Source organism: Chlorocebus sabaeus, chromosome 5, assembly GCF_047675955.1.
Source record: "Chlorocebus sabaeus isolate Y175 chromosome 5, mChlSab1.0.hap1, whole genome shotgun sequence".
NCBI lineage: Eukaryota > Metazoa > Chordata > Mammalia > Primates > Cercopithecidae > Chlorocebus > Chlorocebus sabaeus.
Genome location: NC_132908.1, coordinates 29,200,043 through 29,265,782, shown reverse-complemented (window position 1 = coordinate 29,265,782; position 65,740 = coordinate 29,200,043). Strand labels below are relative to the sequence as shown.

The 65,740-nt window shown below is 36.9% G+C and overlaps 1 protein-coding gene across 9 annotated transcripts; it reads right to left on the bottom strand.

Annotated features, from left to right (window-relative positions):
* Positions 1–15,421: 15,421 nt before the first annotated feature.
* On the bottom strand, positions 15,422–62,624 carry LOC103232069 (zinc finger protein 723-like). Of its 9 annotated transcripts, XM_073015344.1 has the most exons (6): positions 62,503–62,624; positions 61,584–61,679; positions 43,006–44,160; positions 41,755–42,258; positions 40,824–41,418; positions 40,478–40,661 (listed from the first exon to the last, which is right to left on the bottom strand). In XM_073015344.1, exons 1-6 carry the CDS (start codon positions 62,612–62,614, stop codon positions 40,610–40,612), a joined length of 2,514 nt encoding a protein of 837 aa, XP_072871445.1. In that variant the 5' UTR covers positions 62,615–62,624; the 3' UTR covers positions 40,478–40,609. The 9 variants fall into 9 exon arrangements, with proteins under 9 accessions (XP_072871448.1, XP_072871445.1, XP_072871441.1 ...); XM_073015340.1 differs by adding an exon at positions 42,818–42,921 and having other exon boundaries at positions 40,478–42,751; XM_073015341.1 differs by adding an exon at positions 42,456–42,762 and having other exon boundaries at positions 40,478–42,389.
* Positions 62,625–65,740: the final 3,116 nt, after the last annotated feature.

Here is a 65,740-nt window from a genome sequence, read left to right as displayed (position 1 = left end):
TTTTTTGGTGGTAATAAGGTTTCTGCACCTGTCTGGGTGCCTGGTCTTCAATTCTACTTGCAGAATCTCTGCATGTCATTTAAACTCTTTGAGCTCTGGTGTTTCATTTCAGCCTCTTCTTGTTTTGTAGGCAGATCTCAGGTCCAGGAGGCCCACCTTGATGAGCTCTTGGAACAAATGAGGCATCAAAGTCATGAGGAAATACGAAAGTTTCATCTAAGAAAGGCCAAAGATTTTCTGAAGAACGTGAAATCCATGTTGGCTGATGAGACCCCAAAAGACAGAAGAGGCTGGCCTGAAATTTATAATATGGTCACAGGCAGCCCACTCAGGAGCCTAGGAGCTTAGTCAGCAAGCTGAGGACTAACGTTTTGCCTCTAACATAAGGGAGTGTTGTGGTCATTTGCAGCTTTGGTCTGAGCCCATACAGAAGCTTCAAGAGAGAATGTTGAAAAGTTTATGGAGGAAGGTTCTAGGACAATGTACTTTAAAATGTGACGTAAATTGTGTGTTGAAAAGAGTAAAATTGATGAGTCTTTTTATACATAGAAGATAAATTGTTATTATCTTAAGCAAGACTCTTATAATTATGAGGTGTTTTATGTAAGTCTCTTGGTAACTACAAGAAAAAAGTTATAATAGATCCAAAAAAGAAAAAGGATCAAAGCATATAACAACAATAAAAGCAAAAAAAAAAAAAAAAAAAAAAAAAAAATTTAACAAAAACACAAAGGAAGACAGCATAAAAAACAAACTACTAAATGATCAGACAGCAATTAACAAATTGGCAGGAATAAGTACTTACCTATCAATAGTTTTTTAAATATGAAACTCTAATTATCCAATAAAAACACAATGTTATGGTATAAATGTCCCCTCCAAAATTTATGTTAAAATTTAACTCCCATTGTTACAAAATTAGGACGATAGACATTTAAGAATTTACTGGCCGTTCGCGTGGCTCATGCCTATAATCCCAGCACTTTGGGAGGCCGAGGCGGGTAGATCACGAGGTCAGGAGATCGAGACCATCCTGGCTAACAGGGTGAAACCCCGTCTCTACTAAAAATACAAAAAAATTAGCTGGGTGTGGTGGCATGTGCCTGTAGTCCCAGCTACTCTGGAGGCTGAGGCAGAATGGCGTGAACCCGAGAGGCGGAGCTTGCAGTGAGCCGAGATCCTGCCATTGCAGTCTAGCCTAACAGAGAGAGACTCCGTCAAAAAAAAAAAAAAAAAAAAGCCGGGCACGGTGGCTCAAGCCTATAATCCCCAGCACTGTGAGAGGCCGAGGCGGGTGGATCACGAGGTCAGGAGATCGAGGCCAGCTTGACCAACATAGTTAAACCCCGTCTCTACTAAAAATACAAAAATTAGCCGGGCATGGTGGTGACCGCCTTTAATCCCAGCTACTCGGGAAGCTGAAGCAGGAGAATCGCTTGAACCTGGGAGGCAGAGGTTGCAGTGAGCCGAAATTGCGCCACTGCATTCCAGCCTAGGTGACAGAGCGAGACTCCGTCTCAAAAAACAAAAACAAAAACAAAAAACTAAAAACAAACAAAAAACACACACACAATTTACTAGGCCATGAGGGCTCTACTCTCATGAATGAATTAGTGTCATTTCCAGAATGAATTAGTTGTCATGACAGTGGTTCCATTATAAAAGCAAGCTCTCTGGTGTACCCCTTCTGTCCTCCTTAATGCCTTTGATCATTTTGTGACGTGGAAATATGATTCTCATCAGATGGCAATGGCATGTTCTTGGACTTTTGGCATCTAAAGAAATGAGCTAAGTAAACTTCTAATCTTTATAATTTACCCACTCTAGGATATTCTGTTACTGAAGCAGAAAATGAACTAAATAATTCACAAATGTCTAAAGAGATTAACAAATTTACCAGTATGTTTTATGTAAGAAAATTTTTTTACATTTAAGGGCACACATAGGTTACTGGTTAAATAATACAAAAAGAATATACTATGCCAATGATAACTAGAAGAGTATATTAGTGGCTATATTTATATCAGACAAGATAGACTTCTAGAAAAAAATCTGTCAGGAGATACAGAGAAGTTGACTATATAATGATAACAAGCTGATCTGTCAAAAGGCTATAACCATATATGCACCCAACATTGGAGCACATAAATATATAAATATATGTATATATGTATATAATATAATATTATGTCTATATAATATCCATATAATATATTTTATATATGACTGTAGAAAAAAATAGACCATTATTATCATAATAGAAGATGTTATTACTCTACTTAAAACAATGTTTTAATTAGTAAGAAAACAATGTACTTGCAAAGCACTATAGAACAAATGCACCTAACAGTGATAAACACAATATTTCATCAAACAGTATTTGAATACACATTCTTCTCGGGCACACATGGAATTATATCCAGGACATATCGTATTTTGGGCCAACAACAACAACAACAAAATCTCTTAAAACTTAAAAACATTAAAATTACATGAACTTTTTAAATTACGATTTTTTAAAACTAGAGATTAATAACAAAAAATGTTAAAAACTCACAAATATGTGGATATTAACATGTTTTTGAAAAACAAATGGGGAAAAGAAAAAAGAAATCAGAAAGTATCTTGAGAAAAATAGAAATAAAAACACAACATACAACAACTTCTGGGATGTGAAAAAGCAATTCTAAGACAAAAGTTTACAGTGATAAATTTCTATAAGAAGAAGAAAGAAAGATCTCAAATAAACAGGATGACTTTGACTTGCAAAAGCCTTGAAAAAAACTAATTACTCCCAATGTTAACATAATACACAAAATAATAAAAAAGTTAAAACAGAAAGATATTCAATAAAAACTTGAAAGAGAGAAAAAAAGATAAAAGCAGAGAAATAGTTTACATATAAAAGTTATCTAAATTAAATAATTTTAAAAACGAGAAGGGTAAATTTTTTTTATTTTCAAGTGGAAAGATTAAATCTCTTATTTTATTTTGTGTTTATGTTTACAATAAACAGATTCCAAAATTTTATCCTGAACTCATAGACATTCTATTTCCAGCAGGGTTTGTATTCCGGCACCTGAGGTGTGGCCTTGGGTTTGTGAAAGAGGGTTTGTGGAGAAGAAAAAAACAGACTAACAGAAAGTGATACAAAAAACCCATGGGTAGGGGACAGTGCACAGTTGGTGAAAGGACTGGTTAGTGCTATAGACACTGGCCTACACAGGGTAACTCTGATTTCTAAATGTGTGTGTGCAGGCAGATGAGATGGACAGAGGGTGGAGAAGCCTAGGCTGCTGGAGAAAAGAGGTCACTGGTGCAGATGCAAGATCTGGGCATAGAAGTAAGCCATGAGTCCACCGGGCACTCATGCACCATATTAGTGGAAAACTCTAGAAGCAGAGGTTCTGTCAGCACAGTTCCTGAGGGTGAACCCTTGTCATGGGAGAGGGCTAGCTACATCATTGCCTACTGTGCATGTGTGTGAGTGTGCAGGAATCACGTTATAGCAGCAGAGTGGGGAGAGGAGTCTGCCCTCAGAACTCCATCTCTTTTGATCCTCAGTTCCCTCTGACCCCTAGATGGGACTTGTTATCACAAGACGATTCACATTGTGACAGCAGGTGTGTAAAAGAATAGAGTCTTTATTCCCCTAAAGACCCGCAGTATACCTCCAGTCGAGGCTGCTGTGATGTCTTTGTTCTAACACCAAATACACGGAGTTTGTTGAACACCAGCCAATTCATCAAAGCCAACTGGGAGTTTAACATCTTAATTCTGACACCACCCAGAGTCGGCATAGACCCCACAAGTTCAGGACTCAGTCCCACAACATTATCCCCACTGCCTGTCACAACCAACACAGGTACATCTGTGCATCTGGGCAGCTATCTATAAATCATAAGCTTCCATAACCTTCTCCGTCAAGTTTAATAATTAATAAAACTACTCAAAGAACTTGGCAAAACATTTCATGTATATTTGCCAGGTTATTATAATAAGTACAATTCAGAAAAAGCCAAATGCAAAAAATGGATACAGCAAAGAAAAGTAGAAAAGAAAGACAGGGTGGGTAGTGAGTCCTGGTAAAAGAGTGACGTTTAAGAAAACTAATTCTTTGTGTTCTGTGAAAACAGCTTACTGCAAAGAAACACCTTTACCATTGTTAGCTAGATGGTACATCCTCTTTTAGATATCACAGATTCACAGATTCTCCATATCCCCATTTGTTCCTCGTAAAGAATTAAATACTTTTGTCTTCAGAGTTCAGAAGAAAATACTTGTTATGCACAGCTTGCTTGTTTCTTTTTCCCCCCAGGCCCCAGGCCTCTGCTCCACCTTCAGCTTGAGTAAACATACAACCCCTCTTTATGCCCCTGCCAAGAACAGGCTGATTTCAGGGTGAAACCTTCTCTAATCTTGAATGGATTTTGCCACCCCCCACTGTGCCCTTGCTCTCCCACTCTTCTTTCTAGTATACCTTGCTCCTCCATTTCAAAGACAGCTCTTTTCTGCCTAATATTTTAGATGTTTGCAGATACTATGCTTGGTGTTTCCACCATTGCAATACTCCTTTAGGTTAAAGTCTCTGAATTTATTTTATTTGAAAATATCTAGAAACAGCCCCAGGACAATAACAATTACACCCTCACAGAGAACATCTCGGTTCTCCTCCCATGTCAACTCTCACCGCATCTGCCTGTGCATCTCCACAGTTGAGAAGGCGACATACACTTGGACCCAACTCACAGGCACTGTGATAAATCTTATATGTGAGCCAAGCCAAAAGGAGAGATTTTGACTCTCATAGCCAGCCTTCGAGCAATGGGTAAGGTCCTGGGTCTTCTACTTGTATGAAGGTCAGAGGATTATAAAACCCATGCAGGTTGAATATAGCTCTTGAGTGGTACAGAGAATGTTGTAACAGGCCCAGTACACAGATGAGATATAGAGACCTGTATGGTCACACAACCAAAAGTAGAAACTGTCATATGCCCACATGTACATAACCCACAACTGAGCTTCTAAGCCTCACACCCATGGGCAGTCGGAATTTGGAGTTGTGACTCTCACAAGTGGACTCAGTCCACAGGTGAAATGGTGACTCTCCCACCAAGATTCCGCACAGCACTGAGGCTGTGACTCCCTCACCAGGACACAGCTTAGAGAAGGGCTTGCGGCTCTCACGTGAGGATGCAGTCCACTGTTGGGATTGTGACTCATGTACTTGGACCCAACACATAGGAGTTGTTGACTCTCCTACCTGGAGTCGAGAAATGTGTGGGTTTGGGGGTCTCATTACTGGTCTTCCCACAGGTATAATTGTGACATACATCTAGAACCTTAGTGATTTGACAGTGCTTCTGGCCTCAGCACAGAGATATCTTGTGACTTATACCTGGTATAAACACCTAGGTGATGTGATGATTTTGCCTAGACACTTCCCTCAAAGGAATTGTGATATATCTCTCTATCTTTCACCTAGGTGATATAAATCTTTTCCCCTACCTGGACCCTGCTCACAGGTAAGGTTATAACATATTGCTAAGCCTAGTACTTAATGATGTGACTGTCCGATCCTGTTCGTGCCCTGCCCTCAAGAAGCATTGTGACATATCACTGGGCTAAGCAACAAGGTAATGTTGCTTATGTGTCGTCTGTCTGGGCTATGTGCACAGAGGGCATTGGGAAATATCTCTGGACCAATCACCTAAAAGAAGTGACTCTCCTCACTTGCCTGGACTCTGCTCACAATAGAGATTTTCACAAATCACTGGGTACAGCACCTAGGTGATGGGGCTCTTCTTTCCTGGGCTCTTCCATCAGAGAAGATTGTGATGTTTTCTGAGCCCAGCACTCAAGTGAGGTGACTTGTCTCCCTGGGCCCTCCCCACAGACAGCATTGTGAAATATCTTTGGGATCATCACCTAGGTAATGTGAATCGCCTCTGCTTCATGGGCTTTGCACTCAAAAGCGCTTGTGATTTTCATGGGAAGCAGCACCTGAGTGATTTGATTCTATTGGATGGGGGACTGGGATCTGCCAACAGGAATAATTTTTACATATTGCTTGGCTAAACCCCTAGTTAATAGGACTCTTCTCTCCTATCTGGGACCTCCTTACAGTGTGTTTCGTGTCATATCTCTGGGCTGAGCACGGAGGAGTTGAGACTATATCCTTGGGCCAGTCACCTAGGTGATGTGACTCTCCTCTCTTACCCGGAATCTTTTTACAGTTGGGATTGTAACATATTGCTGGGGCCAGCACCAGCTGATGTTATTCTTCTCCCAGGGCCCAGCCCACAGATGAAATCGTGGCATATCTCTGGGCCTATCACCTAGGTGATGTGGTTCTGCTCTTCTGCCTGGACACTTTCCACGAGAGGAATTGGGACATGTTGTTGGGCCCAGTTCCCAGCTGATGTAACTGTCCTGCCTTGGCTTTGTGCACAGGGGGCATTGTGACATTTCTTGGCCAAGCATTTGAGTGATATGACTCACCTGAATGGACCCTGCTTCAAGACAGGATTGTGACCCATCGCTGGGCCAATCATGTGGGTGATGTGTTTCTGCTCTGTTGCCTGGACTCTGGCCAAAGTAAGAATTGTGACATACAGCTGACCCAACACCCAGGTGATGTGACTCTTGTGTCTGGTCCCTGCTCACAGGTGAAATTGTGACATACATATAGTCATAGGTTAAAGGTGAAATGATGACTCTCATACATGGGATCCAGCTAAGAGAAGAGATTTTGACCCTCATAGCAAGGGTTAGGGCAAGAGGCATGGACCTGGGTCTCCTACTTTAACAAACGTCATAGTGTATTATGACACCAAAGCACATTGTATAAAGCCCTCAGGTGGTACAGAGAGTGTCAAAACAGGACCCGCACAAAGGTGAGGTTGTGACTCTCATATGTACATCCAGCTGGCAGTTAAAATTGTAACCCTCACACATGGACAGTACTCAGTGGTGAGGTCCTAAATCTCACGTGCAAACGCAATTCAGATTTGGAATTGTGACTGTCATACATAGATGCAGCCACAGGTGAGACAGTGACTCACTTTTGAACCCATCTCACAGGTACAGCAATCAAACTTATACCTGGGCCCAGTCAACAAGAGAAATTCACAATCCTGGACTTTTTCCAGCTAAAGGTATTAGAGTCAACCCTCTTGTGGGTGGAGTCCAACTATGCAAGTTAGTCACAACAGTGGAGTGAATCAGTGCACGAGAGCCCAAAGCTCACCTGAAGACTGTGTTTTAATAGGGGAATTACAGTCCCCACGTGTTCTAAATCCTGGTCTTGGAGTTATCATCCCATCTGTGGATTGGATTGCCTTATGAGGTTCACAATTCCAAATTTATGGCCTCTTGGCATGTGATTCAGAATCTCAACACTGGGCTCTGTTCATGTCGGAGGGTTACAATCCTTACTTTTGACTGGGTGTGCATACAACTGGGACAATTTCACTTGTGTGATGAACTACATTATGGCATTTTTTGTAGCACTTGATGGCTTTATACAATGTGCATGATGGTCAAAACACACCATGACCACCCTAAAGTAGAAGACCCAGGACCTTCATTGTTGCCCTAAGACGAACTACAAGAGTCACAGTGTTTTCAGGTATGAGTCATCATCCCACCTGTAGGCTGTGCTCATGTATATTTCACAATTCCAATTGTGGGGAGAGACAAGACACATCACCTGGGTGCTGGCCACAGATATGTCACAATTGCCACTTTAGCCAGGATCTAAGCAGCAGAGGAGAGCCCCAAACCTAGGTGATTGACTCAATGAGAGGTCAAAATCCCCTCTGGGGAGCAGGGGCAATTCAGGAGGGTCATATGACCTAGGTGCTGGAAACAGCAATGTGCCAAAATGCCCTCTGTGGGCAGGGCCAAGTCAGGACACCTGGGAGCTGGGCCTGGTGATATGTCACAATGCCTCTTGGGGGCAGGTTCAGGCAGGAAGGCAGAGTGAAATCACCTAGGTGATGGGCCCAGAGATACTTCACAATGCCTTCTCTAATTAGAACCCAGGCACAGAAGTTACATCATTTGCATTAAGGGCCCAGTGATATGTCACAATCTTAACCAAGGGCAGGGCCCAGGTAGGAAAGAAGAGTTACTTCACTTTGAGGATTTCTCCAGAGTTATATCACAATTTCCCCTGAGAGTAGGGCTCATGCTGAAGAGGCACATAAATAAAGTGCATGGTCCAGGTATATGTGACAATCTCAACTGTACATGGGGCCCAGGCAAGAAAGTAAAATTAACCAGCTGCTGGGAAAAGGTGTATGTCACAATCACACCTCAAGAAATGTTTAGGGATAAGATTCAAAATCCCACTGATGTCCTAGCTTCACTTATGAAACTCAATGTATCTTGTGAGTTGCGTTGAAATACTCAAGTCACAACCTCAACAGTGGACTTGATCTGTGCCTGAGAAGCTGAACTCTTCTTGCAGACATTATCCCAGTAGGGGAGTCACAGCCTCACAGGGGTGCTGAATCTTGGTGTGAGAGTCACCATACTACCTGTGGACTGCATCCATGTATGAGTCACAATTCCAACTTTTGACTGCCTCTGAGTGTGAGATTCAGAATGTCATAAGGAGACTGGGTTTTTGTGGGAGGGTGAGAATTCTTACTGTTAGCCAGGTGTGCATATGAGAGTCACAGTCTGACCTGTTTGCTGGTCCCTGTTAATACACTGTCTGTGTGCCACCTGATGGTTTCACATGGCATATGTGCACAATCTGCTTTGAGATTTTTGTGCCTTCCAAGGTATATGTTACAACCTCAAATATATTATGTCCATTGCCTTAAGACCAGGCATGAGCGTCAACATCTCTCCTGCTTGTTGGGTCCAGGTATGAGAACCATTTATATTCCTGTGATCTGGGTACAGAAATGGGTCAACATCCCTCCTGTGGCTCAATCCACATGTGACAGGCACAATTCCAACAGTGGACTATGTCTCTCAGTGAGGCTCAGGAACTCACTATTCTACTCTGTCCATGTGTATGGGTGACAATCGTAACAGTCAGCTGGGTGTTCATACAATAGTCACAATCTCAGCTTGTGCTGGGTCCTATTAAGACACTCACTGTACCATCTGAGGGCTTTACACAATATGCGTGCGTGTGGTAATCACCTGTTGTTATTATTTTTTTAAAGTAGAAAACCTAGGACTTTATTTTTTGGCTTAAGCCTATCTATGAGAGTCAACAGCTCTCTTATTGGCTGGGTACAGGTATAAGAGTCATCACTGGGCCTGTAAGCTGGGTACAGATATAACTCACCATCCGATCTTTGACCAGATTCACATTTGACCGTCAATATTCTAACAGTGTATTGTATCCTCTTATGAAAGTTAGGACCTCACCAGTAAGTTTTGTTAATTTGTGAGGGAAACAATGCTAATTGTCATCTGGGTGTGCCTAAGTCACAATTTTACCTCTGTGCTGGGCCCCGAAATGACACACTCTATATCACCAAAGGGCTTTATAAAATGTGCATGACTGTTGTAATGTTGTGTGACCTTTCTACATGTAGAAGACCTGGATCCTTACCTGATTCCCTAAGCCTAGCTATAAGTCAAAATCTCTTCCATTGGTGGGGTCCACATATAAGAGAGTCTTCATCATACCTGTGGGCTGGACCTAATTATATGTGACAATCCCACCTGTGGACAAAGACCGGGAGGGAGAGTCACATCACCTAGGTGCTGGGCCAGTGATATGTCAATATTTTTCCTGTGGGCAGGGTCCTGGCAATAAAAATGGTACCTTCTGGGTGCTAGGCAAAGCAATATGTCACAATCCACCCTGTAAACATGTTCCAGGCAGAAGACAGTCATGTCACCTTGGTGATGGTCCCAGCAATATGTCATCATTCCTCCTGTAAACAAACTCAAGACAAAAAGAGTCACATAATATAGGTGATGGGCCCAATGATATCTTACAGTGACTCCTGTGGACTGGCCCAGGCAGAAAGGGAGAGTCACATTACCTAGGTGATTGGCCCAGAGATATGTCACTATTTCCCTGGATGGCAGAGTCCAGGCAGGAAAGTCACATTATCTACGTGCTAAACCTAAGTATATTTGACAATCTAAATTGTAGGCTGGGCCTGAGCAAACGTGTATGTCACAGTCACAGCTGTGTAAAGGTCCAAAGATAAAATTTGCAATCTTTCATATTCCCCAGCTTCAGATTCAGAGGCAATAGTTCCTGTGAGTTGCAACCAAAAGGCAGGTAACAACCTCAACAGCAGACTAAGCCCATGCATGAGAGTCCCAACCTCACCTGCAGACAGTGTCCCAGTAAAAAATAAAAACATCACAAGGTGCTGAATCTTGGTCCAGAGTTGCCATCCTACCTGTTCATAGAATCCACATATGACAGAAACAATGCAAACTTTTGACTGCCTCTAGATGTGAGATTCAGAACTTTAACAGTGGGCTGTGCTCATGTGGAAAGTGACAATACTGTTGGCTGGGAGTGCATATAAGAGTAACAATCTCACCGGTAATTTGGGCCCTTTTGTGATGCTCTCTGTACCACCTTAGGGAATTATAAAATAAGCATAAGAGTCGCAATACTCTCTGAAACCTGCATGTGTGGGTGGACACACGATCTTACCCATTGCTTTAAGCCCAGACAGGAGAGTCAACATCTCTCTTATTGGCTGTCTCCAGAAATGAGATTCATCAATGTGCCTGTGAGTAGGGTCCAGAAATAAATCACCATCACACCTGTGGCCGCCACAATGTCAACTGTGAACTGTATGCACGAACGTTTTAGGACCTCAGCAGTGGCACTGCCTCTGTGTGAGGGTGACAACATAAACTTTTGACTGGATGTGTATATGAAAGTAACAAACTCAACTGTGTGCTGGGCCCTGTTTTTGCATATTCTGTGCCACCTGAGGGAACTATGCCATATGCTAGAATTTCATAGTTTCTGTGACCTCTGTACAGGCAGGAAACTCAAGACCTTACCCATTGCCCTAAGGCTAGGTATAAGTCAATATATGTCTTATTGACTTGGTCTAAGTATGAGAATCAACACCATGCTTGTAATCTAGATCCAGATATTAGTCATCATCCAGCCTGAGGGCAGATCTGCATATGACAGTCACAATTTCAACTCTTAACTGCATCCATGTGTGACAGTTAGAATCTCACTAATGGACTCTGTCCATGTATGAAGGTGACAATCCTAATTGTTGGCTACAGTCACAACTTCAACTCTTAACTGCATCCATGTGTGACAGTTAAAATCTCACCATTGGACTCTGTCCGTGTATGAAGGTGACAATCCTAATTGTTGGCTACATGCATCTTTGAGAGTCACAAGTTCATCTGTTTACTGGGCCATGTTATGTGACTCTCTCTATACACCCCAAAGGTTTTATAAAATACATCTGAGTGTCATAATCTTCTATGATCTTTTTACAATTAGTAGCCCACGGACCTTAGTTGTTGCCCTAAGCCTAGCTTAGAGTCAAAATTTCTCCTATTGGCTTGGTCCATGTAAGAAAGCCATCATCATGACAGTTGCCTGGTCCAAGGTATAGATCACAACCCCACCCATGAGCAGAACCAAGAAGGAAAGTCACATCACCTGAATGCTGGGCCATGGAAATGTCAATATCCCTCTATAGGCAGGACCCACACGAGAAAGTCACATCATCTTTCACTGAGTGCTAGACTCAGTGATACATCACAATGCCCACTGTATGCAGAACCCAGTCAAAAGGGTCACATCACCTAGATGCTGGGTCCAGCAATATGTCACAATCCCACTCTGTTCTGAGGGTCCAGTTATGAGAGGACAGTCATATCACCTAGGTAATAGTCCCCTTTTTCTGTTACTGGAGGCAGGGCACAGGCAGGAAAGCAGAGTCTCACCATCTAGGTGATGGACTCAGAGATACATTACAATGCCCCTTGTGGCCAAGGCTCAGGGAAAACAGTCACATTATTTAGCTGTTTGGGTTAGGTATATGTCACAATCCCAACTGTTGACAGGGCTTATGCAGGGAGGTAAACTCTATCAGGTTCTGAGAAAAAATTATATGTCAAAGTCACAAGTGCAGGAAGGTCCTGGGATGAGATTCACAGAGCCACACATTTTCTGGCTCAAGGTATAAGAGAAAACACCTGTGATTTGTGTTAAGGTACGCAAACCACAATATCAGTGATGGACAGTATTCATGCATGAAAGCTCCAACATCACCTGCATTCACTGTCTAATCAGGGCAGTCACTGCCTCACAGGTGTGCTGATATTTGGTATAAAAGTCACCATTCTACCTGTGAACTGGTTCTATATATGAGAGTCACAGTGTCAACTTTCAACTCATCTGGATGTGATATTCAGAATTTCAACAAAGGACTGTGTCTATATGGGAAGATGACATACCTCAGTGTATGTTCTGTGTGCATAGAACAGTCACAATGTTACCTGTGTGCTGGGTATTTATAAGACACCCTCTGTGCCACTTAAGAGCTTCATATGGTCTGCATGAGAATGAAACCTGCTCTGAAACCTTAATGATGGTATAAACCCATGATCCTACATGCTGCCCTAAGTTCAGGTATGAGAGTCATCAATGTGCCTGTGATCTGGGTCCAGAAACAAGAAACCACCTCATTTGTGGATGGATCTAGATATGACAGTCACAATTCCAACTGTGAACTGTTTCTGTGAGTGAGATCCAGGATCTCGTGAGTGGGTTCCGTTCACATTTAATCCTAACTGTGGACTGTGTGTGCATACAAGAGTCCCAATAAGAATTTTGAGCTGGGCTCTATTTTAATACTGTCTGCACCACCTTAGGGCAATATACAATATGCATGAGTGTTGTAATGCTTTGAGATGTCTGTAAAGGGAGGAAGCCCAGGATCTTACCTGTTGAGGTAGATACGAGAGTCAACATGTCTTCTATTTCCTGGGACCAGGTATGAGAGACATTGACATGCTTATGAGCTGGGTCCAGCAATGGGTCAACTTCCAACATCTGTTATATGTGCCAGATACACATATGACAGTTCCAATTCTGACTGTGGACTGTTTGCACATGTGAGATTTACAACCTCGCCAGTGGGCTTTGTCCATGTGTGAGAGTGACAATCCCAATTTTTGGATAGTGTGCCCATGAGAGTCAAAATTTTACTTCTGTAATGCACTCTGATAAGACCCCCAAGTATTTACAGAATATTCATAAATGTCATAATCATCTGTAATCTTCATAAAATTAGGAGACCGAGAACCTACTGATTATTCTAACCTTAGCTATGAGAGTGAAAATCTCTTCTATTGGCTGGGCTGTCATAGGACAGTCATCATTATTCCTGTGACCTCAACCTAGGTATATGTCACAATCCTACCTGTGGGCAGAACCAGGCAGCAGAGTCACATCACCTGAATACTGAGCCAGATATATATTAGCATCCCTCCTGTGAGTTGAGTGCTGGTAAAAACTTCATGGCACTGTGGTGCTGGGAACAGTGCTGTGTCACAATGTCTTCTGTGCACAGAACCCAGGCTGAAGAATTACATTGTGTGAGTGCTGGCCTCAGCAAAATGTTACAATCCCCTTTGGGAATGGGGCCCCGGCAGGAGAGAACAATCACATCACCTGGAAAAGAGACCAGAGGTATATCACAATGCCGTGTGTGAGAAGGGACTAGGCAGGAGGGCCACATTACCAAGGTTATTGACTTAGGTCTATGCCACAATCTAAACTGTGGGCTTTCTTCAGGTGGTATATTCAAATCAGTCAAGTTCTGGCTGGGCAAAAATAAATGTCACAGTCACACCTGTGGGAAAGTCTGCGCATGGAATTGGCATTCCTGCACATGTTCTGGATCCAAGTATTAAAAAGTACGCACCTAATAAACTTTTACACACCCCATGTGTCCAAGCATACAAGTCATAATTTCAACAGTAATTTGGATCCATGCATGAAAGCCTCAACCTCAGACAACACACAATGGGAGAGTTAGAGCCTAACATATTTGTTGAATCTTGGTCAGAGACTCATCATCTCACCTGAAGGCTGAATACACATATAAGGGTAATAATACCAACTTTTGACCTCCTTTGGTTGTGAAATTCAAAACTTCAACAGTGGGCTGTGTCTATGTGGGAGTGTGAAAATCTTTACTGCTGGCAGTGTATGCAGTGAGAGTCAAGATCTCAACACTGTACTGGACAACAAAGGGAGACCCTGTCTCTACAAAATATAAAATAAAAAAAATTAGCTTGCCATGCCTGTGCTTCTAGCTACTCAGGAGGATGAGGTGGGAGGATTTATTAAGTCTGGGAGATCAAGTCTGTGGTTAGCCATGAATGAGCCACTGTGCTTCAGCCTGAGCAACAGAGCAAAACTCTGTCTCAAAGAAAAAGATTATAATATAACAAACTATCATTTTTGATTAAAAGGGAATAAAATTAGAAATGAAGAGCAGAAAAATACTGAAATATCTATAAATGCGTGGAAATTATACAACACACTCTTGAGCATGCTTTTCTTCAAGGGTTGGAAGACAATACTGTGAAGATGTCCACACGACCCAAAGTGATCTACAGATTCAATGCGATCTCCATCAAAGTATTAACTGTTATTTTATTTTGCAGAAATACAAAATGTTTCTAAAACTCATATGGACTCAAAAGGGACTATAAAAAGCCAAACAATATATATATAATTTTTTTTTTGAGATGAAGTCTCAATGTGTTACCAAGGCTGGAGTGCAGTGGCATAATCTTGGCTCACTGTAACCTCCACCTCCTGGGTTCAAGAGATTCTCCCGCCTCAGCCTCCCGAGTAGCTGGGACTACAGGTGCCAACCACCACGCCTGGCTAATTTTTTGTATTTTTAGTAGAGACAGGGTTTCACCATGTTGGCTAGGCTGATCTCGAACTCCTGACCTCGTGATCCCCCCGCCTCGGCCTCCCAAATTGCTGGGATTACAGGTGTGAGCCACTGCACCTGGCTACCACAGCTACTTTTAAGAAAATAAATGCTTCAAAGTCAAATCAAACTTATTTATTTAATTTAAAAACTGCAAATGTAGTGGTGAATGATATGAAAGGTCTCTGCTTTCCCAGAGTTTACACTGTAAGGTTTGAAAAATAAAAACAATTAGAAAATAAATTATTACTCATATAATGCTGGTAGTATAATTTGGCATGAAATTCTGGAAGAGGGCTTGCCAAGGTCAAGGCCTACACAAGCTGAAGATACAAGTATATGTTAATTATATTTGTGGTTATATATCTACATAATTATATAATTGAGGGTGAAGCTGCCCAAACTCCTCAAAGTAGGACAGCAAAGCAACCACCAGAGACGGACAAGACAAATGAAAAGTGAAAGAAAATTAGCAGAAATCAAAGACAGATGCTAAAGCAGTGCAAAATGCTTCACACCATGACAGAAATGGAGTTGATGACGGAGTCTGGAAAACGAATCCTAGTCACAGAAAGGTCAGCAGTGAACGTGGTAAAGTGCTCACAATTCTGGTCCACTGGATCCCACCATCCCTAGGACAGTAAATACCATCACAGTCACCACCCAGCAAATTACTACCACATCATCTCCTGTTTGTTCCAAAATGAATAAAGTTGATTCTGAACACAAGTGCAAATAAAAAAGTCATTAATCATTTTTTTCAACTAAACTGTCATGGTTTAGTTTACAGTTTTTAAAGTTTTATATTTTGAAAATGCAGTTAACAGTTGTATGGCTCATGAAGTTTTTGACACTTGAATTTTTAAAATGCAGTATATTTTAAATTAACAAGAGTAAACTATGTATTTGGTTTATGTATTTAAGGTGCAGACTCACAAATAATGCTCTTGTTTATGATTCAAAAACTTCAAAGTTCAGTTTTCAATCTGTACATACACAGAACAGTGTATGATGCTACAACATTTGTTTTTTAAAGTGGCCACCACAGTTCCTGCCTGTCTGGATATATTTTGAACTGTTGTATGTTAAATATGACATTAAAAAGACACATTATCATGTTTTAGGTAATCTCAGATTGGTGTACACAAACCAACTTTACAAATTACTGTAGGGTTGAGTAAACTATGTATATAATATGACATTAATATCTCTATTTTTTGATGTCTAAATCTTTTTTAGAAAAGACTAGTTTCTATAAAAATACCTCCAAAAATTCAGTCTTATTTTATAAAATGGCAAAATAGTAAAAAAAAAAAAAAAAAAAAAAAAAAGGGTGGTTTTCTATGCTACATGAATACTGGCACTCTATTAAAATACCAAATAATATAATCAAAATCATTTAGACAGTGGATTTAAATAATTGCTTACTTTTAACTACAGTGATACATGTTCACTAATATTTTATGAATCAAACCTATTAGTATTAGGTTTTACTTAGTAGTAATATATACATTTGATCAAAGATCCGTTCAAAATGAGTATTTTTAATCAATAATTTGGTGTTTTCAAGTACTGAGAAGTCTTGTTTTAATCAGATTAAGTCTGGAGCTAATTGACTGATTTTATTTTGTGTATGGTGTGTTTAAAATTTTCTAGTTTTAGCTAATATTGATTGATAATGGGTAAACAAATCTATTTTCTTGAAATCCCACTGGCCTATTAAATTGTTGATGATGTTTGTTTGGTTAATTTTTTTGTTTTTTGTTTTTTTTTTGGTTGTTGTTGTTGTGTGTGTGTGTTTTTGTTTTTGAGACGGAGTTTCGCTCTGTCACCCAGGCTGGAATGCGGTGGCGCAATCTCTACTCACTGCAACCTCTGTCTGCTGGGTTCAAGTGATTCCCTTGCTTTCCAAGTAGCTAGACTATAGGCGTGTGCCACCACGACCGGCTAATTTTTTTTTTTTTTTAATGTATTTTTAGTAGAGACGGGGTTTCACCATGTTAGCCAGGATGGTCTCCATCTCCTGACCTCGTGATCTGCCCCCCTCGGCCTGAGGCTCAGGGATTGCCCGGGGAATCCCAACATAATGATGTCAACTGTGAAGCATACTGGGTAAAAGAAAAAAAAAAAAAAAAAAAAAAAAAAAAAAACATAAAAAGCTGAAAACACCATGGCTTGAATTTGGTGGGAAGCAGTCTCTGGAATCATAAACAGTTGTGCCAACATGACTGAGCAAGAATGACATGTATCTAAGGATTATTAAGAGAAATGTTTACAAACATGTAAGTATTTATTCCCAATCTTATTATAGTAGCAATATCCTTTTCTGTAATGTCCAGTTCCCCAAGCTAGGGGTGTCGTAGACAAACTAAGACAAGTGTCCTAATATGTTGTAAGTAGTCAGTTTCTAAATTTAACAAACTTGGAATAATATTATGAATTTCATTGAACTCTGTTTCATGCATAAATCTCACTGAAAGGCAATGCCCAGTAGCTATTTCCCTCAGTCTTTTCTGGGATTTTTCTGTTGCTTGATTCAAAACCAACCTTATTTGAATCCTAGTCATTTTTAAAGCCCGAGATGTAATAAGAGCAAGAGAGAAGAAATGAAGCCAAGTTAGTCGAAATCTATTATATTTGCTTTCACAAATGAACCAAAAACCACACAAGCTAAACAGTGCCTTTAAAATTCAACCTAAATTCAATGGTAGCAGTCAAAACCATATTCAAAAGTAAGCAAAATCATGATTTAGAAACCCTTAGTCTGTTATTCTGGAAAAAAATAATAAAATTCTTATTTTGGCATATTTTAGAAATTATAAATACATTAAATATGACAAAATATAACGCATTGATTATATTTGAAACATGAGTGGTTTTATTTTTATTCTTAAATAATTACTATATTTAGAAAAGACATTCAGTGAAAAATACTTACAGCCACCATGTATGAATTAAATCAGCCCTGGAGGAAATAGTACTTTGATTAATAATAAATATTGAACCTCTAAGGTTGTAAAATAATTTAGTCTGGGGATACAGCTAATGACACTAATCAAGCTCAAATATGTTTAAGAATTTTGATTTTCCCACTGCTGACAATGTTGATGAAACAGTTTAGTATTAGTCCAGAGTTGATCGTTGGAAATAAATCAAGACAAGTATTATTGAGGCAGGATAGGTGGTCAAGAAAGTCACCACGTCCTCAGGATGCAGCAACCCTGGTGATTGCATGGTGACTGCATATCATCAACACAATAAGCCAAAGTATTTGCATTGTATTCCAGCTGATTTAAGCAAAGCTACCTCCAGTAGGAAATTTTCCCTGTAGAGAGCATGCAAACTTTGATTTTACCTGTCAACATACTGACCATTTACTTATTATAATAGTGTAAAACACACTCGTGGGTGGAGATTTAAGATGCTAATGAGGCATATGACATATGAACAAGCATGTACACCCACTGTGTATGTGCACCAAGAGGACAACCCAGAACATGCTTACTAGTAACACCTCTTCCCATCTCCTAATAATTATATAAGACTCCCATGGAGTCTCCCTAGTTACAATTTTTGCTGTCTCATTCTTTTTTTGTGTGAACATTACCATAATTTATTTTTTTATTATACTTTAAGTTCTAGGGTACATGTACACAACATGCAGGTTACATATGTATACATGTGCCATGTTGGTGTGTTGCACCCGTTAATGCATCATTTACATTAGGTATATCTCCTAACGCTATCCCTCCCCCGTCCCCACACCCCACGACAGGCCCTGATGTGTGATGTTCCCCACCCTATGTCCAAGTGTTCTCATTGTTCAGTTCCACCTGTGAGTGAGAACATGCGGTGTTTGGTTTTCTGTCCTTGCCATAGTTTGCTCAGAATGATGGCTTCCAGCTTCACCCATGTCCCTACAAAGGATAAGAACTCACCCATTTTTATGGCTGCATAGTATTCCATGGTGTATATGTGCCACATTTTCTTAATCCAGTCTGTCATTGATGGACATTTGGGTTGGTTCCAAGTCTTTGCTATTGTGAATAGTGCTGCAATAAACATACATGTGCATATGTCTTTATAGCAGCATGATTTATAATCCTTTGGGTATATACTCAGTAATGGGATGACCAGGTCAAATGGTATTTCTAGTTCTAGATCCTTGAGGAATCACCACACTGTCTTCCACAATGGTTGAACTAGTTTACAGTCCCACCAACAGTGTAAAAGTGTTTCTATTTCTCCACATCCTCTCCAGCACCTATTGTTTCCTGACTTTTTAATGATCCTATTCTAACTGGCGTGAGATGGTATCTGGTTGTGGTTTTGATTTGCATTTCTCTGATGACCAGTGATGATGAGCATTTTTTCATGTGTCTGTTGGCTGCATAAATGTCTTCTTTTGAGAAGTATCTGTTCATATTCTTTGCCCACTTTTTGATGGGGCTGTTTGATTTTTTTTCTTGTAAACTTGTTTAAGTTCTTTGTAGATTCTGGATGTTAGCCCTTTGTCAGATGGGTTGATTGTAAAAATTTTCTCCCATTTTGTAGGTTGCCTGTTCACTCAGATGGTAGTTTCTGTCACTGTGTAGAAGCTCTTTAGTTTAATTAGATCCCATTTGTCAATTTTGGCTTTTGTTGCCATTGCTTTTGGTGTTTTAGTCATGAAGTCTTTGCCCATGCCTATGTCCTGAATGGTATTGCCTAGGTTTTCTTCTAGTGTTTTTATGGTTTTAAGTCTAACATTTAAGTCTTTACTCCATCTTGAATTAATTTTTGTATAAGGTGTAAGGAAGGGCTCAAGTTTCAGCTTTCTACATATGGCTAGCCAGTTTTCCCAGCACCATTGATTAAATAGGGAATCCTTTCCCCATTGCGTGTTTTTATCAGGTTTGTCAAAGATCAGATGGTAGTAGCCCAAAATCTCCTTAAGCTGATAAGTAACTTCAGCAAAGTCTCAGGATACAAAATCAGTGTGCAAAAATCACAAGAATTCCTATACACTATAACAGACAAACAGAGAGCCAAATCATGAGTGAACTCCCATTCACAATTGCCTCAAAGAGAATAAAATACCTAGGAATTCAACTTATAAGGGATGTGAAGGACCTCTTCAAGAAGAACTACAAATCATTGCTTAACAAAAGAGGACACAAAAAAATGGAAAAACATTCTATGTTTTCACGATACGAAGAATCAATGTCATGAAAATGACCATACTGCCCAAAGTAATTTATAGATTCAGTGCCATCCCCATCAAGCTACAAATGGCTTTCTTCACAGAATTGGAAAAAACTACTTTAAAGTTCATATGGAACCAAAAAAGAGCCTGCATTGCCAAGACAATCCTAAGCCAAAAGAACAAAGCTGGAGGCATCATGCTACCTGACTTCAAACTATAAGGCTACAGTAACCAAAACAGCACAGTACTGGTACCAAAACAGAGATATAGACCAATGGAACACAACAGAGCCCTCAGAAATAATACCACACATCTGCTGTCTCATTCTTGTAAACCGTCTGCCATGAATCCTTTTTCTCTCAGAATGTACTGGCTATTCTACACCTAACTTTAGTCTTCCTCCTTTGCAACAAATTACTCTATGCTGTATCTCCTTTGTTGTGTTTCTCTCATTTAAATATTTTTAACTAAAACAACAACAACAACAACAAAAAACTCCAAGGTCTCCAACGACCATCATTCTAATCACGCTTTGTTTTGTATTTTTTATTATTAACATTTTTTCTCTGATATGTTAGTATTCACATTTTAAACACAACCAACTTGTACTGAAGTCTACTATATAACACTGCAAAATTGAAACTTTAATCAGAAAATGATTTGTCATAAAAGCATGTGTATTTCTCAAGTTTAAGCTTTACCACACTTTCTATTCAAAATTTTAAAAACATTTCTAACACAAATTCATTTATCAAATGTAATATTTAATAATTTGGGTTCAATTCCAATATGATTTATATTCAAGTTTATTGTTTTATTACTCCTAACTAAATTTGGCTTTCCAAATGAAGGAAAAACTGAACCATGTTTTGAAAGGTTCAAGGGACTTAAGCTTACAAGCATCAAATGCTCTGTAGCAAAATAAATAAAACTACATCTTTTTAATCAATAATATTTTCAATAGCTTTATGTCTGAGCACTTAAGCATCACGGAAAAGACTCTGGATGATGTGTAGTGCATATTTAAATAGTTAAAGTAGAAAATGATCATCAGAGTCCAATAAGTGAGGGATACAGCAACATAATACTTAAAACCATTCAGGGTATGTTTGACAAACAAGAAGGTTGCATAGGATCTGCATTGCATTGCACTACTAATGTATTCTCTCTCTCTCTCTCTCTCTCTCTCTCTCTCTCTCTCTCACTTTAGTCTTTATTCTCAACTTTACAATCAACACACACACAGAATAAGAACAATTAACTCGTTTTCCTGAAAGGCAGTGTTTTCTCTTTTTTCACATGTTCCACATTGCTGTTGAAGTGCATCCTCTTTCATTAGAAGATTACCTGTGTGAATTTGAATAGATGGACACTAGAGAGGACCAGCTCAGCACACTCACCTAACTTTCCCTTTGCTTTTCATCCAATTGAAATGACTTTGAAGCGTGAAAATAAAGTGTTAATTAAGCAGATAGTTTTACATGGAAAAAGGTTTGTCAACTGTTTGAAAATGACATTCCATGGACTATAACTTTTAAATGTAAAATTCATAACATAAATACTGTACAACAAAATAGAATAGAAATGATGGAGTTGGCCACAGAAAACAGACAAAGCTGTTTCATAGCAATATAGAAAAATAGATATCCACTGTCAGAGGAAGGTAACTTGAAGTATTTGAGAGATGTTTTCTAAGAATCTAAAATTATTTTTAGTTTTAGTTTCTATAAAAAATGTTTTTAAGTAATTTTAATTCCAAAAAATTTAAATGCATGCTTTGTCAGCTTAGTTTTTCTGAAGAATTTAAACAGAATAGAGTAAAACAATACATATTAAAAAATCAGCCAGGCGTGGTGGCTCCTGTAATCCCAGCACTTCGGGAGGCTGAAGTGGGCAGATCACCTGAGGTCAGGAGTTGGAGACCAGCCTGGCTAACATGGTGAAACCCTGTCTCTACTAAAAATACAAAAAAAAAAAAAAATGTACCTGGGCGTGGTGGCTCACACCTGTAATCACAGCTACTAGGGAGGCTGATGCAGGAGAATCACTTGAACCCAGGAGGCCGAGGTTGCAGTGAGCCAAGATTGTGCCATTGCACTCCAGCCTAGGTGACAGAGCGACACTCTATCTCAAATTTAAAAAAAAAAAAAAAAAACCGGAACTTTACTGGTAATAGATTAGTTTAATTTTCAGATCAAAAGAATAAATTTTACAAAATTCTATGCTGACCAATTTGATCAGAAGCCTCTTTCTCACCACTGGGAGAAATGAAACAAAGAGGCAGCTTTCATGTTAGGTGGAAGAGAAAATAACTACCAGGGCTAATTATTATTTCACTAATCAATACTGATTTTCCTTACCGTTTTGTCTCCAATTATGTTACTAATGAAGTAATGGCCTTAATCCAAGTATTTTGTTAAACTTATTTTTCAATCCATCATAATATTAACCAAAAAGAAGGCATCAAAATGAAGGTATTTAACAATTATAATTTATATTTTAAAATTAAACTATTCCTGGAAATAAAAAAGGGTAGGAAAAAAGATAAACACAAATGAAAGAGAAGGAAGTGGATTACTCACAATAGCTAAGATAAAAATCAAGTATCCATCAACAAGTGAATGGATAAAGAAAATGTGATATATTTACACAATGGGATGCTAGGAAGTTGTTATTTGCAACAACAGTGATGAACCTGGGAAATATTGTGCTACATGAAATGAGTCAGCACAGAAAAAAAAATACCATATGATCTCATTTCTATGTAGAGTGTAAAAAAATTCATAAAGGCAGAAAGTAGAATGATGATTGCCTGGGCTTGGGGGTGGAGGAGATATTGGTCAAAAGTAATGGATCTTCTTTACAACTCTTACTTTAACAAATAAGTTATTCTCCTCTCAGTTTTGATTCACCAGGGAATTAAATCATATCCTGAAGAATCAAAACTGAAGAAATAATATATTTGTTAAAGCAATGCAGGTTGTATACTAATATTTCAGAGGCTTAGCAAAATAATTTTTTCCGCTGACATAACCATCCCCTACTTTTTTTTCTGGTTAAGATGACTTCTTCATGATATTTTTGGGATATGTTCTTTCGTTTTATATCTGCATCCTCCTCTTTCTTCAGTCAATAAATAAAGGAGATACAGAAAAGACTCATTTGCTTCTTATCCACACAATCACTTTCACTCAGTATTAGTCAATGTGGGTAGAGCTGACAATTGCAGCTTCTTGGCAGAATGGACACTTCTCAGCAATAAACAACACACTGAAAAACAATTTTTTTCACCAAAAGCTAATGTATGTTAAACAAAATATTAAAATTTGTCAGTAATAAAATGTTTGTGGTGAAATAAATATTCATTATTGAGCTCAGGTAATACTTGACCCAAAGCTAGCAAATACACAGCAGAAAAAGGAATAGTATCTAAAATAAGAATATTGTGAATGAAGTTATTCTGTTACTAAAAGTAAAAATATAACTTCATATAAATAGTCTCATCTATAGTTCTACAACAAATGCTTCTTATTAAAAATTGTATTTCACAGAAGAATTCAATTTATATTACCCTCCTTCACTATTTCAGTGCATTCACCACTTTACATAAGTGAAAAACAGGCCAGCTGGTTCCAGAAAGCATGTGGTGCTATTGCTACTTTAATGATAATGATGATGAAGAGCATTTGTTTGGGTGGTACTCCTATTCCAAACACTGTTATTTGGCCCAAAGTATTGGTTTTTAATTTTTCTCTAAATTAACTAATAAAATTCTCACCAAAGACTTGATCTCATTCAAATATGTTTTATAAAATTTGGTTGACATTTAAGTGTCTCTGACTTACCCGGAATATTAAATTTTCCATGAATCCAAATTGAGCACTAGAAATAAAGTCTTTTACTAAAAGCCTTTTTGAGGATTCATGATTTTTTTTAATATGGAAGAAATGCATTAACCATATTCCCAGCAATCACTCTGCACACAGCATTCTCAGTTCCCAGTATTTACTCTGAGTTACTTAGGGATAATTGGTATCTCTGTAGACAGGTAGAAGAAAGTGCTAACTGGAGGTGCAGCACATTGCACATAAATGCTTTTCACCTGCACATATTGGCAGTTGAATTTAATTGGGCTGTCAATTGCATGGCTAGATACTTACTTAATATAGTCATACTATTTATTCATTTATTTATTTAGGTCAGCTATAGGTATCTGTTACCCATTAGTTTTACAGAATTATTTGCTTGACTGAAAAATAAATATTTTTACTCTATACTGAGACACTAAATTTTCAACCTTCAATTTTCAATGTTAAAGCAATCAGAGAAGAGAAATTTGTGTATGTAGAATGCATTTTTTTTGGCCTATCAAAATTCTTCTTGTATTGCATTGGAAACCCTAAGAAGCCACCTAAAAAATATTCCCTTCAAATCCTTTTGGCAGTATTTTAGATTTAGAAGGTCAAAAACTTAATGATTGAGCAAAACCAAAATATTTTCTTTGCTTTTTGTCAGTAATCTAGCCATTTAAAAAAACATGGCTATTATGCCAAGCCATTCAAAGATGTGAATTTGATTTTCATAATATCTTTTATTTGTTTACAATTATAAATTACAAACATGTTTTATGGTTTTTCTTATTTTTTAAAAAAAGTTATTTTTAGTCAACTTATTCCTTTTATTTACCATCAGTTTGCTCTGACAGAATAAATTACAAACTATTGTTTTGCTTAATCCTTTTAACCACCATGTCAGGCAAACAGGTTGGAGGGTATTAGCTCCCATTTTTAGACAAGAGTGGAAACACTGTACCCATATTTAGTGTAAGACAGCTGGGATATAAGCCTTGGGCTTCCATAGTCATAACTGCTTTTTCCATAAGTTTGTAATACATCATTTTAAAGTAATCTGATTTCACAATGTTTTACAGTATAAGAGTAACATCTATAGCATCTCTTCTTGGCAGGTTACCTCTGGAGAGAATCAATCTAATTACCTCATAAGTGGGCATATTTTAAGGCAGTTATACCTCTAACTTGATTTCCCAGGTATGCTTGAGGGTCCCAGGAGTCAAAATTGCAGCCAAACTGATCTGAAAGGAGCAGGGAATAGAATGGTCAAGCATGTTTCCAAGTTTAACCTAGGCCTGGCACATCCTCACCAATTGCTCAGATGGCAAGTGGGGGGTAACTAAGTGAAGACAGTAGCAGGAACTTCAGATCCACTTGGGGTGGACACTGATGAAAAACACAAGCACTATCAGACCCACTGTTTTCAGGGTTAAAATCCCCAGATGCCCAGTTGCTGGTCTGCTAGCTACTATGTCATTACCAGCAGGACAAGGGGTAATACTTCTGGAAACCAGAATATGCAAGGAACAAATTAAGCTGCCTGCCTGTCTGGGGCCTACAAAGCCAATCAGTGCTAATTCCATTTATACCAAACGAAGAAAATTGTTAATTCCTTCCTGATTTGTGTTTTAAGGGAGAGTGCTGATCATCAGAAAAACCAGATAATTCTATCCTGAAGCCCAGGGGGAGAAATGGTGGGCATTTCTGAGTTATAGATGGTGCAGGGGGCAACACTGTCTGCCAACATGAAGGGAAAAAGCTATCTTGGTAAACTTTGGTCTTCTACAGGACATGGAACAAGAGTAGCAAGATCAGGGTCTGCATGACATATACTGATTAAGAGCAGGACTTCCTCACATAAGGTACACAAGGGCCAGGTGCGGTTGCTCACACCTGTAATCCCAGCACTTTGGGAGGCAGAGGCGGGTAGATCACTTGGGGTCAGGAGTTCGAGACTAGCCTGGCCAACATGGTGAAAACCCTGTCTCCATCTCTACTAAAAATACAAAAATTATCCAGTCATGATGGCACATGCCTGTAATCCCAGCTACTTGGGAGGCTGAGGCAGGAGAATCACTTTAACTCACAAGGTGGAGGCTGCAGTGAGCTGAGATCATGCCACTGCACTCCAGCCTGGGCAACAGAGTGAGACTCCATCTCAAAACAAAGACAAAAACAAAAAACAAAACAAACAAAACCGGTAAAGAGCACAGGTAATTGAGAAAGGTCTAAACACCATAGAACTGCAAGCAACATTTTGAGTTTATACATGTTTTTCTGGTGAAGGAGTCCCCATTCTCAAACCTTGAGCTTTTAGGAAAAAGTACTGAACCAGTTTCAGGTTAGAATACAAAAGTCACCAGATACACTTAGAGCCAGTCAACTCTGAGAGCTCTCAAAGCCATCACTGAAAAGTTAGAACATAGACTTACAGCAGAGACAAATGAATACTTACGTTTGTGTCTTTCTTCCTATATGTATGTCATGTCTTTTTCAAAACAAGTTCCCAGGAATCTCCAGATTCAATTACGTCCCTGTGCTTGGTTGACTGCTGCAGGAGTCTTAGGGAGCTTGTACAAATGCTAGAGTTACTCATTTACCAACATTAAACCCTAGAATAGAAGATGGAACAAAGCAGGACTCCTCCTTCCTCCATAGAATATGCTGCTTTCAGATAAGGTGGCAGCCAATGTAGAAAACTCTAGAATTTTCCTTGGAACTGGACTGTGATGAGAGTTACTTGCCGTGAATATAAGATACTGTCTTTTCTTTGACCCTTCCTTTCCAGTTTTTGAAGATAAACTGGAAAATAATCTTCTCTGAATATACTTGATACAAATTCTCCAAAAAGCCAAAAACATGCTTCCATTTCATTGATAAAAATTCACTGCAGTTTTGGCAAATGGGTCTAGTTCAGCTGACGGGTAAGCTGCTTGATGTGTTCATCTCGATACCCAGGTGTGCCCATTTCCTTGAGGAAGCCTGTTCTATTTTTGGTAGCATGACAGGCCACTGAGAGGTGGAAAGGGCACAAGAACCATGAGATCTCCTGGAAATTCTTCTTTGGAAAGGCAATTTTATTACTAGTCTTCCAAGCAAATGACACCAAACTTCCCCAGATGCTCCTCAATCACTGTGTTGCCTGTCAGAAGGATGGTCTTATTCTTGACCATGGCTTGTCCAAGTTTCACAATAAGATCCTGGACAGACTTCAGATTTGGAAATCCCCAGGTCCCATAAGGTCCCACTATATAAGCTTCCACTATAAGCAGATTTTTAGGTTCTGGGTGGGGGTGACTTTTACAAACACACCTCTAAAAATTTTCTTTAGGCAAAGACTTGCAATGGTTCTCTGCACCAGTAAACTCACGCCATCAATCCTTTTGATGCATACAACAAAGGCCAAGGAATGTTTATCTGGCAATTCCAAGGCATGAGGTTTCACTTCTAGTCATCTGAGACACACCTGCTTTGACAAAAAATATCCCTAAATAAGAAACGATTGTTTCAAACCAATAGATGAATACATTAATAAATCTAAATTAATTTTCTTAAATGTGGTATAGATACACAATGGAATACTATTTAGTCTTAAAAAGGGGTAAATCTTACTATTTAAAACAATATAGATAAATTTGGAGGACACCATGCTAGATGGAATAAACCTGACAAAGACAGACAAATACTGCATGATCTCATGTATATGTAGAATCTAACAAATTTTAACTCAAAAAAGTAGAAAGTGGAATAGTGGTTATTAGAGGCTGGGAGTGGTGGGAAGAAAATAAGAAGTTGTTGATCAAAGGGTACAAGGTTTCAAATAGGGAAAATAAGTTTTGAGATCTATTGCACAGCAGCATGACTCTAGTAAACTGTACTGTATTATATATTTCAAAATAACCGTGAGTAAATTTCAAATGTCTCACCACAAAAAATGATTGCTAAGTGAGCTGATAAATATGTTTTTTAATATGGCTTATTTCATATTATATACCTATATTAAAACATCCCATTGTATTATGCATCTTTGTCAATCTAAAATACTAGTAATCAAAAAAAAAGAGAGAAAAACTTTAAGAAATTAGACTAGAGAAAAAATGTTTCTTCCTCGTAAAATTCCAGGAAACATACACATATATATTTTTATTTCAACTGGCTTGCTCATTTCGTGATGTAGGTAAGTAAACTTTTAATATCATGAATAGTCTGAACCCAACACTCAGGAATCAAATGTTGATTTTTTATGTTCAAAACAATACAATACTTTAAAAGACTCTAAAGCAACTCTTTAAAATTCTCTAAATATCTAAATAAATAATTTCCTTCACTTGTTAGAGAAGAAAAGTTATTTGAATTTATATTTTTAAACTACATTTAAATTTAACAAATGAACATAAGGAATTTATTCAATAGATTGAAAAAAGAGTTTGCCTCCTTCTCTAATTTTAAAATTGACACCAACATCCAGTATTTAAAAGCTTATTTGTCTAGTGTTACTGGAGTGTGAATACTACTCAATAAGAAATCTTTTCATATTTATATCCATGTCATATATAAATGTATGGGAATTTGCCAACCTCTATTTTACCACAGACTGAATAAGAATGAAAACGGGTTACAAACTACTAATGTGGCCACCTTGTTTTCAGGATTAGCATTTATCATGATCTAACAGAATCAACAAATAAGAGCTTATAAATTGTCCATACACTTGCTATGTGCTGTGTGCTCTTCTGGCACCTTTATTTGCATTAATTGCTTCCATTTTACCAAAACCCTAGGATTTTGGCAGTATTATCCTCAGTGTACAGCTGAGAAGTCAAGCACAGACAGGACATAAAACTATTCAGGTCATACAGCCCATAATTGGCTGACCTGGGACACAATCAGGAACCACCTGATACTGAGTTTCAATCTTAACCATTATGCCAAACACACTCTAATCCAATGCTTGTTTTCATTCCTGACTTCGCATTTCGGCTTTAAATTTTCTAATTTAGTAGAAATAAAGAGAAATTTAAATACCATTTTTTAACCCTTAGGTAGTATGTAGAACTTGATTTTCAGTTTAAAGTAGTTATTATTAAGTCCAAAACAAATACTTTGGTAGATTAATTCTAACAATGATATCCCTCTTCTGACTTAAAAAGGCAATAATTTTATTTTTAAAATATATTGAATTTTTATATTAAAAGGTAAAATGAGCCTCATTATATAGAATATTTGTAGTCTGCATACACATCATTATCCATTGAGTGATCTAGTTTCTGAAAGTTTCAAAACCACTAATATAAATTAATTTTGAATAATTTGTTGAATAATTAATAATTATTTGTTGAATAATTAATTAAGTTTTCTCAGTGACTAAAATAAAATAGATTGGAATTACTGGTCAGTCACAATGTGGTTTCAAATGTTATTTACTGAACACGTGAAGTTTTTTTAAAAAACTCACTTTAACAAATTATTTTCATTGCTTTTTCACATCTATTAAAAAATCAAAATTTCTGTTACTTGAAATCTATAAATTTTATTCAGATATAATCATAGTGTTAATCTTAAAGGATCTCTATAGTTAGGATTATGGAAAGCCTATTCTCTATTTATACTTAGAAAATAAACTACTGCTTTCAGGTAAACCAAGTGAGGCAATTGTAACTCAAAATCATAAGCTATTAAAATATTAATACTATCATCCAGATGAAATTTTATGTATCTGCATGTTCAAGTTGTTTAACTTAATAATTCAGAAACTATTTTATAAACTATAAAAAATAAACTAAAAATATAAAGAATTGTTTTTTCTCAGTTTGTAAATACTATCATTATTTCTAGTTGACTTAACACTAGATTTCAGATGCTGTCACTGTAGAAACTAGAAATACCATGATTGACTCTGCTTTTACTTTCTGCCTTCCTATTTCACACAAACAGAGCAGCACAAGAAAGGCCTTGTGCTACATTTTTGTTGTTGTTGTTGAGATGGGGTCACTCTTGTCACCCAGGCTGGAGTGCAATGGTGCAATCTTGGCTCACTGCAACCTCTGCCTCCTGGGTTCAAGCGATTCTCCTGCGTTAAACTCTCAAGTAGGTGGCATTACAGGTGTGCACAACCATGCCAAGCTAATTTTGTATTTTTAGTAGAGATGGGGCTTCACCATGTTGGCCAGTCTGATCTCATTGACCTCAGGTGATTCGCCCACCTTAGCCTCCCAAAGTGCTGAGATTACATGCATGAGCCATTGTGCCTGACCACAAATGCTACATTTCGATTCAAACACATTAGACCCTTCTACAGAGAATATATGTGTGAGCATATTAACTTGAAATTCATGGCATCTTTTGCTGAAGTACAGACTTCTATATAGCAAATAAAAACAGAAATCTAACACTGCAATTGAATCAGAAAAGTATTCTAAACCTTCTTAACCCATTGTTCCTTTTTTTACCAGAACGATTGTGATGGAATGAGCATTTGCAGCAATGTAGGTCTCGGATAACCCACACTGTCTGTTTCATCATTATTGAGCCATGACAGTAAGACCTTTATGCGTTTTTAAAAAATATTTCCTTTTCCTAATTCAGCAATTTAGCAGGATTTTCACAGCCTCACATTTTCAAAAATGGTTCATTCTGAAAAAAAAGGGATTAAACATACCATTTTACCCCGAGTAGAGTTACAAATTAACTCTATAGTCTACTGTACAGATAATAAATGACAAAGATGTAGAGTCATTTGTTTTAGCTGCATATTTAGGGATAAAAATACTTCTCGGGCTATAGGTCAAGAGTTTTCAGAGATAGCAGCTTATAGAATGCAAAAAGTCCTGGTAAACCAACATTCATTCCTATGCCTTAAGGAGTAAATAATTCTTTCACCACTAATTACAACTGTTAACCCAGAATTGGACAAATGTAACATGTCATTATACCACAAAGGATTTAATTATTTTTATTTTAAATTCAGAAGGTACATATGTAGATTTGTAACATTGGTAAATTGCATGATGTTGAGGCTTGGGCACTTAATAATCCCATTTCCCAAGCAGTATACATCAGATCCGATCGTTTCTCAATACTTGTCTCCCTTCCTTTTTTCTTTTTAAAATTCCCAGTGTTTACTGTTTCCATCTTTTTCCATGTGCACCCAATGTTTAGCTCCCACATATAAGTGAGAACATGTGGTATTTGTTTTTCTGATTTGTGTTAATTAGCTTAGAATATGGCCTTCTGCTGTATACATGTTGCTGCACAAAAAAATTATTATTTTCTGTGGCTCTATAGTATTGCACGGTGTATAAGTACCTCATTATTCTTATCCAATCTAAGATTCCTAAGTACCTCGTTTAATTATATGTCTTTGCTTTTGTAAATAGTGCTTCAATAAACAAGTGATTGTTTAGTATCTTCTTGGCAAAATAATTTATTCTCCTTTGGCTATATACCCACTGATAAGGTTGATGGGTCAAAAGGCAATTTTATTTTTAGTTCTTTGAGAAATCTCCAAACTGCTTTCCACAGGAGTTGAATTACTTTGCATTCTCACCAAGTGTATAAAAATTTCCTTTTCTTCAAAACTACATCTGCTTTTTCACTTTTTAATACCAGCAATTTTAACTGATGTAAAATGGTACCACACTGTCATTTTGATGTCTGTGGCTCTGATGATTATGAATATTGAGCAAGTTTTTGCATGTTTATTGCGAGCTCTTAGGTCTTCCTTTGAGAAGTGCCTATTTCATTTGTCTCCTTTTTTGCTTATTAAATTTCTCATAAATTTTGTATATTAATCCTTTGTATATGCAGTTTACAAATATTTAATTCCATAATGCAGGTTGTCTGTTTACTTGGCTAATGGTTTCTTTTGCTATGTAGAAGCTCTTTAATTAGATGGAATTATTTTTGCGTTGCATTCACTTTTAAAATGTTAGTCATAAACTTTATTTAGGAGCCAGTACCTAGAATAATTTCTAGGTGTTCATCTAGGATTTCTATAGCTTGAAGTCTCACAGTTATTAATCTATCTTTAGTCATGTTTTTTATATGGTAAGAGGTAGGGATCCAGTTTTCTTCTTCTGCACATGACTAACCAATTTTCTTGGTACCATTTATTGAACAGGGAGTTAATTCCCATTCATCTATTTCTACTGACTTTGTCAAAAATAAGTTGGTTGTAGAAGCGTACCTTTATTTCAGGGGTTTCTTCTGTTCCAGGGGTCTATATGTATATTATTGCAACAGAACCATGTTATACTGGTAACTGTAGTTTGTAGTACAGTTTGAATTCAGGTAATGTGGGGCCTCCAGGTTCTTTTTGTGTAAAGTTGCCCTGGCTATTTGGGCATTTTTATTCTTCCATATAAATTTTAGAATAGTATTTTTTTCTATAAAAATGGCATTGATAGCGTGATAGAAATAACACTTAATCTGCAGGTTGCTTTAGTCAGCCCAAACATTTGAATTATATTGACTATTCAATTCAATGAGCATGGAATGCTTTTCCGTTAATATTTGTGTTGTCTTTAATTTCTTTCAGCAGTATTTTGTGGTTCTCCTTGTAGAGATATTACTTCCTTGATTTAACGTATTTCTAGGTATTATTTTTTGTGTCTATTGTAAACAGAACCATGTTTTATTATTTTTTGTGTCTATTGTAAACAGAACCATGTTTTCAATTTTGTTCTCAGCTTCTATGTTATTGGTGAAATGCTACTCATTTGTCTATATTGATTTTATATTCTGAGACTTTGCTGAAGTCATTTTTAGACTTAGAAGTCTTTTGGTGAAATCTAGGTAGAAAATTATGTCATCAGTGACAATAATTTGACTTTATTGTTATATAAATGCCTTTTGTTAGACTGCTCTGGCTAGGACTTTCAGAACTATGTTGACAGGAATGTTTACAGTAGATATTCTGGTCTTACTTCTATTCATATGAAGAATGCATCCACAATGGCTTGTTCAATATGATGTTGGTTGAGAATCTGTAATAGATGGCTCTTATTATTTTGAGGTATATTTTGTCATTGGCCCATAAACACTGGATTTTCTTGAGTGCTTTTTCTGCATCTATTTAGTTAATAACTTTTTGCCATTATTTTTACAAGGTAAATTGCACTTATTGACTTGCATATAATGAAACATTCTTGAATACAGAATAAAACTCACATGATTGTGGCAAAATATTTACTCATGAATTCAGCTTGCTGGTATTTCATGGAGAATTTGTTTTAATGTTCACAGGAACATTGGCCTGTGTTTTTCTTTTGTTATTGTTGTGTCTTCACTAGATTCTAGTATCAAGACAATACCGATTTCACATGAGTTAGGGTGGAATCGCACCTTGATTTTCTTGGAATACATTCAGTATAGTACCAGCTCATCTTTGTATATGTGGTAGGATTTGGCTGTGAATTCATCTGATCCAGGGCTTATTATTATTTATTATTATATTATTATTCTGAGACAGAGTTTCACTCTTGTTGCCCAGGCTGGAGTGCAATGGCATGATCTCAGCTGACCACAACCTCCACCACCCAGGTTGAGCCAATTCTCCTGCCTCAGCCTCCCAAGTAGTTGGGATTACAGGTATGTGCCACCACGCCTGCCTAATTTTTGTATTTTTAGTAGAGACAGGGTTTCTCCATGTTTTTCAGGCTGGTCTTGAACTCCCGACCTCAGGTGATCCACCTGCCATGGCCTCCCAGAGTGTTGGGATTACAGGCATGGGCCACCGCACCCAGCCATCCAGGGCTTTTTGTGATTGGTATGTTTTGTATTACTTATTCAATCTCATTATACATTTTATACATTTTTGCTCTGTTCAAGACTTCTGTTTCTTCTGGTTCAATCTTGGGAAGTTGTGGGTACTCAGAAAATTATTTATTTTCTACAAATTTTGTAATTTGCATGCACAGTGATGTTCATAGTAGTCTTTAAAACTTTTTTTTTATTTACGTAGGATTAGTTATGATTTCACAACTCTAAAATTTAAATAGATGTAGAATAAAATTTGACATAATTTAACATCCCTTTATGATAAATCTCTGAAAAAAATAGGTATAGGAAAAATCATCCCAAGCCAATAAATCTCATGCATAGCAAAAAAAAAAAAACAAAAACACCTAAGAACATACTAAACAGGAAAAGTTATAAGCTTTCACTCTATGAGCTAGAACAAGGATGTCCACTTTCTTCAGTCCTACTAAACATGGTACAAAATGTCCAAGATAGAGAAATTAGAGGATAAAATCAAACGAATTCAGATTGAATAAAAGAATTTAAATTATCCTGTTCAAAGATGACAATCTTATGTATAGAAAAGTTGAACAGTTTACTAAAAACTATCAGAACTATTAAACAAATTCATTAAACTTGCAGAACACAAAAGCAACATCCTGAAGTCAGTAGGACTTCTATACCCTAACAACTATATCAAAATGAAATTTAAAAACAATCTTATCCACAATAACTGTGGTAACTATACTTTGAAATAAACTCAACCAAAAAGGTGAAACACTTTACATTGTACTCTAAAAACATTAAATAACACAAATATGGAAAATGTTACTCATTCATGAATTGGCATTAATATTGTTAACTATCTCTACTACACATAATGATCTACAGATATAATGCAACCTCTATCAAAATACCAGTAACATACTTAAAAAGGTGACAGTTTCTTAGGGAAAAGGCAGTATCTTCAATAAATGGTGTTGAGGAAACTTTATATCCACATTCAAAGCAATAAAATGAGATCCTCACCTCAGAATTTAAAATAAATTAGTTACTTAAATGTAAGACTGGAAACTCTAAACTACTATAAACATACAGACAACATTGGTCTGGGCAATGACTTTTTAAATTTAACCTCAAAATCCCAGAGAATAAAAGAAAAAATGGAAGAGTCAGATTATCTCAAATTCAAAACCTGCTGTACAGAATCTAATACAATCAACATTACAAGACAACTAAACAATGGGAGAAAGTATTTGCAAATTATTGAATGACAAGGGGATAATATATAAAATATGCAAGAAACTCAAATAACTACACAATAAAAAATAACTATGAGCAAAAATCTTAAATATTTTTCAAGAAAAGACATGGCCAAGAGATATATTAAAAAATGCTCAGTGTCAATTATTGTCAGAGGAAGGCAACCAAAAATACCTATGAGCTATCAAATCACTCCTGTTACAAAAATTCTTACCAAATGAAAAAGAGCGTTGGTAAAGATGTAAAGAAAATGCCTGCACACTATTGGTTTGAACATAAATGAGGACAGTCATTTAAAAAAAACAAAAGAGAGATTTCTGAAAAAAATTTAAAATCAATCTACCATATAATACAGTAATTGCACTCTTAAATATATATTCACAATAAAATAAGAATGAACAAATACTTGCACTTCTATGTTGTTTGCAGCACTCTTCACAATAGCCCAAATATAGAATTAACTGTTCAACATCTAATACATAAATGAATACAATATGGTATATATACAAAATCGAATATTTACCTTTTAAAAAATTCTATTATTTTTAATGACATGGATTAACCTGGAAGAGATTAGTTGAATTAAGCTAGTCACAGAAAGACTAGTATCTTATGATTCCACTTACACATGGATTCTAAAAAACTTAATCTCATTGAAGTACAGAGTAAAATAGTGACCACCAGGTGCCAAGGTATTTAGAATAAAAGGGGGGTTGGAAAAATGTCTATCCAAGAATACATAACTATAGTTGCATAGGAAGAATAAGAGATTTATTGTACAGCATGGTGACTATAGTGCATAATAATGTATTCGTATTTTTGAAAAATACTAAGACAATGCCATGTGGTCCCACCGCAAAAAAGTTGATTCTGTGAGTTAATGCATTTATTACATACAACTAAGCATTTGACAATGTATATATACTTCAAAATATCATATTTTAAAGAATACCTTTTTCCTCTATCAAGTTAAAATAATATTTTTAAAACTTTATAGAAAGTTAACAATAGTTCAAATATGATCTCTATTTGTCATAAACTTGCCTGAATAGTACTAACAATATATAGTTTTGTGCTGTTTTGTCATTTGTCAATTATAACCATAGAAACTCTGATAGTTAACATCATGTTCTGGACACAGCACAGTGCCTGGGAGAAGCCAGTGTATTTTAGGGCTTTTACTTTAAGTTTGGGACACCTGGAGTTTCTGGTGATGATGGTAATGGAATTAAAGATAGTAAAAGTGCAGGCATTGCTGGTGGTCCTATGACTGGCCACTCTGTGAACACAGTAAATAAGTTTGCAAGCAAAATAACAGAAAATCTTTTAATTCAAAAACTGGCATAATCTTCACATTTTCCAGAGAAAATAGCCAAGGAGTTGGTTACAGTTAGGTGACTAAGTATAAAAACTGTATGCTAAACTTCACCCAATAAAAAGATTATACAAAAGAAGTGAGAAATTCCTTCAAACTGCAATATCAATATCAAAAATTATTCAAATTTAAAATCTACAGAGGTAATTTTATTATTTTGCAAATTTTAACATTCACGCTTAAATACAGAAAATTCTGCATGGAAACATAAGTTGTGCTATATCACAAAACATTAAAAATTCCTTACTATTAACTGTTAAAAATTTAATTTTGAAGATATATTTTATATCTGGCACACTATGTATAAGAATCTTTTAAAATTTTTCTTTTACAAACAAAGAAAAACAATGTTAAATGATTTAATTCTCTCCCCTGTGGATAATGTATGCCTTTACCTGATGTCAAAGTTATACTGATAAGCAAACTCTCCAGTTAAAACCAACTTTTAGTACATTAAAAATACCAACTTTCGGGCTGTGAGCAGTGGCTCATGCCTGTAATCTCAGCACTTTGGAAGGCCAAGGGGCAGATAACCTGCAGTTGGGAGTTTGAGACCAGCATAACCAACATGGAAAAACCCCATCTCTACTAAACATACAAAATTAGCCGAGTGTGTTGGTACATGCCTGTAATCCCAGCTACTCCAGAGGCTGAGGCAGGAGAATCACTTAAACCCAAGAGGCAGAGGTTGTGGTGACCCGAGATCACCATTGCACTCCAGCCTGGACAACAAGAGTGAAACTCCATCTCAAAAAACAAAACAAAACAAAAAACAACTTTCTCATCAAAATCTACAATGTACCATGTGAAATGACATGGCATAAAAATAAAAGTGAGAACACTGTAGCCATAACACAGAAAAAGAAGGTCTGTGATGCATACATAGTTGGAATACACATAAGACAAAAAAACTGAAGATAATCAGAAAATAAAAGCAGAAGTCATCTTCAAATCAATCAAGTGTCAGCTGTGCAGTCAGGAAAAAACGTTCTGTCCACATGAAGAATCAATGGTATTTCTTCACCATTGATATTTTCCATCTCTGACTTGAACTTGCAAACTAACTCCAGCAGAAATTATGGAGCATTTGTTACATAAGCACTGTCATTTTTGTTTGCTACATTAATATATCAAAACATCTTTGCCAGGTGTGGTGGCTCACACCTGTAATCCTAGCACTTTGGGAGGCTGAGACTGTCAGATCACCTGAGGCCAGGAGTTCAAGACAAGCCTGGCCCACATGATGCAACTAAAAGCAGAAAAATCAGGCAGGTGTCATGGCAGGCACATGTAATCGCAGCTACTGGGAAGGCTGAGACAGGGGAACTTGAACTCGAGAGGTGGAGGTTGCAGTGAGCCAAGATCATCCCACTGCACTCCAGCCTGGGGGACAGAGTGAGACACCGTCTAAAAAAAAAAAAAAAAAAAAAAAAAAAAAAAACCAGCAGACAGAAAAAACAAAAAAAGACAAACCCAAAATCCTCATGACTCATGAAGCCTCCCAAGTAGTTATCTGAATAAACTGACTTACGTCATAAGCCAATAAATTTACTTATGTCAATTTTAAAATGTAAAAGGAACAACTAAATAGAAAGCTTACAGAAGGTTCTCCAATTGAACACAATGCTCTAACTAAAAAAGTATAAATATACTAATTATGAAATTACATCTAAAAATTAATTCATGTGCCCTACAAAATTTTATGAAAATTACTAACCAGTTCACAATTAATACATCTTATACTATAAAACAAAAAACAAATTATAAGTAACAGAAAAAATAGTGTGTACACTAATGAATTAAACAGATTTGCATTCAGCATTCTTGAGGTTTTTAGTTTAGTAAATTAGACACCTTATTAATTTTTGTTCTAATATTGCTTTTTTTCTGAAAATAGGTAAAGCTCATACACACACAAACACACTCTACGATTCTATTACAATTAAGGCATATCATTAGACTAACGTGTGTATTTAACTTTATGTGAATCAGCACTCAAAGTCTGTATGTGTTTGCGGCCAGAGTTCACATGTTCAAATAAAAATATTTAACAAATTTGAAAAACTACTTATTCAGGACTTAGAAATATATGGATATTATTTATATTTTTCTATGATTTTTATTATGACCACTAAAATAAAAGATACAGCATGAAGTAATTTGTGAGATGAATTATATCATTACTAATTCCCCCCCCCAAAAAAACTAAGTTTTTTCATTGAAAATAGTATACTTTGAATGCAATTGTAATTCTGTTTTCTTAAAGTTATTTGCAAATAATTTACCTAACATCTTTAGTTTTGGGTAATTTTCTACACTCAACACTCTGATTTAGTGTAATGTCTGGAGGGTCAGTGCCTTAGTTGAAATTTCAACTGTGAAATATCTGATGTTGACATACACCTAATTTTGAAGTAAATGTCTTTTTCATATTTACTGCATCTGTAAAAATATATTTTACTATCAACTCCGGTGTTTTTTTAGCTGTCATTTTTTAACAATTCTTCATTCAAAATCATTACATTTATTAGGTTTTTCTCCAATATAAATTCCCTTACGTGGAACAAGGTTTGAGAAACTGTTTCAGGGCTTTCCTCTAATACAAAATCTGTACAATAATGTCTATGACACAAGTAATCATACTACAACCCCCTGTACATTTGTAATGTTTGTCTTCAGAATGAATACTCTTCTTCACTTTAACGGTTTATATTTTCTGAAAGATATTTTGCCAGTAATTACACTTACAATGCTTTTATTGAGTTCTTTGATGTTAAGATATGAGCAGATACCAATGGCTTTTCCACATTCTTTATAATTCTACAGTTTTTTTCTCAAGTATAAATGCTTTCTTGTGCAATAAAATGTGAGCACTAAAAGTTTTGTCACATTCTTCACACATGTAGTTTTCTACAGTATGAAGTATCTTACCTACAATCAAGACTGACAACCATTTAAAGCCTTTGACATATTCTTCACATTTCTGGGGTCTGGGAACATATTTCCAAAAGTTTGAGGTGAGCCGGGTACAGTGGCTTATGCTTGCAATCTCAGGACTTTGGGAAGCCAAGGCAGGTGAATTATGAGGTCAGGAGATAGAGACCATCCTGGCTAACATGGTGAAACCCCATCTCTAAAAAATGCAAAAAATTAGCCGGGCATGGTGGCAGGCGCCTGTAGTCCCAGCTACTCGGGAGGCTGAGGCAGGAGAACGGCATGAATTCGGGAAGCGGCGCTTGCAGTGAGCTGAGAACATGCTACTGAACTCCAGCCTGGGTGACAGAGTGAGACTCCATCAAAAAAAAAAAAAAAAAAAAAAAAAGTTTGAGGTGTTGTTAAAAGCATTGTCCCATCTTTTGGGTTCATAGAGTTTTTCTCCAATATAAATTATTTTATGTCTGCTATGAACTGAGGACTCGTAAAAGACTTTGCCACATTCTTCGTGCTAGTAGGGTTTCTCTCCAGTATGAATTGTGTGTAATAAGTGTTGAGAACTTGTTAAAATCTTCATCACATTTTTCATATTTGTTGGAATTCTCTCCAGTATGAACTACCTTATGTTTAGTAAAGGTTAATAATACACTAAAGGCTTTGCCACACTACCATTAGTAGAGTTTCCATTCATTATGCATTATCTCATGTTTTGTAAGGTTTAAGGACCAGTTAAAAACTTTTCCACATTCATCAGAAGTGTAGGATTTCTCTTCAGTGTGAAGTCGCTTATGGTTAGTAAGAGTTGAGTACTGGTAAAAAGCTTTCCTACATGCTTCAGTATGAGTTATTTTATGTTTAGCAAGGGCTGGCTGAGGATTCACAAAAGCCTTTGCCACATTCTTCAGATTTGTATAGAGTTTCTCTTTAGCATGAATTATGTTAAGTAAAGGCTAAGAATACACCAAAGCCTTTCCCTACTGTTCACATTTGTAGGGTTTCTCTGCAGTATGAATTGCCTTATGTGTAATAAGGATTGAGGACCAATTAAAGGCTTTGCCACATTCTTCCCATATGTTGGGTTGCTCTCCAGTATGAATTATGTTATGTCTAGTAAGGTTTGAGAAACAGTTAATAAGATTTTCCACATTCTTCACATTTGTAAGCCTTCTCTACAGTATGAAGGCTCTTATGTATACTAAAGTTTGATGGCTGGTTGAAAGTTTTGCCACATTCTTCACATTCAAAGGGTGTATCTCCACTATGAGTTATGTTTAGTAAGGGTTGATGGGTGGTTAAAAGCTTTGCCATATTCTTCACATTTGAAAGGTTTTTATCCACTATGAATTCTCTTATGTGTAGTAAGGGATGAGGAGTCACAAAAGCTTTTGCCACATTCTTCACATTTCAAGGGTTTCTCTCCACTATGAATTCTCTTATGTGTAGCAAAGGATGAGGAGTCACAAAAGTCATTGCCACATTCTTCACTTCTGAAGGGTTTCTCTCCACTATGAATTATCTTATGTTTGGTAAGGGTTGAAGACTGCTTAAAAGCTTTCCCACATTCTTCACATTTGTAGGATTTCTCTTCAGTATGAATTCTCTTATGCTTAGTAAGGGTTGATAGCTGGTTAAAAGCTTTGCCACATTCTTCACATTTGAAGGGTTTCTCTCCAGTATGAATCCTCTTATGGTTACTAAGGTTTGACAACTGCTTAAAACTTTTTCCACATTCTTCACATTTGTAGGGTTTATCTCCACTATGAATTCTCTTATGTTTACTAAGGGTTGACGGGTGGTTAAAAGCTTTCTCACATTCTCCACATTTGTAGGGTTTCTCCCCACTATGAATTATCTTATGTCTAGTAAGGGTTGATAGCTGGTTAAAAGCTTTGCCACATTCTTCACATTTGAAGGGTTTCTCTTCAGTATGAATCCTCTTATGGTTACTAAGGTTTGACAACTGCTTAAAACTTTTTCCACATTCTTCACATTTGAAGGGTTTCTCTCCAGTATGAATCCTCTTATGGTTACTAAGGTTTGACAACTGCTTAAAACTTTTTCCACATTCTTCACATTTGTAGGGTTTATCTCCACTATGAATTCTCTTATGTTTACTAAGGGTTGACGGGTGGTTAAAAGCTTTCTCACATTCTCCACTTTTGTAGGGGTTCTCCCCACTATGAATTATCTTATGTCTAGTAAGGGTTAATAGGTGGTTAAAAGCTTTGCCACATTCTTCACACTTGTAGGGTTTTTCCCGACTATGAATTCCCTTATGTGTAGTAAGGGATGAGGACTTGCAAAAACCTTTGCCACATTCTTCACATTTGTAGGGTTTTTCTCCACTATGAACTCTCTTATGTGTCGTAAGGGATGAGGAGTCACAAAAGCCTTTGCCACATTCTTTACATTTGAAGGGTTTCTCTCCACTATGAATTCTCTTGTGTGTCGTAAGGGATGAGGAGTCACAAAGGCCTTTGCCACATTCTTCACATTTGAAGGGCTTCTCTCCACTATGAATTCTCTTATGTGTCATAAGGGATGAGGAACCACAAAAGCCTTTGCCACATTCTTCACATTTGAACGGTTTCTCTCCACTATGAATTCTCTTATGTTTGATAAGGGTTGATGACTGCTTAAAAGCTTTCCCACATTCTTCACATTTGTAGGGTTTTTCTCCAGTATGAATTCTCTTATGGTTAGTAAGGGTTGATAGCTGGTTAAAAGCTTTGCCACATGTTTCACATTTGAAGGGCTTCTCTTCAGTATGAATTCTCTTATGGCTATTAAGGTTTGATAACTGCTTGAAAGCTTTTCCACATTCTTCACATTTGTAGGGTTTATCTCCACTATGAATTCTCTTATGTTTACTAAGGGTTGATGGGTGATTAAAAGCCTTGCCACATCCTTCACATTTGTAGGGTTTTTCTCCACTGTGGATTACCTTATGTTTCCTAAGGATTGATGAGCGATTAAAAGCTTTGCCACACTCTTCACATTTGTAGGGTTTTTCCCCACTATGGATTATCTTATGTTTCCTAAGGATTGAGGAGTGATTAAAAGCTTTTCCACATTCTTCACATTTGTAGGGTTTCTCTCCATTATGAATTCTCTTATGTACAGTAAGTTTATAAAACTGGTTAAAAGCTTTGCAACATTCTTCACATTTGAAGGACTTCGCTCCATTATGAATAATCTTATGTGTGGTAAGATTTGAAAACTGGTTAAAAGCTTTGTCACATTCTTCACTTCTGAAGGGTTTCTCTCCACTATGAATCCTCTTATGTTTGGTAAGGGTTGGTGACTGCTTAAAAGCTTTCCCACATGCTTCACATTTGTAGGGTTTCTCTCCAGTATGAATTCTCTCATGTTTAGTGAGGGTTAATAGCTGCTTAAAAGCTTTGCCACATTCTTCACATTTGAAGGGTTTCTCTCCAGTATGAATTCCCTTATGGTTATTAAGGTTTGATAACTGCTTAAAAGCTTTTCCATAGTTGTAAGGTTTATCTCCACTATGAATTCTCTTATGTTTACTAACAGTTGATGGGTGGTTAAAAGTTTTGCCACATTCTTCACATTTGTAGGGTTTTTCCCCACTATGAATTCCCTCATGTGTAGTAAGGGATGAGGAGTTGCAAAAGCCTTTGCCACATTCTTCACATTTGTAGGATTTTCCTCCACTATGAATTCTCTTAAATATAGTAAAGGATGAGGAGTCACAAAGGCCTTTGCCACATTCTTCACATTTGAAGGGTTTCTCTCCACTATGAATTCTCTTATGTTTGGTAAAGGTTGATGACTGCTTAAAAGCTTTCCCACATTCTTCACATTTGTAGGGTTTCTCGCCAGTATGAATTCTCTTATGTTTAGTAAGGGTTGATAGCTGGTTAAAAGCTTTGCCACATTCTTCACATTTGAAGGGTTTCTCCCCAGTATGAATTCTCTTATGGTTATTAAGGTTTGATAACTGCTTAAAAGCTTTTCCACATTCTTCACATTTGTAGGGTTTATCTTCACTATGAATTCTCTTGTGTTTACGACACGTTGATGGGTGGTTAAAAGCCTTGCCACATTCTTCACATTTGTAGGGTTTTTCTCCACTGTGGATTATCTTATGTTTCCTAAGGACTGAGAAGCGATTAAAAGCTTTGCCACATTCTTCACATTTGTAGGGTTTTTCTCCACTATGGATTATCTTATGTTTCCTAAGGGTTGAGGAGTGATTAAAAGCTTTTCCACATTCTTCACATTTGTAGGGTTTCTCTCCAGTATGAATTCTCTTATGGTTATTAAGGTTTGATAACTGCTTAAAAGCTTTTCCACATTCTTCACATTGGTAGGGTTTATCTCCACTATGAATTCTGTTATGTTTACTAAGGGTTGATGGATGGTTAAAAGCCTTGCCACATTCTTCACATTTGTATGGTTTCTCTCCAGTATGAATTATCTTATGTGTAGTAAGGTATGAGGACCGGTTAAAGGCTTTGCCACATTCTTCACATTTGTAGGAATTCACTCTAGTATGAATTCTTTTATGTTGAATTAGATGTAAAAGCATGCAAAATGATTTGTCACATTTGCTACATTTAAAAGGTTTCTTTTTAGGATGTCCTGTCTTACATCTATTTGAATTTGAAAATTTATAAACAACTTTTACAGATTTATAACACAGGAATGTTTTGCTCTGGGTAGCTGTCAAACATTTGTTAAGTTTCTCATAAACTCTTTCGTGCATTTTACAATCATCCATACTTTTACAGTCTTTTCTTAGTAGTAAATTCTCATCTCCACATTTTCCATATCTTCTCAGTATCACTTTTTGAAATGAATTTTTTATGTTCTGCTCTGGCCAAAGGTCTTGGGCAAAATAAGAACACATAACTGAAAAAAAATAAAAATAACAAATTACTCCACTTGCTACACTAAGATTTGTATACTCTATATATCTAAACTATAAAATTATACAAACTACATAAGCAAGATGGCATAGAAAAGGACCACAGACTCTAAATTCCTTCATAGACATGTAAATTCAACAAAAACACACTGAACAAAATAAATTTGTGAAAGATTTATAAATAAGTTACTTGTGTGCAGTATCCTAGGTGAGCACAACGCAGAGTCACATGGAAGGAAAAGCCTGTAACATTTATCCAACAAAGCTCTTCCTGCTCCCCAAACATAATATAGCGCCTTTAGAAGTAAATTGCCAACACCTGTTTTTTTTCCAAAAAAAAAAAAAAAACCAGAATAATAGTGATACATACATGTCTATTTCTGGCTTTTCACACACTGGTTTCTGTCTCCCATGGCATTAAGTACTAAAGGAAGTGGTGGCTAATACGGTTTGGTTCTGCGTCCCCATTTTAACCTCATTTTGAATTGCAGCTCCCATAATTCTCTTGAGTTGTGGGAGAAACCTGGTGGGAGGTAATTGAATTATGGGGCCAGGTATTTCCTATGCAGTTCTTGTGATAGTTAACAAGTCTCACAAGATCTGATAGTTTTTATAAAGGAGAGTTCCTCTGCACATGCCCTTTCTCTGTCTGCTACCATGCAAGATGCCACTTTGATTTTCCTTTATTTTCTGCCACGATAGTCAGGCCTCCCCACTTACATGGAACGGTGAGTCCACTAAAGCTTTTTTCTTTTTAAATTACCCAGTCTTCGGTATGTCTTTATTAGCAGCATGAGAACAGACAACTACAGTGGTATTCTTTAGAATGACAGTTTGAGTCTGCTAAGACCAAAGGTAAATGCTACAGCAGTAGACAGACTGCAGTACTACAGAGAGAAAACACATGTAGAAAACGACGACTGGCCATTAAGAAGAAACACTAATAAATGTCTTTAACTAAAAAATGAACACAAAATTTCAGACAAGACACATTCTAAGAACATGTTTGAGAGATTCCCAGAATCTCTAGCTAAAACAATTGGTTTCAGGCTATGCCAGAAAATAAGCTACATCATAAAGACTGTGACAGATAGCTCTTTTAAAATGTCCAAATCTCAAACAAAGAATACAATCCATACAAAATATTACAACATAGCCCCATATAAAAATTATAAAATGTTCAGAAAGCAACCATAAAAAATGAAGATGCATAAATTAATTTCAAATTAAATAATAGTGAGTGAAATAGGAAAACAGACAACTATAAAAAATGGAACAAAAAAACATTAAAACACCAAAAAATTGTAGAGGTAAAAAGTGCCATCTGATCTTTGACAACCCTGAGAGAAACAAGAAATGGGGAAAGGATTCCCTATTTAATAAATGGTGCTGGGAAAACTGGCTAGCCATAAGTAGAAAGCTGAAACTGGATCCTTTCCTTACTCCTTATACGAAAATTAATTCAAGATGGATTAGAGACTTAAATGTTAGACCTAATACCATAAAAATCCTAGAGGAAAACCTAGGTAGTACCATTCAGGACATAGGCATGGGCAAAGACTTCATGTCTAAAACACCAAAAGCAACGGCAGCAAAAGCCAAAATTGACAAATGGGATCTCATCAAACTAAAGAGCTTCTGCACAGCAAAAGAAACTACCATCAGAGTGAGCAGGCAACCTACAGAATGGGAGAAAATTTTTGCAATCTACTCATCTGACAAAGGGCTAATATCCAGAACCTACAAAGAACTCAAACAAATTTACAAGAAAAAAACAAACAACCCCATCCAAAAGTGGGCAAAGGATATGAACAGACATTTCTCAAAAGAAGACATTCATACAGCCAACAGACACATGAAAAAATGCTCATCATCACTGGCCATCAGAGAAATGCAAATCAAAACCACAATGAGATACCATCTCACACCAGTTAGAATGGCGATCATTAAAAAGTCAGGAAACAACAGGTGCTGGAGAGGATGTGGAGAAATAGGAACACTTTTACACTGTTGGTGGGAGTGTAAACTAGTTCAACCATTATGGAAAACAGTATGGCGATTCCTCAAGGATCTAGAACTAGATGTACCATATGACCCAGCCATCCCATTACTGGGTATATACCCAAAGGATTATAAATTATGCTGCTATAAGGACACATGCACACGTATGTTTATTGCAGCACTATTCACAATAGCAAAGACTTGGAATCAACCCAAATGTCCATCAGTGACAGATTGGATTAAGAAAATGTGGCACATATACACCATGGAATACTATGCAGCCATAAAAAAGGATGAGTTTGTGTCCTTTGTAGGGACATGGATGCAGCTGGAAACCATCATTCTTAGCAAACTATCACAAGAACAGAAAACCAAACACCGCATGTTCTCACTCGTAGGTGGGAACTGAACAATGAGATCACTTGGACTCGGGAAGGGGAACATCACACACCGGGGCCTATCATGGGGAGGGGGGAGGGGGGAGGGATTGCATTGGGAGTTATACCTGATGTAAATGACGAGTTGATGGGTGCAGCACACCAACATGGCACAAGTATACATATGTAGCAAACCTGCACGTTGTGCACATGTACCCTACAACTTGAAGTTTAATAATAAATTAAAAAAAAAAAAAAAAAAGTACAAAAAGAAATAACTAAAAATCCTAGAAGAGGCCAGGTGCAGTGGCTCACACCTGTAATCTCAGCACTTTGGGAGGCTGAGGCAGGCAGATCATGAGGTCAGGAGTTCGAGACCAGCCTGACCAACATAGTGAAACCCCATCTCAACTAAAACTATAAAAATTAGCTAGACATGGTGGTGTGCACCTGTAACCCCAGCTACATGGGAGGCTGAGACAGAAGAATTTCTTGAACCCAGGAAGCACAGGTTGCAGTGAGCCGAGATCATGCCACTGCACTCCAGCCTGGATGACAGAGCAAGATTTGGTCAAAAAAAAAAAAAAAAAAAAAATCCTGGAAGAAAAAAACAATGTAAAAATGTAGAAGCTCAACAAACTAGGATATGCATAAAGATATTTATAACAAACATATATATGAACACAATTTCAAAAGTCACAGACAAAAAGAAAATCTTGGGGACTACAAGAGTAAAGTGATGTGTCATTTACAAGCATAGTCTTATGAGATAAACAGTGAATTTGCCAACAAAAAATTTGCAGGCCAGAAGGGAACTATGTGCTATAGTCTAAGTCCTGAAAAAAATATCTGTCAAGGGAGAATTATACCAACAACAAAACTGTTCTACCAAATAAAAAGAAAAAAACCTTCCAAAGTAACCAAATTCTGAGAAAGTATATTGGCACTGCATGTGACCTACATATCAAAGATGATAAAAAGAGTTCCTTTCACTGAAAATAACATGATACAAGAAAACAGTACCTAATTATACGAGAACACATCATTCTGGGAAAGATATGCACATACACAAAAATAGAATTCCATAACATTATCATAAAGGTGCAAAAAACATTTTAAATTATTGCTTAAAAATTTAAAGACAAAAGCATAGAAATTTTTATAAACATCTGTTAATGAATGTACAACATAAAGAGATATAATTAGCAACATAAATAACAAGTGAGAGCAAATGTAATGAGGAGGAATATTTCTTTGCAACTGAAGTTAATTTTTTACAAGATTAAAGTATATTGTTGTATCTTTCAGAAGTTTTATGTAAACCACAAGGTACCACAAAGAAAATATCTGTATAGATACACAAAAGAAAATAAGAAAGTAAAAGTATATTAATACAGAAATTAAAAAGACACAAAGACCAGAAAGACAAGAAATGAGAAACAAAGATACAAGAATCAAATAAAAGAGTAAAATAGCATTAGTCTATTTAATTATACATATATATATACACACACACACATAACTTTTCAATCAAGAGACATACTTTCAATAGAGATTTATACAACATATTTTAAAAAGGAAGACCCAACTTGCCTTTCTACAAGTCATTTCAGATTTAATGACAAAAAAAAAACCTGAGAGCACCAAATAGAAGTAGATGTTCCATAAAAATATTAACAAAATGGTAGAACAGCTCAAAATAATACACAAGCTATATCTTAAGTCAAAAACTCTCATATTTTATAAAATTCACTTGAACTCCAAACTCCGAAGCTACAAAGAAAGATATTAAGTAATAACAGATTCATTCACTGGGAACCTATGACAAATTTTTATGTACATTTGTGTGTGTGTACATCTCACATTAAGGTTCAAAGTATATAAAGCAAATATTGACAAAACTAAAGAATCACAGAGTATATATTAGGATACTTCAATATCCCATATTCTATAATAAAAATGAAACAAGACACATTAGTAAAGAAACAGAGGACTTGAAAGCAGTATAAAACAATTATTCCTAACAGAGGTATAGAGAACACTCCTCAACAGTATCAGGATACACTCATCTCAATATCTCATACAACATTGTCCTTGATAGACTACTTCTTAGGTCAAAAAAGAAGTCCTGACAAAATTTTTAAAACTGAATTTAAAAAAAGTACTATCATCAAAATAGAATGAGAGTATAAAACCATTAAAAAACTGAAAATTTCACAAATATATACAAATTAAACAACAAACTCTTTAACATGCTGTTGTTGAAAGGCTGAAATAATTAATATTATGAAGATGTCCACACTGCTCAATGCAGTCGACAAATTTAATGCAATGCTTTTGGAATTTCACATGGCATTCTTGAAGTAATGCAAATTTCTGTCACCAAAATCATTCAGTAGGTATAATTTGAAAATACTGGAATTTCACTCAGTTTTCAAAAACCGGAAAATATTGTAACTATAAAGATAAATGTTAATGACATTATGCAAAAGAAATGAGCCAGCCTCAAAGAGACAGAGACCGTATAAAATACATAAAGTAGCCACACTCTCAGAAACAGAAAATAGAGTGGTGTTTGAGAAGTGCCAAGAAATTAGAAAAATTCATGTTGTGTAATGTATATTGAGATTTGGCTTTGCGAGATAAAAACATTCTAGCAATATGTAGCATAATAATGTCAATGTAATTAACATGACCAAAATGAATATTTAATAATACTGTATTATAAATTTTGTTATGTGTTTCTGACAAGTAAAAATGAACAACACCTAGAATAGATTCAGATATGTGATAGTTTTAAAATTATCTTCAAATCTAACATTTTCTCCCGGTTGGGAGCAGCGGCTCACATCTATAATCCCAGTACATTGGGAGGCCGAGGTGGCGGATGACGAGGTCAGGAGATCAAGACCATCCTGCCCAACATGGTGAAACCCCATCTCTACTAAAATACAAAGAATTAGCTGGGTGTGGTGGTGCACGCTTGTAGTTCCAGCTACTCTGGAGGCTGAGGCAGTGGAATAGCTTGAACCCAGGAGGCAGAGGTTACCACGAACCAAGACTGCACCACTGAACTCCAGCCTGGTGACAGAGCAAGAGTTAATCTCAAAATAAATAAATAAATAAAAAATTAAAAAGATTTGCTCCCACACAAAAATAATACAGATTCACAGATAGGTGTTGAAATTAGAAAAAGTTTTATGACTACTCACTTAGGGTTAAATAATCATCCACAATAAATCTACACAACAAATATAGTAGTCATAAAAAAGTACAGGGATAACATTTATCCAGGCAAAAAAAGAGATAATTATATTGACAATAGACATATGGCTGATACGTATTTGATTTTTCCTTCATACTGTCTTAAATTATAAAGAGTTAAATACTGTTGGCCGGGCGCGGTGGCTCAAGCCTGTAATCCCAGCACTTTGGGAGGCCGAGATGGGCGGATCACGAGGTCAGGAGATCAAGACCATCCTGGCTAACACAGTGAAACCCCGTCTCTACTAAAAAATACAAAAACCTAGCCGGGCGAGGTGGCCGGCGCCTGTAGTCCCAGCTACTCGGGAGGCTGAGGCAGGAGAATGGCGTGAACCCGGGAGGCGGAGCCTGCAGTGAGCCGAGATCCGGCCACTGTACTCCAGCCTGGGCGGCAGAGCGAGACTCCGTCTCAAAAAAAAAAAAAAAAAAAAAAAAAAAAAAGTTAAATACTGTCATACACAATTATAAACTAATCAAACCACAATTAACTGGTGTGAGGTGGCATACCCTAAAATATACAATACAAAAATGCAACTGTCAAACAAAATTATAAATGGAATGTAAAACTGATTGGACACCATCAAGTAGATCAATATATTCACAAAACGAATCTTAGAAGACTATAGGGAAAAAGTAATATAGAGGTTACTTGGAGATAAAAATGTCAAACAACTTCCCAAATTCTGATGCAATAAAAAAAATTCTTAGCACTAATTCTTGATTCTAAATTACTTTACTTCAAAAAGAGGATACGAATAAATACTTTCCAAAATAAAAGGTGAGGGTGTTCATTATTACTACCATAGTCCTACAAAATATGCTACATGGTGGGCAGGCACAGTAGCTCATGCCTGTAATTCTACAGCTTTAGGTGACCATGGCAGTGAGATCACTTGAGACCAGGAGTTCAAGATCAGACTTAGCAACACAGTGAAACTGCATATAAAAAAAAGAAATGCTAAAATGAGTCAATTTGCTGAAAAATAAAATGATACTAAACAGTATTATAAAACCACATACAAATTTAAAGCTCTCTACTAAGTGTAAATATAAAGACATATAGAATTCTTTACTATCATAATGATGGTGCATAAAACTCTTAAGGTTGTATAGAATACAATAAACAAAATGTAAATCTGCATAAATCTGTTACTAGGTACACAATATAAAATAATGTTAATATCAATAACACTGGAAAATACAGAAGTATAGTTTTTGTATTCAGTTGAAGTTGTTATAAGATTAAAATATATTATTTTAACTTTAAGATGTGTTATATAATCTCCATATTTTAAGATTACAAAATATTCATTAAAAATATGCAAAACAAAATTAAAAAATCAAAACCACTGCAAAATAAAAATAAAAATTAAGGCAGCAAAACAGGAAATGAGAAAACATATCTACAAAAAAATACGTAAAACAGTGATAATAAAACTGGTAACAGTGACTCCATTTTTTAAGCAATTACTTAAAATATAAATTAAACTACTTAATAAAAAGAAATGTAATCTCAGGACTTTGGAAGTAGGACATGGACTGAACATTTGATCCCAGCAGTCCAAGACTAGCCTGAGCAACAAGAAAAAACCCTGTCTCTACAAAAAATACCAAAACGAAACAAAAAAACTGGCTGCTTGTGATGGCATATACTTGTAACCCAGCTACCACAGAGACTGAAATGAGAGGTCATAAAAGTTTCAGAGATTGAGGCTACAGTGAGCCATGATCACACCACTGTAAACCAGTCTGGTTGACAGAGTGATACCCTATCTCAAAAGTAAATGAACAAATAAATTAATTAAATTATACAAAGAAATAGGAATAAAATGCCTGAGTGTTTAAAAAAATGTATACAATATGGTGCCTACAAGAGACTTATTTTGGCATTGAGTCAAACAGGCTGAAAGTAACAGTGGAAAAAATTTATATTTCATGTTAATAGTAAGCACAATTTGTTTAGGTGGTCATAATTATATTAGACATTATATGCTTTAAGTCAAGTACTAGCATGAGACAAAGACTTATATAATGGCAAAATGGGTCAAGTTACCAGGAATCTAAAACTATTACATTTATCTATCTATATGTAACATCAGGGCTTTAAAATATATTAAACAAATGTTAAGTGAAGAAAAAACTACATAGGAACATAATAACTGTAGACATCAAGATCTCATTTTCAATAATTAGAACATTCAGATGAAAATTCAGTAAGAAAACAGAAAACTTAGACAACATTATAGACTGTATTAATTACTTTGCATATAGAGGAATACCTGAAAGTGGATCATTTATAAAGAAAAAAGAGTTTACTTGGCTCCCAACTAAGCAGACTGTACAAGAAGTGTGTGCCAGCATCAGCTTCTGGTGAGGATCTCAGGAAGCTAACAATAATGCTAGCAGGCAAAGAATAACTGGATATATCACATAAGAGACTGAGCAAGTGTGAGTGAAGTAGCCATGTTCTTTTAAGGAAACAGCTCTCACTTGAATCAATGAAGTGCGAACTTATCGATTACCAAAAGGATGGTGTCAAGCCATTCATGAGGAATTTACCCCTATGACTACGACCCAAACACCTCTCACCAGGTTCCACATCCAACAATGAGGATTATAATGCAGCATGAAGTCTGGAGAACATGGACATCCATACCATATCACAGACCAAGTAGGCTTAACAGACATGTATAAAACTTTCCAGTCAAAAGCAAGAGAATACAAAATATTCTTATTTGCATCTGGTATATTCTATTAGGATACGTAATGAGTCTTATTACATTTAAGAATACTGGTTAAGTGCAGTGGCTCATGCCTATAATCCAACACTTTGGGAGACCAACGTGAAAGGATCATTTGGGGCCAGAAGTTTGAGACCAGCCTGGGTAAACTAGTGAGACCTTGTCACTACACATAATCAAAAAATTAGCCAGGCATGGTAGTGCATGTCTGTAGTCCCAGCTACTTGGGAGACAAGTGGGAAGGATCACTTGAGCCCAGGAAGCTGAGGCTGCAGTGAGTCAAAATCATGCCATTACACTCTGACCTGGGCAACGGAGGAAGATGTGTCTCAAAACAACAACAACAAATAAACTTAAGGAGACTGTATTAGTCTGTTTTTACACTGCTGATAAAGACCTACCATGAACAGGGAAGAAAAAAAGGTTTAATTGGACTTACAGTTCCACATGGCTGGAAAAGCCTCAGAATCATGGCAGGAGATGAAAGGTACTTCTTACATGGTGGCAGCAAGAGAAAATGAGGAAGATGCAAAAGCAGAAACTCTTGATAAAACCATCAGATCTTCTAAGACTTAAACACTACCACGAGAACAGTACAAGGGAAACTGCCCCCATGATTAAAATTATCTCCCACCAGGTACTACCCACAACATGTGGAAATTATGGGAGTACAATTCAAGATGAGATTTGGATGGGACAGAGAGTCAAACCATATCAAAGACCAAAATAACACACGTGTGTTTTCTGACTAAAACTGAATGAAACTAGAAATAGCAAAAGTAAAACTGGCAAATCAAAAAACATACGAAATTAAAACACACTCTTCAACATATTCTTGCTCAATAGTCAAAAACTTAAATTTTTTAAAGATGTTAATGCAACCTACAGTGACACATAAATTCAGTATAATCCCTATAAATATCCCAATAGCAGCTTTTTACAACACTTTTGGTTGAAATTTTAAAATTTGATTATGAACTATAGCCAAATAAATACCCATGAAAAAGAACAAAGAGACATTATACTTCCTGAGTTCAAAACATATTAAAAGCTACAATAACAAAAACAATGTGGTACTGACACAAAGACAGATAAACAGATGAAAGAACAGAAAACAGAGCCCAGAAATAAACCCTTCTGTATATGATCAAATAATCTTCCACCATGTTGCCATGACACACCATAAAGATAAACAATATTTTATCAAATCTGATTAATAATTTGATTTTATAGTCAAAACATAATGTTGAAAACTGGAAATCTACACTAATAAAATAAAGTTGGATCATTTTCTTGAGCCATATAAAAACAAGAGTTTAAATAAAATACTTAGACATAATAAAATAATAAATCTCTTAGAAACAAAATAAGGGAAAGACATGACTTTGCTCTTGGCACCATTTTCTTAGATACGACATTAAATGCTTGAGCAACAAAGAAAAGAACAGAAACATTTAACTACACTACAATATTTCTGGACATCAAAGAAAACATTCAATAGAGGGACGATGCCTTTTAGGAAATGGGTGAAAATATTAACATGTGATAGGAATTAATATTCAGAATATATAAACAACATTTAAAAATACAGTTGAATAATTAGATTTAGAAATGGACACATAACTAAACTTTAGAAAGAAGCATTTGAAAGGACATACAAAATTACTAATTTGTAGAGAAATGCATAAAAATTACAATGAAAACCAAAATCACCTCACACCAATTAGAATGGCCATTACAAATCTTTTAAAAGAAGCAAATCCATTGATGATGCAATGTGAATGAAACCCATGTTGATTGTTGGTGGAAAACAAAAATACAGCCATCACTGTAAAATGTTAGGTTTCTCAAATAATTAAACATGGAAGTATCATCAAATACAGCAATCTCAATTATGAATCTATATCCAAAGTATGCAACTCAAGACCTGGAAAATATATTTGACCATCTATGTTTATTGTACCAGTATTCACAAAGCCAAAAGGCTGAAGCAACTCAAAAGTTCTTTCACTTACAAACACAAAAACGTATAACATACACATACAGTGGAATATTATTTAGCCTAAAAAAAAATCTTGTCACATTTTAAGATAAACCTTGAGAATATTATATTATCTAAAATAAGCCAGTAATGAAACAATGAATACTATATGATACCCCTTATATGAGAGTTGTTAAGCAGTCACATTCATAAAAACAAAGTGGAAGAATGTTTCTCAAGGGCTGAAGAAAGGGTAAAGTGGGCAGTTGTTACTTAGTGGGTATTGAGTTTTAGTTTTACAAATGTAAATTTCTTTTTTGCATTAACAATGTGAAAAACTTAACATGCCTAAGTGTATAGTTTTTTTTCTTAAGACAGGATAAGGCGGGAACGGTGGCTCACGCCTGTAATCCCAGCACTTTGGGAGGTTGAGGGGGGTGGATCACCTGAGGTCAGGCATTCAAGACCAGCATGGCAACATGGTGAAACCCGGTCTCTACTAAAAATACAAAATTAGCCAGGCATGGTGTCACATGCCTGTAATCCCAGCTACTTGGGAGGCTGAGGCAGGAGAATCATTTGATCCCAGGAGGCGGAGGTTGTGGTGAGCCGAGATCATGCCATTGCATTCCACCCTGGGCAACAAGAGTGAAACTGTGGCTCAAAAAAAAAAAAGAAAAAGAAAAAAAAAACCACACAGGGTATTACTCTGGCATCCAAGATGTAGTGTAGCAGCACAATTATGGCTCACTGTAGCCTAAACTCTCAAGTTCAGGTAATGCAGTCCCATCAATCTCCCAAGTTGCTGGGACCACAGGGGCACACCATCATGCGTGGCTATTTTTAAACTTTTTTCGTAGAGAGGGGGTCTTTATATGTTCGCCAGGCTGGTCTCAATCTTTTGGGCTCAAGCACTTAGATCAAATACTTTGAAAGTATTAAAGCTATGATGCCTTTTAGTTCATGGCTATCACTCTAGTGGAATGGTTAGCATAGGGAAGTGTGGTTTTATAAAGCTCATAGTAGGCCATTGCCTCTGGAAGGAAAACACAAACCTAAGGTCAGAGACATCTGAGACTCTAAGACTGGATCCCAAAGGGGACACCACAGGGGTTCCTCCGGACCTCAACCTCTCTGAAGGAAACACCCCTGGCAGAAATTCTGAGGTCCAGTACTAAACCCTCCCTAGAATTTTGTCGCACATTTGCCATACCATTTGGCCCCCAACATTGTATAGAATCTGGAGTTTACCACTGAATGAGAAAGTGGAAGGGCATAGCATATATACAGGCTTTTGTGCTGTGGTTCTAAGCAGATGGCTTGGTTAACATGTGATGCTCTCCTTTGGTGCTGTTTGGTCCCAGTGTTCTTTAGAGTCTGAAGAGGTTCGGCCTTTAAAAATTAAACTGCCATGGAAACAGCTTTACCCAAAATTTTGGTTCACAGTCTTTATTGGATTATCTACTGGGGCAAACAAAATAAAACCAGTGAACTTGTATTGCCATGTCATGGCTAGGGTTCCAAGCTATTAGATCTTCATTTGTGTGTATACATGTCTAGATGTGTCTCTTTGGACACTTACTGTTACATGTTGTGTCTACCAAATTAGCTTGCAAGTAAGAGCACTCAAGTAATAAGTGTAAGCAATTTTCAAATACATGTGACTTAAGTATAACTTAAGCTAGCTTTAAAATTATTGGTAAAAATAGAAATGTCTTCAAAATGTAGATATATATTCTAAATTATGCAAGCCAGAAACTAGGTTGGCTAAATGCTTTAAGGTCATGGACAGCTTCTTTGGATTTTTTAAGTTGTTCGAATTTCATGCTTTACAGGTTTTTAAGGGCTGGGGATAAATGTCACGCCCCTAGCTATGCCAGAAACAGACCTGATCTGCACCTAAGTACGTAACTAAAATAACTTACCAAATATTTCACCAAAATTAATCATTGCTAACAGTTGCCATTATAACATGTAATTGAGAATATTGAAAACAGATTTACAAGGAAGGTGCATAAGGAAAGTGAAATGTCTTTAGTGAAATAATATAAGGCGTGAAAACGCAAATTTTTGCCTAGTTTAGAGGGTTAAAGGATTGTTTTAAATAAGATACAACTAAAGGTTCAAACAAGTTATAGAAAGTTTTTAAAAAGTGTAAAGAGAATCTGTATGTGAACATATTGACTAAATTCAAAAGGGTATTATTTGGTTTTTCCATAAATTGAACATTGGAATAAAAGCACAACAAGGGTGTCTTGAGGCACTGACCTACCCTTTAACACAAATTTATGAAGGGTTATAAAAGGTTTTTAAGAATTGTACCTCAGAGTCAAACTTGTTAAGACTGAATAAAATTATCTATAAGGTTTAATTTAAAAAGTTGAGGTTGACAATAATAGACTAATGCAAGTGTGAAATTTGGCTTTCTCTTGAAAAAGATTTTTCTTTGACTTTTGAATAAACTCTCAAAATAAGAAGGGAAAGACAAGAAACGGACTGTTTGAAAAACTAGGTCTTCCCTCTTGACGAGTAAAGGCTTTTGCTTTACAACAAACAAACAAACAAACAAAATACAACACTTTGAGTCATTTAAACAGATGACTTAAGGTAACCTGAACTTCTATTAAGTGTTTTGAGCCCTTAGAGCTTCAAAATTGTCTTTCCTAACCCCTAGCTTTTTGATGCTACAGAGGCCCCTGGGACATCCAAGAGAGAGGTAAACAGGATTATTTGACATGTTTACTTACATAGGATTGATCAGGTGGTGTTTGATTTTCAGGTTATATTTTAGTGAAAAATGTTAACGTGTGTTCCAAAAATTGTATGGGATTCCTAGAGTTCTGATGTCTGAGTTTGTGTTATCAATTATAATCAAAGTTATGTGTTAGGTTATCATAAATCACAAAGGTGACTAAATTTCTTTTGTCAATCATATCTTTCACTGTGACTATCCCAGGACATTCTAACATTCATAGATTATTTGTTGTTTTGATCCTCCTCAAGGAATGGATTATAACCCTTGAGTGCAGGTTTCTGCTAACTTTGGAGACTGCGAACAGGAGTTGACTGGGTGAACTGAATAGAAGACTAATCTTTTTTGACTTTTTGCTTGGAACACTGCTGATCCTTATGTTTTGTTTTTCAAAATCAAGGAAGCTTTTGAGTTATTTGTACCTTTTGACAATTGTGGAAGTGAACCAACCAATGATCTCTGACTATAGCTCAGAAAAAATAAGAGATGGGCTGTCAAACTTCAAATGTCAAACTTCAAATGAGGTATACAAATAGAGCCTCAGTAGATAAATCTCTTTTACTGGAAACCCTTGGATAGGCCTCTGAGAGAGAACTATTGTTTTCCCAAAACAACACCCCATGTCAGTATGAAGTAGTTAATGGTCATCATCCCTAATGCCCCTATTCTAATGGCAGTTAGATGTACCTCTTCAGAGGGGGGACTGATGGAAGTAGCTGCTGCCATTATGCTGACTGCAGCAGAGAGGCGCAGCTGGGGTTGCACACTCCATGGAGATGGTGAGATGCCACCTCTTCTGAGTTAGAGCAGGAACTCCCTGGGTGCTGCTGAAGACTCAGGCTTTCTGCTCTACAAAGCAGGCAGGAGTCCTGCCCTCCTAGGTGGGGCTGCAGCCACCCAAACTATGGCTATGAATCTGATCCTCCTTGTGCTCGTGGTAGTGGTGGTGGTGGGGGAACAGGATCAGGCAGGAAAAGCCAAGATCTGGCCTCCTGGGTGCAGCTGCAGCCACCTGACCCATGGCTGCAGACCTGGGCCTCCTGCTCCACAAGGACAAGCAAGAACTCTGCCCTTTTCAAGTTGGTGGGGTCAGAGCTCCCTGGGAACAGCTGCAGCCACCCTCCCATGTAGAAGACTGGGCATCGCTGCTGCCTACATCGTTGGGGTCCTGGGAAGACCCTCCCCCATTTCTGCTGGCTTGGAGGTGTCTGCTCCTGCTGCCTCTCTTCTCTCCCGGCACCCATGCACTGGGAGCTCAGAGCAGGATTGGAGCCAAGCCCTGGAGCCATATAAATGGCAGCAGGAGGAAGACAGTTTCCTTGGCAGAAGAGGAGTCCCTTGTAGAGCCCAACCTTCAGAGACCCGCAGACCAAAGTGGGAAATTCTGGTGCCTCCTCCAGGCCTGACCAGGGCCACCCAAAGACAAACTGGAATGTACTTTCTCCTCTCTGAGCTCCAGAAAAGCCCCGGGCTCAGCCAGAGAGGGTAGAGGATACAGAAACAATGGGATGACCAGCCACAGAGAGGAGCTACCTTCTCTGCCCGGCAGCTTCAGAGACCTGCAGAGACCTCAGAATGACCTGCCTGCACAGAGAATCCACCCTTTCCAGGGCCTCCTCTCTGCTGAGAGCTGAACACTCGATGGGATGACCTGCTTACAGAAAGGAGCAGGTGGGTCTCCTCTGAGCTGTTCTAACACTAAATGAAGATTCTCTTTGTTTTCTTCACCCTTCACTTGTCTGCATACCTTATTCTTCCTGGACGCAGGACAAGAACTCAGGTAAAGGTGCCACTAGCCACAGAGGTTTCCAGGAAGAAAACTGACACCTCAAAGATTCTGTAATACTAATTATTTCATTTACTTCAGGCACAACATGTAAATTCTAACATATTGTCCAAAAAAATCTAATATTGCAGGCAAATTTGAAATAGGAAACAGAAAGTAGAAATGTATAGAGATAGTGATATCAGTAAGATGGAAAAAGAAAAGGTGCTCTATTTTCTTATTCCCCCACAGCAAGAAAATTTGTCAGCCATCCCTGACAAAAATGTCTATATAATAGAGCCAGACATCATGGCTCACACCTGTAATGACAGCTACATGGTATATTGAGGTTGGAGAATTGTTGCAGGAAAGGATTTGAAGACCAGGCTGGGTTATGTGGTAAGACCCCATCTCAAAAATAAGTGCCTTTAATAGAGCTTTGAGATTCAGGAAGGAAGTTGTGAAACTCTCCTAAAGCCCAAGATTGAGGAGTATTCTTTTCAGAAGGCAGGCCCTCATTAAGGTGGCAAACTACAGGACCTCTGTTCCTGGCTAACGACCAGGAAATAGTTCGCCCAACTTGGTCTCACTGAGAATTGTGAACTTACTCTGTAACCATCCTAAACTCCTCCTAGCCACAGTCTGGGGGAGGTTCTGGCCTTCCGGAGGCCTAGAGGAATATACAAATTAATAGCCATGCAGGCAGGTCTGCAGACCTTGGCCTTTACTATGATCTCTGAAGCAGTTCCATGACTCAGTTTCAGCTTCCTGGACCACAGTTCATGGCCAGTTAAGCCTACATAGAAACCCGCACAGTGACCTAGGAAAATCCTCTTTGGTATTCAGTGAAAGCCATACTCATCCACATCCTGATATAAGGCCCACCATATGCAGACCCAACTGCGGAAACCCCACTTAGTATCTGTTCTAAAGATCAAAGTCCTGAAGGATATTAAGTCTGTCTAAAAGTAAAATGGAAATTATAACTACCCAAGCTCCTTGTAACAAGCCAACTAAAGGTGGACCCTAGTGTAGACTCATAAGTCTTGTGACAAACCAAACTATAATCCTTCTCCACTACAAACCCAGAGAGCATCCCATCACCCTGGGGTTCCAACAACAACAACAAAAAAACGATCTTTACCTTCTGAAACCAGTTTATAAAAACTTGGAGAGGTGTTTGCTCCTTCAAATTCACAGACACCCATGGAAAACTATATTGTGCCCATTGTCAATGCTTCTATTTTAACATAGCACTGAAAGTATGTGGCAGAGTAAGTAGTCAAAAAGTTTTCAAAAGCCATTGAAGATTGAAGACAAATAAGTAAAAAGTTGCTGTTTCTAGATCATATTATCTTATACATAAAAAACTAGAAACACTACATTAAAACCTGTCTAAACTAATAAATATACTCAGTACACTAGAAAAATAAAATTAAATTACAAGTTATGGTTCCATACACTTAAAACAAACTCTTTGATATAATAGAAAAACAATCTATTTGGAAGAGCATTAAAATAAACTTCTGATAACAAATTCAACCAGATGTAAAAAAATCTTCACAATGAAAGATATAAGATATCAATGAAAGAAATTAAAGACACAAATAAATTTGAAAATTTTTATTTCTATGGATTCAAAGAATAATTTTTTTTTTTTTTGAGACGTAGTCTCACTCTGTCACCCAGGCTGGAATGCAGTGGCGTGATCTCCACTCACTGCAAGTTCCTTTTTTGTATTTTTAGTAGAGATGGGGTTTCACTGTGTTAGCCAGAATGGTCTCGATCTCCTGACCTCGTGATCCACCCGCCTCAGCCTCCCAAAGTGCTGGGATTACAGGCCTGAGCTACCGCGCCCAGACAAGGATAAATATTTGTAAAGTGCCCTATTATCCAAAGTAATCTATAAATTCAATAAACTTATCAAAATTTCACTGGTATTTTTCTCACATTAATGAAAAATACCATTCTAAAATGTATATGAAACTACAATAAACTTTGAATAACCAAAGCAACCTTAAGGAAAAAGAACAGAGCAGAAGGACATCATACTTTACAATTTCAAACTGTATTTCAAGAGTATAGTAATAAAAACTGGATGAACTGTGTAGAAAAATGAAAAACAAAATATAGAACATAAAGCACTACTTACCTGTTTTGGACATAATGCTAAAAGAGAATTTAAAATAATAGTTTAACATAGCGGTTTCTCAAAATTATGCAGACATTTGTGTGTCCCCCAAAACAACGGAAAAGTGGCCAGATTTTGCAGTCTCTTATACTTCATGAAGAGGACTTTGGCTCTCATTGTAAACTTGAAGGAAGATCACCAAAGAGAAAGTCGAATCTTTAGAAAATTTAAAAACATAAGACAGAAGGTGTCCTTGTGTGACAGTAAAATTAAAAAAATCCTCAGGCATCCCAGAAACTCTTTCCTTTGGAACACAGCTTCCCAAATCACATTTTAAGGACTGACTTTCTCTTTGACTTTTGGACCTCTCTTCTGTTGCATTCATTCTCACATACCTAGGGCTTTGGCTACAGTCTCATGTCTCTTCATATTCCAAGGCTCTTTTCCTTGCTCCAGATAGGTGATCAGGTCTGGCTTAGAGGAAGCAATACCTGTTTTATTAAAAATAAATAACATGAATATTGCTCATATTCTTCAATTCTCAAGCTAGTAATCTGCTCAGTAAAGATGATGTAATAGAATATTCTAGTAAATTAATCCCAAAATAGTAATTTATAACAGAAATTTCTGTATCTTTAGAAAATATTTTAAATTTGTATGTTCTTAATTTCACTACCCAGTACTACTGAATCAAAAACTGGTGGTGGAAGGCCGGGCACAGTGGCTCACACCTATAATCCCAGCACTATGGGAGGCCGAGGCAGGCACATCACCTGAGGTCAGGAGTTAAGAGACCAGCCTGGGAAAAACGGTGAAATCCCATTTCTATTAAAAATACAAAAGTAGCTGGGTGTTGTGGTGTGCGCCTGTAATCCCAGCTACTCAGGAGGCTAGAGCAGGAGAATTGCTTGAACCCAGGAGGTGGAGGCTGGAGTTAGCCAAGCTTGCACCACTGCACTCCAGCATGGGGATAACGCAAGATTCTGTCTCAAAAAAAAAACAAAAAACAAACAAACAAAAAAACTGGTGGATTTTAAGGTGGAGGAAACAATATTTTATGCCACCAACCTTCAGGCATTACTAATAATCTAGAGTGAAAAACACAGATCAGCTCAGGAATGTGGAAAATTCAGATCAAGATGAAACGTCTTGAAGATATTCCTCTCTACACAGACAAATCCCCAAAATTTATTTCAAAACAGGAACCTGAAACTCATTTATACAAAGCAAAAACTACCCAAAAAATTCTACACAAAAATAAATAAATAAAACCTTTAGAATATATTATGAAATGTGTATTGAAGTTATTTTTACCGAGAAAGACCAGGTTTCTGTAGTTCTCTAGCATCACATCTCTATATAAATTCTGTTGTGCAGTGTCCAGGCATTGCCACTCTTTCAGAGAAAATTCTATGGCCACATCCATAAATGTCAATGGTCCCTGAAAACACACACACACACATATTTACCAAGTGGCCATGGGTAGAATTTTTAATTTGACTCAAGATGAAATGAGAGAGTAAAGAGAAGTGCTTCTAACTTATAAGAGTGAACACAATTCATAAAGTAATTCTTAACACAGAAATATTTTCTAATATATTCTCTAACTCTGTGTAAAGAGAGAGGCATAATCCACAACATCAGTGTATATATAATAGTTTTCTGGATTATAACATATAAAATTCAGGGCATAAACATAAACATACATTTTTGAGTGCTGTATTTACATCACACAAAATGAGCTGTGTATATTTTTCAGATGGAAAAGACATGTTGAGTTAGAAGGCACCTCTCAAATTTCAATGTATATAATGAACTGGAGATCTTGTGTTGCAGATTATTTTTTTCAGAAGATTTGGAATAAAGTCTGAGTTTCTGAATTTCTAACAAGTTCACCAGTAATGAAACTGTTTTTGGCCTAATAAGAATATTTTGTCAAACATCCAGTAAATGAAAGAACCTGTTTTTCCCAGTTTTGCTGGCCCATAAACACAAGTAAAGAGATTTCTGCAAATTGGCCATGTAACCCTAATTAGAAGCCTAGGCTGATAACCACTTAGCTAAGAATTACCTTACATGTTTGAATGACCTTATAAATCTCTTGATAATTTTGGCCCCACTCTAGATAATGCAATTCTGAAAGTTTGCAAATGGTCCATAAATGTGTGTTTTAAACAAGTCCACTGTCAATGCTGATGGTGCTCCCCCTGGGCTCATCATTAGATTAGTTAGAGAAAGCAGGTACAGCACAGAATCCCTTACACTCAACACTCTTGTCACAACACAAATAATTTTGGTACATATGAAGACAACCAATCTCCATCCTACAATATCATATTCTTTGTTGGCTCTTTAAAGTTTACAGAGAAAATAGAAGGCAGCAATGTCTGAATAAGTCTGCATTTGGAAAACAACATGTACACACGTACTAATGCAATGTTTATTAAGCAAGTACTATGTGATCAAGGGTATGTTACAGAGAACTGTGTTGGGAATAATGTATTATGTGATTTAATCTTCGTAATACCCTGGGGTTTAGTACTAAGTGTCTAATAATTACCATTATTAAGATAAAGTGCCTATCATTTTTATTTACTTTTCTGTTTCTCAGTCATTGGTTGTTAAAAAATGTATAGAGTAAAAGCTAAATATAGACAGATGAGAGGAATACAGAAAGGAAGAGGTTAATGTAGTTCAGCAAAATTTTTACTGTATTTATATTTACTTTCTTGTGACTTGTGGAGCAACTACTGGATCTGAAGGCATAGAAAACAAGTTGCTAAATGGAATGTCTCCACAAGCACTGGTTTTAATAGAAACTTTAAAAATTAGCACCTTAAAATGCATACTTGATTTTTTCCATTTATCTCCTTCTGGGTTTCAGGAAATTGTGCATAACAGCTCTAGAAAGGCAGTAGCATTCACTACCCAAAACTCTGATTGATTTTTCCTAATCAGTTCTGTGAAGCAAGACTCCATGGTGGGGCCAGACCTAAATGAAGTCCCCAAACAAGGTGACTCTGAACAGAACTGTGTCAGGGAGAGAGCCCTACGTAGAATTCTGCTCTCTATGCCTCCAGGGGTATTTCCAGTTCCATTTTTCCTAAGTTTACCTGAGAGAAACTTAAATGCCAGAGTTTGTGTAATTTTAATCTTTTTTCGTCACTGCCCTGTCAATTTTATAACATAAACTAATACGTAATTTAAACAAATCTCTTAAAGTTTTCTAGGGTAATTTTATTAGAAGATAAATACGTATTCTTAGCAAGGTAATAGAAATATAAAGAGTAATAACAACTCTTCTGTCCCTAAGTATCTCTTAAGATGATATCAGAAGTCACAAAAATATAAAGTGGCCCAAGTAAAGTCTAAGGTTTTTTGCACACATCTATTCATTGTACCAACCATATGATGCTTAATTCAACAATGTGTCTAGTTGCTAGTCTAGACTGAAAGTTCCTGGATGGTAAGAACCATGAATGCTTCAACTAGTTTTTGAATGGCCATAAAAAATTTTAAAAATTACTTTATCTATTTGAGTCTCCAGACCTCGTTTTTCACCCAAGTGCCAGGAAACTGAAGAAACTCTCATCTGGCCACCAACCAAAGACCTATTTTGTATAAAGGGAGGAACAAACACAGGCTGACTCATTTCTCTTACACTGAGAGTTAGCAGAATTAACCACCCTTGTCTGACTGACACAGTTCTGCTCTGGACATCCTCAAATTGCTCAGCGACACCCAGCTGATTGTGAGAGGGTTTCCAGTGAGCCTAGGCTGACGACTCAATGGTAAGGCAGGCAGGAGAAACTCAGGCTGATTCTAAATAGAAAATGGAACTGCCCTGGTGGAGCTCCAGAACCTGGATCACTTGTCCTGACTAGCTAGCTCTTGGGTAAGAGGAAGGAGAATACTGTACTCCAACATCACATTTTACAGGTAGGTGTAGTTGGGATCATGCTGTGGATACTTTCTGGTCTTGATCTCTCACTCCTAAGATGCTTGTTTACACTTGCAGATTTTGCCTTCAGATTGTTTACACCTGGAGCCTCTCACCTAACTATAGCAGGTCACTGGATAAGATCTGAAAACCTCAAAGAGCGGCACTCTAAAGAAACTTCAAGACGTCAATGTTGACATCTCACAATGCAGAAAAAGCCTCTTGTTGGTTTTCTGTACATTTTCAATACAAAGTCTAACCCTGTCTTGTAATCCCAGGCAGGGGCCAGAACTTAGGTGAAGATTCTAGGTGGGATCAACCTGGCTCTACATTCTTGGGTGTTACAGCAAGTGGAGTACAATCAACGGAGAAAGCCCCTCATACGGGCGGCTCTAGCATTCTAAGTAATATGTCTACCTAAAAGGAAAAAGCTGAAGAAACATGAATATAAGTAGACAAGTTTATTTGGGCCAAACATGAGGACTGTAACCTGACAGCAAAGATTCAAATTGCCTGGAATCTACACTTTAATTAGCAGTAGTTACCAGTGGATTTGTAAAGGTAAAAAAAAAAAAAAAAAAAAAAAAAAAAGACAGGGCTGATACAAAAATT

Coding starts and splice junctions, on each gene's coding strand:
- LOC103232069 (XM_073015343.1), bottom strand. CDS start 62,614: ATGGATGTGGCCATAGAATTTTCTCTGAAAGAGTGGCAATGCCTGGAC. Junction 61,680..62,502: donor CAGAAACCTGGTCTTTCTCG/GTAAAAATAACT, acceptor TTAATAAAACAG/GTATTGCTTCCTCTAAGCCA. Junction 44,161..61,583: donor GACTGTAGCCAAAGCCCTAG/GTATGTGAGAAT, acceptor ATTTTTTTTCAG/TTATGTGTTCTTATTTTGCC.